This window comes from Ursus arctos, unplaced genomic scaffold, assembly GCF_023065955.2.
Source record: "Ursus arctos isolate Adak ecotype North America unplaced genomic scaffold, UrsArc2.0 scaffold_29, whole genome shotgun sequence".
Classification (NCBI taxonomy): domain Eukaryota; kingdom Metazoa; phylum Chordata; class Mammalia; order Carnivora; family Ursidae; genus Ursus; species Ursus arctos.
In genome coordinates, this window is record NW_026622974.1 from 19,222,443 (window position 1) to 19,294,531 (window position 72,089).

General features: G+C 38.1%; 1 protein-coding gene across 1 annotated transcript; it reads right to left on the reverse strand.

The window, feature by feature from the left end:
- Positions 1–5,077: 5,077 nt before the first annotated feature.
- On the reverse strand, positions 5,078–32,969 carry LGSN (lengsin, lens protein with glutamine synthetase domain). Its single transcript, XM_057303889.1, has 6 exons — positions 32,940–32,969; positions 29,332–29,433; positions 19,890–20,019; positions 18,993–19,190; positions 12,374–12,540; positions 5,078–6,277 (listed from the first exon to the last, which is right to left on the reverse strand). The coding sequence occupies exons 1-6, from the start codon at positions 32,967–32,969 to the stop codon at positions 5,078–5,080; spliced, it is 1,827 nt and encodes a 608-aa protein (XP_057159872.1).
- Positions 32,970–72,089: the final 39,120 nt, after the last annotated feature.

A 72,089-nucleotide genomic window follows, 5' to 3' on the forward strand; every position in this document is an offset into this window, starting at 1 on the left:
TGGGTATAGCACAGAGACCATAATGCTCCAAGGATGGAAACCTGGGTCGGATTCTCGGTTCTGTCAACACTGAACTTCTGAGAAGTATACCTCTCTTGAACTTGAAATAATGAGCATACCATGCTCATGAAATTGTAGAAACCGTCAAATGAAGCAGTGAATGAGCACCAGCCTGCTGCATGCTCAGGGCAAGGAGCCTAATAAACGTTGTTTAATCTAAATCTAACATAAACATGAGGTTGTTCCTGCTCTTCTGATTAAGGAGCACTCCCTGCCTTTTATCCCTTTCCCCTTATCAAAGTGTCTTGTTCTTTGTGTATCCTTATGTACTGTTTCTCAGTCTTTTTGCAAATTCCAGCTATTTTTAGCAGAAAATGTAGGTATAAGAGAAACTAGGTAAGTCACAGAATCTGGGAGGGTCAGAAATCAGGTGTAGAAGCTACTCTGACTGTTGCACAGAGACGCTAAGCCACTCTCACCGAGCAACAGTCCCACCAATGCCACCCCAGATGCCACCAAGGGGACTCTTGTCACTGCGGCCTCCTCAGATTTCCCCAGAGTGGAGTCCTGAGCGTTGAATGATTGCGTCTGATCGGCAGAGTCTGCACCACGGCTGCAAGAAAAACTGGAAAGTTGAGGTTCTAACTTCTACCTTGGACGACGGGAGACAAAAGGTGAGGAATTCTACAAATGTAAGAAAGGTACTGAAGGATTCAATGTGGCCAAAAAGCGGGACCACTCCACTCTGCTCTCTGTTTTTTATGATCCCCATCAAGCTAATCAAATTGTTCACTCAAGAGTTCCTAGAAATAGAGAAGCTAAGGAAGTTCATCTAATGGCAGAAAATTTCGGGGCTAATAACAAACCACAAACCATTGCTTCTCTCGGTTGCCCCCATTTCTCCTTTTCACGCTCTCCGCGCATGAGAATACATGTGACAGTATTATACTGTACAAGCATAGAACTGTATTATGCCTACACTATGCATATTGATTGATTGATGTATTGAATTCCAGAACATCTGCAAGGAATAAGAAATATAAACAGAAATAATAATAAGATCTGTGCCCTTTGTTCTTGGAATTCACATCCTATTTAGGCAATCCGTCCTATAAACTGCTAACTATAGGCAACCTACGAAGCACTTTAACAGAAGCTGTAGGGCACTGTGCACATATGTAACGTTTGGAGACACTTGGAGTAGGAAACCCAAGATTAAAGGTATTGTCCAATAATACCTATATTGCAGACATATTGGGAAGTCTATTTTGTTAAACAGGAGACTGGAGATATGCCAATAAACTATTGTACATTGCTGGTAAGTTCAGACCTTACTGTGCACTTTCAATTTTTATTCATATTAAAGTTTTCAGATCTTTCATTGCCTTCAAATCATCATTTCAAGCTTCGTTATTATTCAGACACTGTAAAATGAAATTTTAGATCATAGAGTGTCCTTGAAAATAGAAACTTCTACTACGATACTAATGTTTTAGTTTCTAGTCTTAAAACATTATAGTTTTTCATTTACATTTCTTATGTATACTCATTTAATAACCAACTTTAAATTCAGTAATCACATTTTCCCCTAAGCTTTGATTAGAACAATTATAGTAAATGAAAATAAGAAAGTAATTTCTGTAAAGAGATTCATAAAGCATCCTTTTCAAGCCATAAAGCAGCCTTCCGAATAGTTTTTTCAGCATTAGGTCTACCAAAAAAAAAGGAAGAAAGATTCTGTTCTGCTGAAGATAAACAGATCCAAAATGCTTTCACTGTCTACTCATCTGCTTTTTCTGGGTCTAGCCTGATACGAAATCTTAGCACACAAAATGTGCCTGATAAATGCTGTTGAGTGAGTGTCTGGCCCTCTTGCCAGGACTAAAAAGGTAGAAGCATCAGCAAAAAGTTCTCTTAGAGGGGCACCTGGGTGGCTCAGTTGGTTAAGTGCCTGCCTTCGGCTCAGGTCATGATCCCAGGGTCCTGGGATCGAGCCCTGTGCAGGCTTCCTGCTCAATAGGGAGTTTGCTTCTCCCTCACACCCCCGCTCTCTTGCTCTCTTTCTCTCTCTCTCTCAAATGAACACGTAAAAAATCTTCAAAAAAAAAAATTCCCTTCTGAAATAGAAAGGTGGTGAACAGATACAAGAAATAGAAAAGAAACAGATAATTGAATTTTTACATCTACCCAATTTTTCTTTAGCCCTAAACTTTACTCTTGGCCCATGTTTACTTTGGGTTTACCTTACAAAACAAGAATATACGTCAGCACACACCTAAGGGAAATCTCTGTGAAGATGGCCATACCAACTTGCTGATTGGTAACACATGGCTGAGTATTTTCTGTCAACTCACTGTGGTACAATTAACATTGAAGGTATTATTCCTAGCTACATAATCCCCTCACACTGCCATCCTGAATAATGTATTTTTTTAAGTTATGCTAATAGGATCTAAGCCAGGGAGGCTACAAACAACTTGATTAGCAGAATTTTTGTAACATCTTTTATCTGCTGTGGAAAGGCCAAGCCGAAGCACTAGCCATGTTTCATGAAGGCCCATGGACGACCAAGGTGTCTATACAGTTCTATTAGGGTGGGAGACAGTACAGTTTTTTTTTTAAATGTGTGGATCCCTCTAATTCAGATTCTCCTCTCAAAAAGCAGAAAGACTTAGGGGCACCTGGGTGGCTTAGTCAGTTAAGTGACTGACTTGATTTCGGCTCAGGTCATGATCTCAGGGTCCTGAGATAGAGCCCCTCATCGGGCTCCATGCTCAGCAGGAGCCTGCTTAAGATTCTCTCCCTCCCTCTCCCTCTGCCCCTCCCTCCTGCTCGTGAGTGCATGATTGCTCTTTGTCTCTCTCAAAAAGGAAAAAAAGAAGTGAAAAGATTGAGGAAGTGATCTTTCACTGTTTCTTCTATCTTTATTCTTTCATCCCCAAACTCCTCAAAGGTTTCCTCACACACATACATACACACACACACCCAGACACATGAACTCATGCGCACACACATAGTCACACTCACAAGTAGGAAGGAAGGTAAGTTTTGTCACAGTAACAAAGATGCAAAATCACTGTGCCTTAAAGGAGATAGTTTATTTCTCTCCCAGGTAAAAATCTGAATGTAGGTAAATAGAGCTTAGCTCCACAAAGCAGAGCTTTGTCCTTGTTATTCCATCTTGTATGGGCTCCGTTCCCAAGGGCATTACGCTAGCCACAACACCTGCATGGTAGCCAACTGGAAGGGCAGAGGCAGAAGGATTATTGAGAAAGGGCAGGAAGCAGACTATCTGTCCCTTAAAGAAGTTTCCCAGAGCTTCCATACAGCACTTCTACTTAGAGCTCTTTGGCCCGAATCTAATAACACAACCACACTCAGCCACAGTGGGAACTCAGAATTGTGAATTTTATTTTCCAAAGTGTGTTCCCAACTGACACATTTAGGTGTTATTCCTGAGAACAGAGGAAGAATGGATATTGGCAAATAACTAGCGAGCTGCTATGGGGCTGGTTCCTCCCTACTATCCTTCCCATGACGTAATGTGTGGGATTACATTCTCAGACGGTTCAGGGCAAATTCCTTTCCTTCTCCACCCACTGTGCACTACCTTTTCCTCTACCCTTTAATCCACCAAGAACATGATTCTTATGAATCCAGACACACTTCTCCTGCTCAGAGGAGCAAAGAGGGAAGCAATTAGTGAAGGACAGACGACTTTTACTATTTAAGCTACTGGGTGCTACGAATTTGAATAGGAGAATCTGAGCCAAGTCTAATCCTTTGCTTTTGTGTTTGCTATCTAAATTGAGACCACTGTCAGTTTTAATTGAACATAAAATCTCCTGTTTGATCCTAAGCAGGAGAATAGGGTTTTCATTTGCTAGTCAGTGGATTTTGGATTTCTTGCCCAAAGGAGCTAAACTTTAGTGATAGTTAATAATACTATCTCATTCAAATGAAGGTCTGGAACCTTTAATATTCTCTGGGACATATCGACCTTTGTGGGCAGCAGAACCAGTCATTTAAATACAAATTTAAGCTACAAACATAGCCCCGGTTATGTCAACAGTTGTTCTCACACTTCACAAAGCACTACAGGTGTCTTTGAAATCGTAGCTTTGAAGGACAGAACAAAGCATGAAGAGCCCACCCATCCCCAAGGACTCACCCATCCCACCTGTGTTTTTTTTATATCTGGGGTTCTATATGAGATATTGTTTAAAGAAAAATTTTCATGACTTTCAAATATTTGACCTCATTCTTCCCAGCCAAATTTTGTTTCTTATGGATTTGTTTCTTATGGACATTACAGCCTTGAACTCCCTAGGACTTTCAGGAGCTAGTAAAGAGGGGTACAAAGAAGGGATGTAATGTGAAAGCTTCCGCTCACTTGTCATCATGACATATTTTTGAAAATTTATTGAACTTATTTAGAAAGATCACAATGATGCTGGCAAAATCTGCTCTACAAAGCAGAGCTTCGTCCTTGTTACTCCATCTTGTGTGGGCTCCATTCCCAAGAGTGTTACACTAGCCACATTCCCGGCAGGTTAGCCGATGGGAAAGGTAATGGCAGAAGGATGGGGAAAAGGCAAGAAACAGAGCGTCTGTCCTCTCTATGTCTAGATTAGTGAGATTGTATTAGTAAGCATTTTTGCCTCCCTGGTAGTCACAATGTATGTGCATAATTGAAATTCTTTTTTCTTTTTTTTTAGTCGGTTTACATTTAGCTTTGTAAATCTTAAAGGTTTTTTTATTGTGTGAATGTATCTGTTGCCTGAAATAACTGAATATTTCTACCTAGGTCAACATACACAGAGGAAATGACGACTGACTGACAAGACCTGGGAAATTTGCACATTACACAGCTGCACCACAACTTTATTGTTTGTTTCTACTATCAGAATCCTCCGGCAGCCCCACTTCATCTGCCAAATATTCCATGGGGACAAAGAAGAGCGAAAGCCTATGTAGTCCTTTTGTTGTTAATTAGAAAAATCCAATCTTTTCTTCCTGGGAGATCAGCTACTTAAGTAAAAATCACATCTCCAAAAGAATAGTTAAGGGTTCTATTCTAAATAAAATATTCTAAGAATTTATTTCTCTCGGCATCTGTTTCTTCATTTTCCAACTCATATTTTTTCATGGCAACAAAATACCGAATAAAAGTTTCCCCAAGAGCCTGTCTCAGACACTGATCTTCCTCCAGTGCCACAAGAGCGTCTTCCAGTTTCAAAGGGATCTCGGAAGATTTTGCCTGATAGAAGTCCGTGCTGTCATCCGGACCGGCCAGGACACCATCACTGCTTTGAAGTCCATCCAAGCCTGCAGCAACAGTCGCCGCCAGCACCAGGTACGGATTTGCAGTCGCTGAGCCCAGTTTATTTTCTATCCGGGTGCCTTTCTCACCATGACACTTGATATTAAAAGCACAGCTGTTATCATTGTATCCCCATGTTGTAGGCACACTCTCCTTGAGGTCTTTACTCTCCTTGGAATAACGCTTTCGGCAGCTAACAGCGGGAGCCATCAGGCAGCTGAGAGCAGCAGAGTGCTTCAAGAGCCCTGCCAACCATTTTTTCCCAGTGATCGTGAGCTCCTCGATTCCAGAATTGCTGCAGAACATATTTGTCTTCCCCTCGACATCCCAGAGACTGTGCGACAAAATTCCTGAATTGCAGAATCCAGTCTCGATGAAAAAGCTGGCGATGTAATTATATTTCCTTGCGACTTCTTTGACACCTGTTCTGAGGGTGAATGCATTATCAGCTGCACTGATGCCAAATTCGGGCAAAAAACAGATTTCCATCTGACCGGGCCTGGTAGAGGACGAAAAACTCTCGACGTTGGCTCCAGTGTGATACAAGCCATCAACGAGTTCCTGGATGAAAGGCTGGTCATGATTATTTAGCAATGTTGAAGCAGGAAAAGAGATGGTCTTTGAATTGATAATTTCAGGCACAGCAAAAATGCAAAAATCATAGATGAAGGCAGAGAGCAGGGAAAAGCCAGAGTCCTGCAGCTGGCTCAGCTGCCTCTTGGCGATGTACCGCGGGGAAGTCAAAAGAGGCTCGCCAGTCACAGTGAACGTGTCACATATCACTCTTGCAGTTCTCTCAGCCCACGGCAAAACCCGAAAGGTGGAGAGCTCTGGCATCAGGACAATGTCACTATTAAAACATGTTGCTCTTATGTGATCCACTTCATCATCCTTAGGATTCGGTATCAGTTCAAGATAACCTCGGGGCATGCAAACGCCATGGATCACTTTTTCCTAAAGAAATTAAAGGACAGAGCAATCAGGTTATGAAACTGGAAAGCAAACGAAGGTGTGGGGTGGGGGGACGCATTGTTAATGAAGAAAAAATGTATTTAACATCTGTCGGTTAACACTAGCTTAATATCAAATAAATTTTAAATATTTTATTTTTTTAAGATGTATTTATTTGAGAGAGAGAGACGGTGGGGGGGCGGGGCAGAGGGAGAGAGAGAGAGAATCCTCGAGCAGACTCCCTGCTGAATATGGAGCCCCCACACAGGCTTGATCCCAGGACCCTGAGATCATGACCTGAGCTAAAATCAAGATTTGGCCACTTTATACCGACTGAACCACCCAGGGGCCCCCAAATTTAAAATATTTTAAAATAAACCCCTGAGTTACTTTTATAAACAACTCTTAATATTTTTAGCCCTCAAGTCTTTATGTGCTTTCGGATCTGAAAATAGCAGTCATAAATAAAAGATACAATGATAAAGAAAATGTCTATAGCAAATGACAAAGGTAAAGCCTTGTGAAATTATTTGAAATGATCATAATAAACTAGTCCTTTTTAAAGGACTTTTTATTTTATGGCATAGTTGCTAATATTTCAGATAAGGTTTTATTTGGGTTTATTCTATGGTAATCCCTATAGTTGACTGAGAATCCTCAGTCCTTCCCAGAGACTTGATGGTGGTCAGTCCTAGGACACACATGACAGTCATCCTAACACCAGAGGAGCCAGGTCTGCTGACAGCTGCACTCCTCTCTTCATTCACTACTACAACCCTCTAAGAATGAATACATCACAACCTCACCGTCCCAGAAACTGCCTGTGAGTGTGGACCTATGTCTCCAAAGCCATAGTTCTAAAACATGATATAGCCTTCAAGTCAGCCACGACCTGGGTGTCACCAAATCTGACTTCTAGGCCTAACTCTTTCATTCGTCACTTGTGCAAAGTTAGACAAATCACTGGACTAAGTGCGTCCACTTCCATGTCTGTGAAACAAAAGTGTTAGACTAGATGGTTACTAAGGCACTTTCTAGCCATAGACCTCTTGGGGGTCAGTGGATTTGGTCATTTTATTTAACTTTTGCTATGTGCCAGACAACAGGGACACAATGAGGTTATAAAGTTGAGCAGACATGCAAAACAGCTTCTAGAAATTGTGTCATAGCAATATAACAAGGCTTCATGTGTTGACGGGTTACATTACTGGTAGGGGAAAAGCTAACTATAAGGTCTGGTTCCCATAATGTCAGTGTGTGTCATGAGGTTAATAAAACATACTAACACTCTGTAAGCCAAATTCTTTCTTCTATTACCTCCAATCCCAAAGAGCATGGCTACCAAAGAGGGGCTGGTGCTAACAGAGACCACCTACTGGTCTCTCTTCTGCCTTTGACTATGTGCAGTGGCACATAGTCACTTTCCACTTTCCACTTCCTCACTTTCCACCATCTATACAAACACTTTCAAGAGCCATTTGACTTGACTGAGCCAAGTCTGCTTTTGCCCGTAGTAAAGTTGAGAAAGTCAAGCACTATTCAGTGCCTGCCTAATTTTTTCAGTTCCCTCAAGAACCCGTACACACACACACACACACACACACACACACACACACAGAGGCACTGTGGAATTTTAGAGTACTTTAGTATGAAATCCTTTCATGTGAATTTTTACTGTAAGAAATAATGTTATTTTCCTACTTTTCAATTTCTTAGTTTGAAAATCTGTATGTTAGTTCTGTATTTTCCTAAAATGAAGGGTAATGTATTTTATTCATGAGACTTTCAAGAGTTCCTACAATTGAAATCTGTGTTTGTATTCACCTGGCTGTGAACAATAGGGAATAACTTGTTACCATTTCATTCCGCTAGACCTTCACAAATTTAAAGAATAGGAAAAAGTCACACTCTATTCTTCAAACTATTTAATCTGTATTTTTCTGAGCACTCTTTTTTAACATTGTCATTTTCTTTGTTCTTTTTTTGGACATTCTGAATTCAAACGACTCTTTATTAGTGGTGGGAAACATATAAATATACATAAGCATGTCTTGCTCATGGCAATAAATTAAGTTACCTTAAAGTGTGTTTATAAATATAAAGCACTGGGACAACTTCACACTCCAATATAGGTCACCAGGGATTCAATAAAAACTCTTGCAAAATAGCTCAAATCTCTATGATAACTGAAATTTGGACCACAAGTAAAGGCCACCAAAGAATTAGTTATAAATTCTATTGTAGGGGCGCCTGGGTGGCACAGCAGTTAAGCGTCTGCCTTCGGCTCAGGGCGTGATCCCGGCGTTATGGGATCGAGCCCCACATCAGGCTCCTCCGCTATGAGCCTGCTTCTTCCTCTCCCACTCCCCCTGCTTGTGTTCCCTCTCTCGCTAGCTGTCTCTCTCTCTGTCAAATAAATAAATAAAATCTTTAAAAAAAAAATCTATTGTAACATATCATGTTTTGAGTAGATCAAAGATAGAAAGAATCCACATTATCTGCATATAATTTAGATAAAAACTAGCCTTTTGCTGGAACAAAGACAGTGTAAGTTAGTTGTAAGGTTTAATCAGCTAATGTTTGTAAGGCATTTAGCACAGTGCCAGCCACATGATAAGATTTAAAAAGTAGATACCATCATCATCAGTTTCCCCATTTGGCCTTTTCCAATTACATAACAGTCTTTTCCTCTATTTTTAGTAGGTGGCTTGTTTTTTAAAAATCCATATTGTTTCTTTAGTAAGGAAGAATGCTTAGCTCAAATCAAGAATAAAAAGAAATATGAAGGCTGAGCTGGCGGAACCTGGCTGGCTTAGCTGGTGGAGCATGTAACCCTCGAGCTTGGGGTTGTGGGTATGAGCCACAAGTTGACTGTAGGGATTACTCAAAAATGAAATCTTTAAAAAAAAAAAAAAAAAGCTGAGCTGGATGCTCAGTAAAAAAGGGAAAAAAGGGAAAAGGGAAAAGGAGGAGGAGGAGGAGAAGGAGGAGGAGGAGGAGGAGGGGAAGAAGATAGAGGAGGAGAAGGAGGAGGAGGAGGGGAAGAAGATAGAGGAGGAGAAGAAGAAGAAGGAGGAGGAGGGGGAGAAGGAAGAGGAGGAAGAGGAGGGGAAGGAGAAGGAGGAAGGGAAGGAGGAGAATTGGAACTGGAAGTGAATAATCACAGGTGAACATCCCAGCTCTGCCTCTAATTGCTTGTATAATTTTAAGAAACCTTTCCTTAACTTTTCTGGGTCTTGCTTCACTCATCTATAAATGAAGAAGATGGATTATATTATCTCCTATATTCCCCCTCATGGTCTAATAGGGATTTTTAAATTGACGTTTTATTTTCCACATACAGAAAAAGGTTTAAAAATTACTTTAGAAAGATTGAAATTACTTTTCACTAAGTTAGAGGCAAATTCAAATCATGGACTCCACTTTTTGTTTAATGAGTTCCCCATACAGAATTGTATTTATATCAGACGCATGTTGTTAATATTGTTTTGCACAGCTGAACTTATTTTTCATGTTCATTTGCAATACATTTTCCAAAATGAATTATTTAATTTTAAATTACAAATACTCATGATGTAAATATTCACTCTTATACCTTTACAAGTTCCAAAATGAATTTAAAGTGTTTTGTTAAAAAATAAATAGATACTACGTGATCATTAAATAAGAATAAAATAATGACTAAATGAGATAATAATAAATAAATAATAATAAAATAATAATGACAATAAAATAATGGCTGAAATGAGAAAGTGAGTTTGTATTAGCAAATTAAGGCTAAAAATAAATACAGCAATTGAGAGGAAGTATGATAAGTTATATTAAAATTCTTATGATAGACAAACTTTTTCCCCACATAAACTGCAGAAGAAAAAAGTTGATTCTGATATATTGGACATTGAACAAGAGAATGGAAAGTATTTTCAATAGTATTAAAAAAAAGAAAGAATTGCAGACATTTTCTTTTTATGTCAATTATATCAATCCCCAGCAAGTGTAGGGAGCATATTAAATTATATTTCCATAAAAGAGGTTCTTTGAGGAACTAGAATAATATACTCTAAATATGTAGCTTTGAGATGCCATTAGTAGAATAAATGATTAGGATTTGACAAAAACTGAATAGCAAACAGTTTTATATTGAGGTCTCTGGCAAGTGCCTGAAGTGCCAGTTGTGCTTTCTTATTGATTGGAAGAAATTCATATAAATTAGATTGTTGGCCTGTTCACAATAAATTTCACATTTTCTTATCAAAATTAGCCAACATGTATTCTTGCCTGGATGACGAGAAAACAATGTCTGCAGGCAGGTCTAAAGGATTTCTTAAGAGACAAATTGGGGTTGGGGGGTGTTTCTTTTTTGGTGTTGTTGTTATTATTATTATTATTATTATTAGGTATAATTGACATACAATGTTATATCAGTTTCAGGTGTACAACATAGTGATTCGACAATTGTACACATTATGCTGTGCTCACCAAGGTAAGTGTAGTCACCATCTATCACCATACAATGTTATTACAATATTATTGACTGTATTCCCTTTACTGTGCTCTTCATCCCCATGACATAATTATAACTGGAAGTTTCGTACCTCTTAATTGCCTTCACCTATTTCACCCATCCCCTATCCACACCCTCTGGAAACTATCAGTTTGTTCTCTGCATTCATGAGTCTATTTCAGTTTGTTCATTTGTTTTGTTTTTTGTTTTTTTTTAGATTCCACATGTAAGTGAAATCATATAGTATTTGTCTTTCTCTGTCTGACTCACTTCATTTAACCTAATACCCTCTAGCTCCATCCATGTTGTCACAAATGGCAAGATCTTATCCTTTTTATGGCTGAGAAATACTCCATGGTGTATGTATACCACGTCTTCATTATCTATTCATTTATCAATGGACACTTGGGCTGCTTCCATATCTTAGCTATTGTAAATAATGCTGCAATAGACACAGGGGTACATATATCTTTCCAAATTGGTGTTTTTTCATTTTTGGAGGATAAATACCCAGTAATAGAATTACTGGATGGTATGGTATGCCTACTTTTAAGTTTTGAGGAACGTACGTACTGGGATTTTCCACAATGCTTACACCAATTTACATTCCCATCAACAGTACACAAGGGTTCCCTCTTCTCCACATCCTTGCCAACATTTGTTATTTCCTTGTCTTTTTGATACGAGCCATTCTGACTGGTGTGAGGTCATATCTCATTGTCATTTTGATTTGCATTTCCCTGATGATGAGTGAAGTTGAGTATTTTTAAGAAACAAATTTGAACCTGTTGGAATTCTTTTAAAAAGTTTTTTTGAAGATGCCCAGTTTTTTCCAACATGAAACAAATGAGAAAATTACAATTTGATACTAAAGTGATAGAAGTAAGATACACTTTAAAAATAAACTTAGAGGTTGCTTAGCTTTTGTACTTTCATGTATAATACTGACTGATGTCCCTTCCTTCTAAGAAATGTTTCAGTGACACAACAAATCAGTCATTAAAACAAATACATGACACAAACTGAAAAAAAATCTCAGAAAGTCTCAAAACATATCCAAAAATACAATATTCTTTATATCACTATTTTTAAGAACTTAATGGCATTTATCAAGTCATCCAACAACAATAGGGTATTTTCTTATCAGAATTAGAAGCTGAAGGGCATATGCTTTTTATCCAGCAAATTCTTTCTATTTAATCTTTTTTTTTTTCATTTTATATTTGCTCTTGGGTCTTCTGTTGCAATTTTCTCATGTCAAACAAAATATAATCTCCATAATTGCAGTAAGAGAGAAAAGATAATTCTATGGAGGGAAATTATTCAAGGCAGAAAGACTAAAATTACCCATCTTAATTAGTTTTGTATTTCTATTGGGTAAAGGAATTGCTATTTGGGCCCTGAAAGTATATGTTCAGCTCCTTAGGGAGCCATAATGTGTTTGGGGAGGGACAAGGGAAACACAAAATAAATTATTGGTTTTCAGCTTTAATTACTGTATAGGTTACAAGAAAATAAGAAAGAGTAGTAAGGACAGTTTGCTTGTTCACGGTCATGAAATTACATTCAATCATAACTCTCCCTGTAAAACTCACTTGGAAAAATTGTGCGGGGATACTCTTGGATCTGGACACGCCATGGAGGTCTGTTGCTTCAAATCGCACAAACTGAAGGTGATTTTTGGCCATCTCTTGTTTAATGTGCTTCATTCTAGAGGAGAGGTGAGGTGTGGTGGGAATTTGAGTGCCGTCCCCGGTGTTATCTGTAGAACAGAAGATGGCCCTAGGTTATTAGATCGTGATGAACTGAAAAGCAAAGGGAGGTAGTGATTTAGTCATCATGATTGTTAACAAAATCATCACATTCTCCTGTCATTGATTTACAGTTGGAGGTCTTACCTTTCTTACCCCTGCCTTTACCATATTCCCAAAAATATGGTCTCTAAACAGCTTAAGAGATTATTTAGCACTTGGGGCTAAGGGAAAGTTAACAGTATTTGAATAAGCATAGAGCAATATCAGATGTAATTACTTGCTGAAAATGCCTTTGCTTATGGAAGTCAGGATACGTTGGCATAGCTTGACAGCTTAGGCACCATACAAGTCTGTATACAGATGACTATCATTGAAAAGGTTGAGCTTCTTGCACTAACTGGTAATACCTAACTTAAAAGTTCCTATATGATTAAAGGCAAAATTGTTTGGTTTTGGGGCACCTGGGTGGCTTAGTTGTTAAGCGTCTGCCTTCGGCCCAGGGCATGATCCCAGAGTCCTGGGATCGAGCCCCACATCAGGCTCCTCCGCTGGGAGCCTGCTTCTTCCTCTCCCACTCCCCCTGTTTGTGTTCCCTCTCTTGCTGGCTGTCTCTATCTCTGTCGAATAAATAAATAAAATCTTTTAAAAAAATTGTTTAGTTTTGTTTATCTTCTGAAGATTTGCATTTTTTGTTTTTTGTTTTGTTTGCCAAAAGGGCTTTATAACGGCATCTGAATCTAACACATCTACATGTCTCTGTCAAATTTAAACTTCAAAATCAGTGTAAATGAGCAAACGAAATTGTTTTTCAAGGATGAGAGTGTAAGAGACGAAAAATCTAGCCTGATTACTTAATTTTAAAACCAGAAACCTAAATATATATATATATATATTTAAGATAGCCTGCAAATTCTAAAACTTCAGAGCTAGAAGAGAGTTTGGCAATAAGTCACCTAATCCAACCAGCTTGCTAGCTTGAGTCCCAGGGAGGTACGGTGAGGTAGTCCAAATCACTCTCAGTTCATTGCCAAAATTGAAGCTACAAACCAGACCTCTGAACTCCCAGAGGGTGACTCATTACCATAAAACGAATGAATATATCCAAAGCATATAAAAAGGTCAGGCACGTAGTACACATCAAAAGTGTTAGCTACTGTCCAAACTTTCAGAAGAGGTAGCAGACTGTAGAGATTCAACACAAACACTGAAGCCATCTGCCTCCCTCAGAATCCTGCCTGTGCCCTAGACTCTCTCTTACTTCTCTGAGCCTGAGCTTTCTCATTGATACAATATTATCCACTTCATAGGCTTGTTGTGACGATTAAGCAAGTTATTTAACAGTTCCTGGCAGACATTAAGCACCATATAAGTGCTTCTTCAACACATAAAGTGAGCACAATTACTCTAACCCTGGTAATGGTACCATGATCATGTCTGAATCTGACTACCCATCAATCTATCACATCACTGATGTTGAGCACCTATAATTTTAAAGTGATACCTGAATATCCTTTTTTTTGAGATATAATTGGCTTTAAAAATAAGCATAAAGACTGACAGTTTAAAAACACAGATTAAGTAGATTTTAAGGACATGAAGCATGAGGAAAACAAATTACTGGTTCCACCTATACAAATATATTAGAGATAATGTCCTGTCACTGATACATTTGGCTACTCTGAGACTCCTGAGGCTTTATAACTACCTTCCATTTAACACAAACAATTAAGCTGTAGCAATTACAATGTTTCATGCTAAATTAGCAGTTGCTGTTTTCCCAACCTATCCTGAAGTATCGGGTGTTCTGCCCAAGTTGAACAATTCTCCTTACAGAAAATAAAATTTATAGGCATTTTAAAATATGGAAAATTTCAGACAAGCAGCATTCTAAAAATAATAAGGAATTACATACAAGCTGTAAATATTTTAACAACATAAAAAAAATCTGTAGGCATCTCCTACAAAAGGAGCAAGCTCATTTTATTGGCTCACTAGTAATATGATCACAGACAATCTTTTTAGTTCTTTGCTTTATCTGTATCTTCTAATGTTTCTACAATAAATAGACATTTTTTAAAGTAAGAAAAATATGCATCCACTCAAGATAGGTTGTTTAGTTACCATATACTATTTATATTGGACATATATCTAGGAAGAAGCCAGAAAAAGCCCTGCCCTCATAGGGCTTTATGTTATTGACTGGGAGAACTATAGACAATACATACGCCATTGAATACAAAGGCAGTATACTTTATCATGGATAAAAGTGCTGAAAGTAAATAAAGATAATCACCTGGAGTATTAATTCTATCTGATCACAACTCAGACAAGTCTAACCCCTGATTCACTTGAAGATTGTCCAAGTTGCACTACGGCTGGACAGTGAGGACGTGTATTAGTTTGCCAGGGCTGCCATAACAAATACCACAGACCAGGTGGCTCAAACAGAGATTTATCTTCTTACAGTTCCAGAGGGTAGAAGTCTAAGGTCAAAGTGTCAACAGTGGTGGTCTCTTCTGAGAGCCTCTCTCTTTGGCTTGTAACGTGATCTTCCCTCTGTTTGTGTGTGTTCTAATCTTTTCTTCGTACGACACCCCCAGTCATAGTGGATTGGGTCCCACCCTATAGACCTCATTTAACATTAATTACTTCTTTTAAAACCCTTTCTCCAAATACAGCCACCTTGTGAAGGATGAGGGGATAGGACTCCAACCACCTATGAATTTGGGGGAGACACAATTCAGCCCATAATAATATGTCATCCCATTTCCATTTTCTTCAGAGTCCTCATCACCACCCACCGTATTGTAGAATCATGTGCTTACTCTCCGTCCTTCCCCACTCGCATGTCAGTTACAGGAGACTAGGGGCTCAGCTTTACCTGCTGCTATATCCCCAGTCCCTGCAGCCGTACAGGCATATCATAGATGCTCAATGACTGCTCCTTTAATAAGGGGGGGGGTGTGAGTAAATAAATTAACTAATACACGCTGGGTGATTTGACCTTGTCTAATTTGCAAGTAGAAATTGGCATCTCATATTTTAGTAAGTATCTTAAGCCTCATTTTATTCATTTGAAAGTTTAATTCCTTCACCAAATATGAGAACTCTAGCCAATCTAATTTCATTTTCAAGGAATCAACTAATCTTACTGAATCATTGTCTGAATTTCTTTTCTTCAAATAAATCAGACTTGTTAGTTACAATTAAACCTTTTGGTCAGACCTTCCCAGACGCACATGATGAATAGCAGGCAGATAATTGCTAGTTCAGGGACTCATTTGTTTTTCTTACAGTGTGGTTCCTGGGAGGGGTCCTCCTTTCCCATCCCCTCAGAGGACTAATAAAGTAAATCAATCTGCTCTTACAGAGGAAGATACACTTCCTGCTGTGAGTGTTTAGGGGGAAAAAAATAAGAAAACACTAACAAAAAAAAAATTAAAATAAAACCTCAAAGCTCTGAAGCAACTAGAAGGCCTTGGAGAAATGTTGTCTGTGTTCAGTGACAATGAAGACATATTTCAGTTAGAGAGAACAAGCCATGGTCACTTATAAAAGGCAAATTGAATAGGCATTTGAACTTTCAGAAATACCAACTCAAAAAGGGAAAAGTGCATTCAAGAGTATACTCTGCAACACATTAACTTATGGAATGCTTGGGATGATCCGCCATACTCCCTTCCCAGAGCCTGCCCTCCTTGGGCCACACAGCTACTCTGAGAGACACCCTCTCAGAGCGAATGTGACCCCAGTCTCCAAGCCATATCATGTGAGCCCAGGTGGCAGAATAACCAAGTAAAAGCAGGAACAAAAACAAAAACAATAAAAAAGTGGGGAGGGGGAGCTTTTCTTTGAAAAAAGAATATATTTTTAAAAAGTCAGAGTGATATCACGGAGAGGAAAACACCATGTTAAAATTTCTAACACTTATTGGGGAGTAGATTTTCATATTTATCTTTAAATTCTATATTGGTGGTGTGTTTGAAGCTATCAACTTTTTGGTGCTTTGGGCCTATAAAAAACTTAATCTAGCCTGGGGCCAAAGGAGGGAGCTTCTGAATGAGCCAGGTGAAGTTAATTATGATACCCATAATCCTAGTCACAGTCGGTGGGTGCAGAGAGCTCGTGACACGAGTTCGTTGTTCAGATTCTTTTGATTTAAGACTAAGAAATGGTCGATTTCATCTCCATTTTATGGATAAGACTATATAAAACCAGAGTCACAAACTGTGGAAGAGCCAATGTGGTCCGCAGATGTTTTCTTACAAGTTGTCCCAGTGTTTGGAAACTTTTAAAATAGTCTACACCTACATATCTGAGTTCAAGCTTCTCTTAAAGAAACTAAGTTTGGCAACACTGGGTAGTTATTTCTCCATAGCAACCACTGGCTAAAGCTCTGCGCCGGCCTGAAATGGGGCATGGATCCTCTAATCCATGGGTTGGCAAATGTTTTCTATATCTATAAAGGGCCAGATAGTAAATATTTACCGCTTTGTAAGCCGTACGGTATCCGTTGCAACTTCTCAACTGTGCCGTTGTAACACAAAAGCAGTCAGAGACAATACATAAGCTTCATTTACCAAAAATGGCCAGCAGGCTGAACTTGGCGTGTGGGCCACAGTTTGTCAACCTGTGCACTAGCTTCTCACAAGCCAGCCCCATTGACTGTTTCCTTACACCAGCCCATCTCACTCATTTGCATTATTCACCTGGCCCCTGGGGCATTTGGATTGATAGTGCCTGATGCTAGGCTGCCAGTGCTCATCTTCATTTCATGGAGAAATTCACGAAACCAATGCACAGAGAAATGCAGTGATGAGAGATGCCGGGGCAGGCAGAACTGCCCCGCAAAGATGTTCACATTCTAAACCCTGAAACCCGTAGACTATGTTTAACTGTGTGCTCAAAGGGACTTTGCAAATTCAAGCAAGGCTATAAACCTTAAAATAGGGATATTGTCTTGGATCATCCAGAGTTCTTAAAAGCAGCGAACTTTCTCCAGCTGTAGGCAGAAAAAAGGTGAGGAAGAAGGAGAATTTTGAGAGGTTCCAAATGTAAGTATTTGAGGGATTGTCTTGGTCCTGAGACACAAGACCAGAGAGAGGCTTCCAGGAGCTATGGGCCACCCTAGTAGACAGTCAGCAAGGAAATAGATACCTCAATCCTACAACCTCAAGGAACTGGATTCTCCCAACAATCTGAATGCACTCCCTAGAGTCTCTGGATAAGAATCCAGCTGGCCAGCACCTTGACTTCAACCTTGCAAAATCTGAATCAGAGAAACCAGCTGAGACAACCCAGACTTCTGGCATATAGAACTACAAGTAATGAACTGTGTTCTTTTAAGTTACTAAGTTTGTGGTAATTCATTATGCTGGCAACAGAAAACAAATACTTATGGAATCCTGACAGTGTTCACTTCCCAGGCTCTGGTTCCTCCTTAGGCCCTGTGTGTCATAAAGTATTTAACCTTGCCAAAGGAGACCTCCTTAACCTTAGCTTCTGGAAGATAATCTGGAATGTCCTGCCTGACAAAAGTGTCTTTCTTTACCTGGGGCTTCTGGGCCACACTAAAAAATCTAATAATGTCATTTATCATGGGAGCTTTGAGTCATATGGTTTCAGCTTGACTCCCAGAGAAGTAGGAGACTGAGGTCAGCCACATGAAGCCCCACTGTGGAGCCCCCCCCTCAAAACTCTGGACACCAAGACTCAGGTGAGCTTCCCTGGTTATCAATACTCCATCATACTGTCACATATTGTTGGCAAAAGAGTGGTGCTGTCCATGACTCCACTGGGAGAAGACAAACGGAAGTTCCACCCTTAGAACTTTCCTATACTCTCCCCACAGGGTCTCTTCCCTTGGCTGATTTTCATCCGTATTCTTTCACTGTAATAAACCATAACTTTGAGTATGAGAGTTTTCAGTGAGTTCTGTGAGTCCTTATAGCAAATTATCTTGGGGGATTCCCTAACTTGCAATTGGTGTCAGTAGTGAGGGTAGCCTGGAGGATGCTGTCCTTCTAATGCCACATTCTGCTCTATTTCTGCCTTTCCAAACCTTGTTTGTTCAACCCTTTCATCATGGATTCCTTTATGGAATAAATACCTCATTTTAACTAGTTTCCACTTAACTTAGGATCCCAGAGATTTTTAACCAATACACTGATAAGCCAAAATAGTTATATCACTATTGATAAGCCAGAAACTTAGAATTTAAAAAATGTCACTTTTAGAAAAGACTAGAAAGTTCGTCCATCGCAAACCCTCCATTTTCTAGATGAGCAGCCTTGTGGTTAAAGAAAACTATAAAGTTTCTTTCACCTATAAATGATAGGTGTATAAATTCTTCTGACTCCCAAACCAGAATTCCTCGATCAATGCCACTTTATCTTTAATTCAAATACAAATTTGGGAGTAGTGGCTAGAATCATATGTCAGTTTGTTTCTGAGCCCTTACCGGTATGGTTGGAGTTTGTGTTAAATTCACGACAAGGAGCACGGGCTGATGTTTTGAGAGGTGATGGTTTTATCACTGTCGTCTGATCCTCAGAGTCCTTGTCATCTTGTGGAAGATGAGAGTCTGCAGAGCCAGGTCCCACAGCTGGTTTGCTCAAATCCCCCAACTTGTGGCACACCGTGTGGTTTCTGATCCTCTCTTTAATAAATACAGAAAAAATGTTAAAACACACCGCCTTTGTTTTCAACTGTCCTTTAACATGATACGGAGAGGAATCTTTAAGAAAATAATTTATTCCCAGGAAATGACATGCCAAATGAAGGGCAATGAGAATGGTCTGTCCTGGTTGTCAGTAATAAAACTGACAAAAACTCTGATTACTTTTTACTGTTACCATGCACTGACCATTCCTACTGTCCCTGCCTTGGAACACCACTGTTCCTGGATTGAGTCTCCTGTTGTTTGATTAATTCCTAGTTTCAGCACTGTTTCATCTCTTGAGTCTACTTGGAATGCCAGCATGGGATACAAAAACTTGTTCCACATCTTTACTGTGGTCTCCCAAATCCTTAGTGATTATCTTTACACTTGGTCTCAGGGTAAACATATGCTTCCCTTCTTACATATATGTTCTTTCTGCTGTGTTCTCTCTTTTTCTCCCTCCCTATCATCCTAGTTCTGCTCCCTTTCAATTCTGAGTATTTTGATTGGTTAATTTTATATATTTACGTTATATCCTTACATTTGTTATCTTTTATGTTCCCTGTGTAGAAATACATTTTATTTCTTTGTTTTTGCCTCTCCCTTAGATGAAAAGAAAATTTTTTATGAAAAGGAGAACCAAATAGAGATTGTCACTGACGTCATATTCCTCAGGGATCATAGTAGCTAAGATACCTTTTGAGTTGGATATATCCATTTCTCCTACTTCAGTTGAGAAAACAGGTTGTTTTGTGACTTTCTTTCTTGTTCTTCTTAATTTACTCATCCTGGTGGCTTCAGTCTCATTACCCTCATCTCTCGTATCCTGTAGCAATTCATAGACAAAAAACCAAATAACAGACCATGCGCGCAGCTAAATTGGGATGTCAAGAACGTATGACAATTGGATAACTAAGTGTTAAAGTGAATACAAGAGACTTTAATAATGAAGTAAATTTTGTCACTTCCACATGCTCTTGAATAATTCAAAATTAAGAAGCCCAATATTCTGCTTACAGTCCGGATATTTTGCATTTCTTTTGTACGTGGTATAGATTTGTCATTAAATAAATTAGGATCTTGTCCAACCAGTGAAGATTTCTATCTTTATTTTTTACTCTGGGATATTTTATATTATCCATTCCTAAAAATATTTTACCAAACCCATTTCAGCTTCAAAGTCCTCTTTTTATGATTTCCATCTTTTTTAGGATCTCTAACCTTTTGACCAGAAGCACAAGTACCTGAAGAATTTGATTCTATTCTCTTTTTTCTTACCCTCATCCTTATTGCATCAATATTTACTTTACTTCAAAAAAGCAGTTGCTTTCATAAAATACTATTTTGTATGTGTAAAACAAGTGTTATACTCCAACAGTTTTATAGCTTGGGAAAATCTAAAAAACACTTTAAAACAAAATAACCTAACTTTTACTAGCTCGTTCTACTCCTTCACAGAATTTCTTGATAAATCTGTCAAGAACTATTCCCAGCAAGGAGCTGGGCTGTGAAGCAAGGGCGAGGGGTGAAGAGCTCAGCCATCTCTGCCCCAAAAGTGGGCAGAATCACCCCCATCTCAGGACACAAAAGCTAACACTGAAAATAAATGAGAATAAAAACAGCTGACATTGGTATTTTTGTGTTTTTACAAAACCTCATTGTCAAAACTAGTCTAAAATATTTTGAGCTATTGTCTTTTTGAAGAGCAGATTCTGAAAGGCTCCATATCTTGGAGTGACTTATAAATATGTGTCCAGAGTGGTTGCTGGGGAACAGCTGTACCCATTTGTCAATACCAATTCGGCCTCCAAAAGCTAAAAGAAGAAAAAATAATTTAACTTGTATGTATATGTAATTATGACACATTGTTATTATTGTTACTATGTTAAAAAAGATACATTTCATAGGATAAAATCTTTTTTGTCATTTTAAAATTTCACATCTTAGAAAATCGTGGTCTCTTTTACTCCAGATAATTTTATATTTGGATGACATGATACTTATTGTGAGATACAGTAGTTTATTTTTTTCTAGCAGTTTATTATTCTATTTAAATATTTTTCCAATACAATTCTGATAGAATTCTGACAGTGATATACTGGCATTATTGTACAAATTCACCATTTCTAAAAATACATCACCAGAAATACACATTATGTAATTGCATTTTTGATAAGTGTTTTTATAAATACATGACTCTAGTTTTATTAACAAGTTTTGTTTAGGGGTGCCTGGGTGGAGCAGTCAGCTAAGATTCTGACTCTTGGTTTCTGCTTGTGTCTTATGAGTCCTGAGACCAAGCCCAGCGTTGGGCTCAGCGGGGAGTCGGCTTGAAGATTCTCTCCCTCAGCCCCTCCCCCCTCCAGCATGCACGGGTGCACTCTGTCTCTCTCTCTCTCTCTAAAATAAATAAATAAATCTTAAAAAAAAAAAAGAAGAAGAAATCTTGTTTAGAAATGAAATACTTGGTCAGGTATATAAATATGAAAGGAAATTGAACAGACTAACATTTGTGTTCGTTTCACCCATTGGGGATCCCCTCATATACAGATTAAAGGAATCAAATGAGATAGATTTTAAGATTTCTTTCAGCTTTAAATTCTAACCTGCAATTGAATAACAAATGTTCTAAAACTGAGCACTTTGTCAGGCACATTTCTCAGCATAACCCTCAAGGTAAAAGAATCTCCATTTTACAAATGAGAAAAGTGAGACCCTGAACAACTTGCCCAAGGCCACAAGAGTGAATGAGAGATGCAGTTTACAAACAGGTCTTCCGATTTCCAAAATGCCCTTCTACTTCCTAAATGCCAGAGACTTGAGTTTAGAGAAAGTTCATTTTAATAACATTCACCTGCTTTCATATAAACCAGATCAAAAGGGAAAGTTTAAGAAAAAACAAAGACAATTCACCTAGTTACTAACCTGAGATTTTCATCAATAAAGCCCAAGAACTAAGTCATAATATATGCCTCCAACTCCATAAGAGTTGCTCAAAAAAATTTTTTTTCAAATGAAGAATACATTTGGTTCAGTCCTTTGAATTTTTTTATATACAAGGATGATCAAAGTATAGACACATCTCTAACAGCTGAACCTAGTTTATTGGATCCCTGGCTTATCCTGCTCCCAACAGAATGTTTTTATTCCCCTAAATCTTTCATTTATATTTGGTTACAATATGATAATGTTTCAGTAAAAAAGCCCTACTAGCCAAGATTCATGAAGTTTGGATTCTAATTCTGACTTTTCCACTAAGAAGCAAGTTCTTCTGGAGCCTTGTTATTTTCTTCTATAAACACTGCTATAAATATACATAAACCCAGCAAGTATATTCACATTTTACAAGTATTTTCATAACCAGACAATATTTTATATTTCATTTAATGCAACAACATCAAGGGAACATTTATTATTACCTACATTTTGCCAAAGCAGATATAAGTCCGCAGGGGTTAAATGATCTGTTCAAGGTCATATGACTGCCAAGGAAGAATGGGAATTATTTGAGGAGCTTCCCAAATCACTATAGCCAGAATGTTGAACTGGAGGAAATTCCACTTCCATTATGTAATATTGTCTGTATGACTCGTAAAAACTTGTTGACTCAACTTCAGGAATTATATATTCTTTTTCATTTGTATGTTTTTTTTTCTAACTCTTCTCTGTATAAAGCTTAAAACAATCTTAAGTTACTACCAGCTGAAACTTATCAGTCCAGACAGTGAGGTCTATAGGCAACCTACTACGGTAAGGCAAACTCAGAGATAAAGTAAATAAAACATGGCATCTTTCGTAAACAGTCTTATAATGTAGTACAGGCAATAAAGTGTGGTTATAGAAGTTGAAGCCTTCCATCTTGTAAAGAAAGGGACACAGGTCACCCTAGTTCAGGGGTAGCAAACTCAAATACCAGACAGATAACAAAAAGATGCAGTGGTCTGGAGAGTAACCACCAGAGCTGAGACCCCTTTCCAGGAAGAAGCCCCCCCTTGGCTCCTGCCAATCACTGCCACGACAAAACATGGCCCCAGTGTTGCCAGTTTTCCAAATTTCCAATGAATGCCGGAAGCCTGGATTTTTATGTGAAACTCTATGATTTTTTAATGTTGGCAATTAATTTAAAATATAAGGTAGGGAATAAAGAAGAAAAGACAGTTTCTCAACTTCCACATAGCCAGGTGTCAAAAAGACTGGAATGCAGCTCAAAATAGGCAGCAGTTCTCCAGGGCCCTGGACACAATGACAGCAGCAGTGGCCACGAATCTTTTCCCTAGCACTGGTATCTAGGGTGGTACTGAGAGATGATGCTCAAAACATTTAACTCTTATGAGAACTGATAAAAATAAAAAGCACTTTTATTGTATCTACTATATGTCACCTATCTTCTAAATGCTTTGCATGTATTAATTCATTTAGTCTCAAAAACAACCCCTTGAGATAGATATAGTACCATCCTCATTTTAGATATGAGGACAACTGAATCAAAGAAAGACTAATTAACTAGCTCAAAATCACATTTCTCATCATGGGTGAAGCTAAGATTTGAACCCAGGCAATTGGCTCCCGAGTCCAAGTACTTAATGCATCCTTAATGGATGCCATCAGAATGCTCCTGCATCATTGCTGGGGTGTTGGGAAGCTAGGGCAGGGTTCTAGAGAGGCCCCGCAGTGCCAGATGTTAACTGTTTAGTTGATGGATCATGGAATGGTCCAAATGCCCAAAAGGATTAGTAGGATAGCTACAGAAGTTAAGAGGGTTGGAAGGAGTTTTAAGGGACTCTTGTCAGCACCTGCTTACCAACTAGTTCGGAACTTTTCACACATTCAATAAAACAGTTCCAATTTACAAATCTCCTGGTTGCACCATCATGTTGGACAAGCAGTGCCTGATGTATGGTAAGTACTAAACAGATGTTAATCTTGATTATTATTACCTGGGCACCATGCATTACTGGGGCTCTCTGTTGGGAAGATACCTCATTCTAGGTTATCACCTGGGCGCCTGACTCAGTACGATGCCTCTTCCTGAGTCAGGCACTAATCCCTTATCTGAACAGCTCTAGATTCTGAACAATAAACTAGGAGAACTTATCAGAGAGGTTCGGGTACATGCAGGAGTCTGAGGGTTCTCAGAGAGGGTACTGTGACCGGAGACACACTCATGCTTAGACTCCGTACTACTGCTATTATTAAAAAGGCAGAGTATCTTATAAAGGCTTTAGACAGCCAGGGAAACTAGGCCAAGGTTAGAAAGAAGAAGGGACCCTTAAGCTGAAGATAGAGGTGAAGTAAACCAGTTTGGAAGAACCACAAGCATAAGCACAGATATGCAATCTCATTTTGATCACATGACATAAATATTCAAATCTAATTCATGCTTAATTTAGACAATCTCAAAATTCTACCACAACAGGTTGATCCTGACTTGATTTGACATTTCTAACAGAGAAGCTTTTCCTGCTTCAGAAATGTTTCTGCTATCATTCCATTAGATGACTCCTTTGTCTCATACATGGGACTGGCCTTAAAGAATGTTTCATATCACAAGAATTTTCATTATTCATGTTTTTCTCATCACTTTGTTTCTTTTGAAAGTTGTTTTATGGTTTAATATAAGTTTGTCATTTTGCATTCCAACTCAGTGGCTTGATCAAATTCACTAAAAGAGGCTTCACCTAAAGGGATCCTGCCAACCATTAAATTTAGACCCTAATTTGACCTAATAACTTTCCCTTCAATGTACTGACTGGTGTTATTTATATTCTAAATATCACTGATTTTATTCATTTGCTTTAATCTTCCCTAACAGCTACCTTTTTAATATCAATACTTTAAAAACCTTTGTTTTGGCCCCTGTATACTGGCTATAGTCTGAGGTATAATCATTAATGCATTTATCAAACACTCTGATTTTATTAATGGTAGGGGTGCATGAAAGAAAGAAAGAAAGAAAGAAAGAAAGAAAGAAAGAAAGAAAGCCAAAAAAATCTCATCAAGTTTTAACTTTTGTTAGAAATAATGGGGGAAAAGGATCAATGACTATCAAACGTAAAAGAATATGAACGTGCTTTCAGTTTCCTTAAAGTGTGCTCTTCAAAGAAAAAGGGAGGAAAATGTATTCAAAATATTTACAGAAGAGATACTAGAAAGAACACATCGCAAACGTACATGGACTAATCTAAAAATATCCATACCTGCTAACTACTAGTTCTACTTCTGCCAATTTGCTCTGGGACTGTAATGCAAAATATATGAAGTTGTAGGCATGTCATTGATAGCAAGAGATAAAAGCTGTATTAAAAGAAGGGAGCACGAATAGGCCTACTACCGAAACTATAAACAAAGCTGCTATTAAGACTAGTCCATTGTATTTGTGACCCAGGTCACTAGAGGCATTGGTAACGGCAGGTTCAGGGGCAGAATGTGAGCAGCAGCCAGACTGCAGTGAGTGGAAGAGGAATGAGAGGTGCTTAGTCCAGGGTCTACATATGATAAGCGTGCCAGTAATGTACTCTACGATCAAATGGAGACAGTCAGGAAATACAACTCGAAAGTAAGAAGAGAAGGAGACAGACACAATGACCACTGGAGAAGTGCACAGGGGTCTGTCTAAGAAAAGTTTATGTTGCTTTTAGGAAGAACAGACTTAACACATATTTCAATGCTTAGTGAAAAGAATTAATAAAGAAGTTGAAGAGAGAAGGAAAAGGATAAAGTGAGGTTCCTGAAAGGGCAGAGAAGAAGGAAACTAGAGCTGAAATGAAGGGATTAACTTTCATATATCCTCCTCCATACGAGGAAGAAAAGATAGAATGTTAGAAGGAGGAGAGAAGAGAAAAATTAAGGAGGAAAGGAAAGTTAGGAGGAGGAGAGGATGGAGGGAATTGTCAACATTTAATAAGTGCTTTTCAGATGACAGAACTGAGCCTCAGGACAATTAAGTTTATCCAGTAAGTAGCAGAATCTGAAAGTGAAACTAATTTTAAACCTTTGATCTTTCTTATCTGTTCTGGATAAGAAAGGTAGCCGGTAATGGAGCTTCCAGTTTTCTCTGCTAGGTGGGAGGTGCTCAGACAGTATAAATATGAGAGACTAAAGATTTAAAGAGAATGGAAATGGTTTGCCATCGTCATAGCAGAAAATGTGAAAAAACCCACTCAAGGAACAAAAATGTTCAGTGCCCCACAGAGACTGGAGATTTTTAAGTTATAGTGGCATCGATCTGCACGGGTAAACTATTTTTCCTCCAGCAAAGCTCTTTCAGAAAAGTGAGAAACCCAGGATTGAGGTTTTGTGAGGATACAGACTTAGGAAGACATTGACAAAACTAAGTTGAGGATATTTGCAAGAAAGGCTAAAATAATGACATATGGAATCCAAGATAGATGGAATAGGAAACAAAATCAGAAAAGACTGACAAGGGGAACCTAGTCAAGGGACTGGAGATCCCTAGAAGGTAGCATTTTAGCTGTATCATTGAGCTGAATATATTGACTAGAATAAAGTAGGAACTGAGTAAATATTTTCTAATAAATGAATGGCAACCAATGGGTACCATGTTGAAATATAAGGCCAGAAGGAAATTTTGACTCCGGTCCCTCCTTCGTAAGTGATTCATAAGGAAATATCTTTGAATGTCCAATAGGACCTGATGATAATTCAGTAGGCTGATGTAATCAAAATACTTTTCCCAGATAAAATATTACATGGACTTCCTCAGTTTTCTTAAGAAGAGCTAAGAGAAAAAAAAAAACTCTGCTGGTGACAAGCTGCTCCACAATGACACTGTCCCTTTACCCTATTAATTCCACCTTTCTTTCAAGATTTTTTCACTGGGTAGTAAGGAGGGCACGTATTGCACGGAGCACTGGGTGTTACACGAAAACAGTGAATCATGGAACACTACATCAAAAACTAATGATGTACTGTATGGTGACTAACAAAATAAAATAAAGTAAAATAAAATAAAATAAAATAAAATAAAATAAAATAAAATAAAATAAAATAAAATAAAATAGACTTTTTCACTGTATTTATCCTCAAAGCCACACCTTATCTTCAAGGTTATAAATACTCCCTTTAAGACATAAACAAAATCTGGGGCGCCTGGGTGGCTCAGTCATTAAGTGTCTGCCTTCGGCTCCAGGCGTGATCCCAGAGGTCTGGGATCGAGCCCCACATCAGTCTCTTCCGCTGGGAGCCTGCTTCTTCCTCTCCCACTCCCCCTGCTTGTGTTCCCTCTCTCCCTGGCTGTCTCTCTCTCTCTGTCAAATAAATAAATAAAATCTCAAAAAAAAAAAAGGCATAAACAAAATCTTATCTCCTATGCTTCCTGATAGCATCACTAAAACGTGATATTTCAAAAGAATTTTTTAAATACTAAGAAATAATATAAAATAAAATTAAAAAGAACCAAAACTACAAAATATTTGCTTTCTATTGTCTTGATAATTAAATATGTTTTCTTCATACTGACCTGTTCCCTGTCTTACTCAAGACCAGTCCAAAGTATTCTCCTTTTTAGTTCTCTAGTTCACCAACTACATAAATAAGCATCATTTGGGAACTTATTTGAAAACTTAGAACTTCTTTATGGTCTAGTAAGTGATTCACTCCTTCAACCAATCTATTTCTGCAAAGTCACTTTAGTCTTACACTAAATTAGAGTCCCTGAGATCACTAAGGACAAGGACCCAAGTGACCATCATTTCCCAACTTAACGAAAATGAGACGCTCTTCGGGAGACATTACCCGCAGATCTACTTATCCCCAGTACTAGACCTTCATCTGTATATCTGTAGAGAATTTTAATCCTTAAACTGTATTGCATTTTAGGAGATTCCATCTGAATACATGGAATCTCCAGAGATTTTGGTTATAATTTGTTCTTTATTACAAAAATTTTTCATTGTAAAAATTCAAAGGTCAGAAGCTCCTAAAGTAAAATGGAAAACTTAAAAAACAATGAGTCCTCTGGGGATGTACTGTGTGGTGACTAATATAATAAAATAAAAATTATTTTAAAAAACAAAAAACAATGAGTCCTCTGTTTCCCTCTAACCTTTAGATTTTTGACAAGCAAATATTTCAGAAAGAGTTGTTTCTACTACTCCAAATAACTCTTATAATGGCTCATTTTCTAATATAAGTTCTTTAATAATTGTTCCTAGTAATGATTTAATGTGTCAATATTGATTGGGACTAGAAACATTTTGAAATATATCAAAAAGAGAAACTGAAGAGAATAGATACAGTACATTCATACCCCTGTTGACAGGCGACCTACTAGGGCCACCCTCTGTATGAAATCCATTCATTTACTCAACAAGTATTTAGTGAATATCTCAAAGAGTCCAGATGCTCTGTGAGAAATAAAGATGAGCTACTTGTTGTTCCATGGAACATAAATATAATACATGATAAAAAGTGGTATAGGTATATTATACGAATGAGGAAAGTACTACTCGAACCATCTTCCTGAGGAAGCAGCTGAGACTCTGAAAGTTGCAGTAACTCCTCTGACTTCACACCTGGAAAGTAGCAGAATCCAAATGTGTAGTTGAAAACTCCTCTTTCATTTTGTCATCCTACTTACAAACTTTATAGGCAACAAAACATTGAAAATTAAAAATGTTGCTTAAAAACTAAATATTGAGCAGTTTTATATAAAAGGCAGCAGGAAATTCAAGTATTTTTTTTTTTTAACTTCACAATTTAACATAGAGTTCAGTAGCAACCCTATCTTCTAAGGTAAACCTAAGCACAGAACGTAAACACAGATACATTTCTTGGAAGTCACAGAGGATCAGAATTTTACGTAATACCGTGGCTATAAATGGGATGGGCTATTTGAATATGTGGCAGGTTTCTCCTCCCAAGCACGTTTGTGGAAGGGAGGGAAGGGTTAGATAGTCAAATGCCAGGAACAACCCAGAGAGTTTCCATTTCTTCCACCACAGATGCTCACCACTTTTGCACTAAAATAACCTAGATCCAAGCGAGTAGATTAGATGGAACCCTGTTCCACCTGTATACCCACCTCCACCCAAGAATTATAGAGAAACCATCATTATAAAGAGCTTCTATGTGAAAGAAATGTCACAATGTAGATGATGCGAAGAGCTCTGGATCTCACTTCCATTCCCAACGAGACGGCAAAATGCGCAACAGCAGCAACAAGCCTAGAGCAAATCTCGCCTCTGGGGGTAAAGCAACGCGAAATCTGCAACAGAGCGTTCTGTATGAGAAAAATGTGCATAGCCAATAGTTTCAGAGAGGGAAAAGATGACTTTATAAACATCTAACACCATGTTATTTTCACAATATGAAGCTAAATAACAAACGAAGTTAAAATAACAAAGGATCAAGAATTTGGCCAGTTACCTGAACTTGGTGCTGGCACTGGCTTTCTTTTCTACTGAAAAAGAAATCTCCATATTTTCCAGAGAAAGGAAGATTTTTGTCTCAAAAATATCTGTGTAAATAGGATCAAAGTAATTCTGAAAGCTTTGTGATGGGCAGAAAAGCAACAAATATGCTTCAAAGGTGAGAGAAGATTGGTAGAAAAATTTAAATATACATAGATATACAATATATATTTATGGCAATGAGTTCTATAATACAGTGTGACATAAGATCCAGGAACATTATAGACCTGTCAGCGAAGATATCAGCTAATAGGCTGCTGCAGATAAAAATATTGGGCCTCATCAAAAAGAATATTTTAAATGTGACAGCAGAAGGTGTTCCATCTTTTAAAAAAATATGAGGTGCTTATGGCTAGAATACTAAATATAGTTCCAGTCACTGTTCCTAAGAAAACATTAGTGGGCTAGAAGTGGATCAATATGTGTTTGTTTATATAAATGTATACCACATGGAATTGTTATTGTCACACAGAAAGGCAAATAAAATTCTACTCTGTAAAAGTAAAAGTGCAAAACTCTTCAAGGCTGTAAAAATGAAAACTAGGGGAGAGATTACTGGTCATCTACAACATAATAAAGTATATATGATGAAGAACTCCTATTATTCACTATGTTCTAAGTGCTATTCTAAGCACTGAACACGTATTAACTCATTTAATCTCTCCACAAAATCTTTTCCAGTCAGTACTATTAATGTCCAAATGAAGCTCAGAGAAACCCTATAATTTGTCCCATCTCACCCAGCTCGTAAGAAGTAGAGCCAAGATTAAAACACAGGCCTTCCAGTTTCGAGGAGTATACTCTTAACCACTCTGTGTGTGAAACACACACCTAATTTTTAACATTGAGAGAGACACTTAAAAGGAGATAGATTCGAGGTAAATAAAAACAAATATCTAATGAACTAAAACCCTTGAATCTAAAAATAAAACTGAATTTTAAGAGACCAAACACATTTAAAATATAAAAATAGAATTAGGAAGTCATTATAGAGTTCTGCAGACAAGCATAAAGCAGGGACAATTAGGGTAAGTTGGGGTAGGGAAATCTCTAGCCTTGAGTCCCCCTTCTAGAAAGTCAGTCATAGCCTCCCACAGAGTTGCACTTAACGCCCAACACACACACACACACACACACACACACACGCACACACACACATACACACACACACACAGATGATACGGGTTACCAAGCAGGATGAACCCTCTGGTCTCACCCAGATGGGATCCATTCTTTCTACAATATGGAAGCATCACCCCACTGTCTACCAGAGCAGGTGTTTTCTTTTGTGTCTGCCTCACAGATATTGAGGCATAAGCATCACCTACAGGGCAGAGAACAGCTCTTCCCCAACTCGCTTGGCGTATCACCCAGCTCAGTACCACACACAAGGCTTTTGATACATAGATTTTAATTATTATGATGCGCTGCCATTTCCCTAATTTGCAACTTCATACACCCACAGGGTCTACTTTGGGGAATAAGAACGTGTTTTTGATCTATTTTCTGTGCACTACTGCTAAGAATCTGGCTGAATACATGACTCTCTGACATTGTTTTCAACAGAGAATCTCAGTAAAATATTCTTTAGGGAAATACCAAATCTAAGATTAGTAACTGTTCATTCTCACTGAAGAGTCTACTGAGGAATTCATTCAGGTTGGGGAAGAAATCATCCTGGGAGATTCTCTTCACACATACAATCTGCCCTTTTGATTCGCCGAGCCCTTGTTCAGCTGCTGTGTTTTTTTGCAGCTAGCCTTCTGCTCCTGCTGCTCACGTTACCAGAGCATCTGTCATGGAACAAAATCATTGTCCTTTTCCAGATATTAGTTAACTCGAAATGGAATGTCACACACCCTCTCCTTCCCACTTCCCATATTCTTTCTCTTCCTGAGAATACGACCCTTCACAGGGCAACGCAGGGGCTATCCAATGGAGAGTTGGGTCAAGTGGACACCAAGGCTCACTTTTATTATATCTATTAAATATAATGTTCTATCCCAGTTATCAAGGAATTTTTCCCCAAGAGACAGGGTTTGTCTCTCGCTGGGAAAATTGCGTAGCTTGAAACCATACTGCTAGTTTTTCTCCTCTCCAGTCAACATTGGCCTAGACTAGTCTTGGGAGACTGTGACTCTTCAGGATTTTCACAAAAGCTGGGTCACCTGGAATCCTTGGCTAACACTGCAGGAGGTGGGGATGGCAAACACAGTTTTGCCATAAGCCCACGAGTAGTAAAACTTAGACCAAGAAGGAGTTGAATAGTTAGACACCACTATCTCAAAACGGTAATAATGTGCATACTAATTACGTTCTCTAAGCCATCATTTGCAGCTACAAATTTACATTCAGATAAATTCTTTCTATTAAACAAACATGTCCAATGACAGGACACTGCTTGACAAGCCACAGCTACTCCCCAGCGAGTCCCTTCTTCACATACTGTTACCCAGTTTCCTCGTGGAAAGTACATTTGCTGTCTCCATCCCAAAGCGCACTGCCAATACTCATTATACATAGCAGTGACCCCATTCTTCTAGATGTCTTCTCCACTAGATGGAGGAGTGGGGATCGGGTCTGTTCTCTCTCTGCCACTATTTCAAACACAGGGCGTTGGTCTACAACTATGCTTTGCACATAGTGGTTTTGCTTCTTGTATTTTATTTTCTTAACTTCATCTAAAGAAAACCCACATCCTCCCAGACTCAACCACAGCGTGCCTCCCAGTCTACATTTCAGTCTTGCAGAATGGCCTGTCAGAAATACAAGAGTAGAAGTTGGGTACATACACATTAAAAACTAGGAAAAAATGCTACATGTTGACAACTGAGTATTTTAATATATTCAAGATCAGACGAGAGGCTATCACTATTTAAAATGCCATGCATTTCAATTATAATTTGAAAATGGGTTCTCACCTTTATCCACTTAACCTCAAACCATTTTTATTACACTTAGACAAAAGCTTTGAGAAAAACAAAGATCGTGCTCTTAATAACAGCCAAAATAGGCATAAAAGAATTTTATAGCTCCTTATGCTTCTGAAACCCAGTGCCTAATGAGTTATTTTCAATGATCTTTCAAACTAAGTGAGCTTTTCTAATGCAAATTCTAAATTTTGCTTTTATTATATTTATAAACTCAATGCATAGTAGAGGAGAGAGTTTCTTGACAAACTTCTCCAAAGCAGACATAAAACAAGTATAATCCTGCTGCCCTTATTCATCCTGGCACTCAAACAGTTGACTTAGAGTAATAAAAAGCTTTGCTGTCAGTATTTTGGTAAATAACATTTTAACTATTAACTTCATACCTCCTGCAGAAGGTCCCCTTCATCATTCATCTCACACTTTTTTATTTAAGTCGACTCTGGAAACCACAATATCCCCAACAAATGCATTCAACACGTATTTATATGTATACCTGAAACAAACACTGCAGCTGATGAATTCCCTGGAGGCTCTTTCCAGAGGGGTCTGGCAGGTAATACAGGATAAACACCAGACTCGGATGTGTCATGCCCAAGGCAAATTATGCTGGAATCGCACTAGAAAAGTCAGATGACAAATGCTCATTTATGCCTGAATCCCTACACACAAAGGACATTACAATGCTTAAAACTGTGTTGATTGACTTTTTCTCCAACATACTGAATTTTGTTATATAACAATTGCATTCTGGAATGAAATCTATTGTTAGCTTTGGATGATGACACATTTATTGGACAACTATGCAATCACGGTCCACAGACAAAACAAAAATGGAAAAATACAGCTGTAAGTGACCCAGATTTGTACCAATGGCAAAGACCCACTCATTTGTAACTCCCATTTTTCTTTTCCTTTCTTTTCTAGGGTCCCTTCTAGCCTCTAAATTAATTCTGGTCCTTCATTATATAACCACAACCATCTCTCTTTAGCCTTTCTAATTCTACAAATGTCAGTCTCCGACAAACCCCAGCCCTTCCCAGCTGGCCACAAGGAACATAGAACGATCTACAGGTTGCCCCATGTGGTCCCAGAAACAACCCCAACTCAGTCGGAGGGAACAGGAAATGCTTTCTCAAAGAGAGTTTGAAATTATGCTTCTGCCTTCTTCAGTTGTCACTCCAAGTTGGTGGCGGAGGGTAGAGGGTTGTTCTAAATCAAATCAAATCCTCTCTAAGTATTTTCCATGTATGAGTGTACAGTCCCCATATACGATCACTTCTATCCTGGACTTTGGCCTGAGGAAGCCCAGGTCAGCACTCCCACCCATCAGCCAGGCCTCTCTCGTTCTATTTTCACAATCGCATACTTATTATTTTTATGTTTGTTGTAATCAACTCTACTCTTCCTTTTGTTTCTTTGCTCATCTTTCCACCTGTCTCCATCTTTGTGTCTCTTGTCTACCTCCTAAATTTCAGTATCTTCTCAGTTTACCCTCTGCATCTACTTCCAATCAAACCATAATATAGAATTCAAACACACTGTTTATAACACTTGCTATACTGCTGACAAATTTTGTTCTCTATTTTTCATTACAAAACTTAGTATCTAAAAAGCTTTTCATTTCTCTCTTAAAACTTAAAAAATCAAATTGGACCTGTTTACCTAATTACTTTCAGTTGATTTTCATAATTTCACTCAAATCCCAATGTTGATTTTCTTTATCAACTTTAATAAACCAAGACAAAGTAAAAAAAAAATTATAGCTGAAGTTTTCAGATAATCAATATTATTTATATAAAATACAACCTACATACTGTTTATATCCACAACCACGCCCTCTTTCTCTGGCCTTCCAAATTCAGAATTAATTCTAATTCTAATAAGCAAGATAAAATGAAAATCTTGTATCATAAAACAGGCAGTCGGTACATTTCTGAAAAATAAGTCAGATAAATGGTTAAGTCTTACTAAGTTGTTAGAACTCCTTTATTATTCATTTATAAGAGTTTTCATGTCACAAGCAGAGCAGTTTTATCCGCACAATAGTGGCACGAGCTGCACACCATAAGTCAGAGAGATCTCAACTCAGATATTCTCATTTCCAGGGACAACTTATTCATTGAGCACCCTTCCAATTCTGTTGTACTCACTAGACTTGTACCCCATCATCTCCAACCTCCCAATCAAATTGTCTTTAGACTCTCCTCACTCTAAACCTCAAGGTTAGCTACTTTACCAAGTCCCCTCCACGACTTCTCCCAGCAGTCTAATTCTATATTTACTAAAAATTAATTGTAGTTATTTTCAAAACTACTTATCCAAATTGCACTAGTTATTATAAATATGCAGTTTAATTAAATATTATGTAAACTAACTCAAAGGAAGATATTTAACATTGCTTCAAAACTAAGATATAAGTCTTAGTTTGCTGTGTTTTAACAAAAATACCATTGACCAGGTAGTTTATAAATAATAAAAATGTATTTCTTACAATTCTAGAGGCCAGAAAGTCCAAGATCAAGACACCAGCTGATTCAATGTCCAGTGAGGGCCCACTTCCTGGTTCATAAATAGCAGTCTTCTCACTGTGCCCTCACATAGAGCTTTCTGGGGTCTCTTTTACAAGGGTACAAATCCCATTCACGAGGGATTCAGTAAATAGCAGTAGATGTCTAATAAAAATCGCTGCTAAATTCTGTTAAGGTAATACACCTGTAAAAAATTCAGATAATTGGGGTGTCTGGGTGGCACAGCAATTAAGTGTCTGCCTTCGGCTCAGGGCGTGATCCCGGCGTTATGGGATCGAGCCCCACATCAGGCTCTTCCTCTACTTCTTCCTCTCCCACTCCCCCTGCTTGTGTTCCCTCTCTCACTGGCTGTCTCTCTCTGTCGAATAAATAAATAAATAAATCTTAAAAAATTTTTCAGATAATTTATTAAAGTATAGAATTTTCTTTTGGTTTGTCTTAAGATCTTTATCACTAAATAAATAAATAAATAATCTCATATTAGTCTTATATGATACACTATGATAACAGTTCATGCAAGAGAGACAATGAGACTCAAATCAATGAATGTATGCTCAAACAAGGTATTGATCCAAAATCAATAGATTGGCTGATAAGTGTATAATTACATGATTTAAGTTAAAAGAATATCTTTAAATAAGTACTCCTTTTTAGGGTACTTTATTTCAGCTGACCTTCCTGATTAACCAACCAATTTTTTTACTTGATTGTTTAAGATAAAAGATCTCCTTTATCTTTATAAACTTTTCTTTAAAAAGTGGACGAGGCCTTTTGGAGAGAGATGTCAGATATAATACATGCATTTACTTTTGCTTGTTCAAAAAAAGAAAAGAAAAAGAAAATCTATTTAAAGGGCATAAGCGAAAAAGGAAATAGAAATGGGGACAAAGAAAAGAGATTTGGGTGGTAGAAAGCACATGGACAAATTGTAGCAAACTTTTAACAAACCACAGAAAGCTAATCCTAAATAATCAGTGAGAAAAGTCAAGAAACAATGCGGTGTGCATTGTAGAACTTTTCAGAAATAAGAGAAAAAAAAAAGCAAAGAAATGAAAGAATAAGATCAAAGGGACTAAAAAAGAAAAAGATGACCAACCTAGGAGGTTTGACATATGAATAATAAGAGTTTCAGAAAAAGAAAATAGAGAAAAATAGAGGGGAAGTATCTTCAAAAAGTAATTACCCAGAAGTGAAGGGCATTTGTTCCCAGAATGAAAGTCTACACTGAATAATTAGCTAAATGGATTAAAACTCATACACATCAAGACTCATTATCATAAAATTTCTGAACTCTAACACATACAATGTATGAAGAATTCAAAAGAACCCAGACTTCTTAATAGCAGCACTGGAAGCTAGAAAACAAGGGAGAAAAGATTTCAAAATTCTGTGGGAAAATACCTAACCCATAACGCTATACTGAGTCAAAACTATCGATCAAATGAACAAAATAAAGACATGTTTCACATACCACTCTATATACCCTTTCGTGGAAACCTAATGATGGATATGTTTTTCCAAAATAGGAAACTAATACAGAAGAAAAACAGAGATCCAAGTAATAGCAAATCCAGCATGGGGGAGAATAAAGGGAATCCCCAGGAAATTGAGAAGGTAAAATCTCAGAACGACAGCTGAATATCAAGAGTAAAGTACTGTCGGATATTTTCACAGCAAAGGCTCAAGAAATAATTTTCAAAAAGAATAAATTAATAAAATATCTTTTGTGTCTGAATGGGGAATAATTGAAACTGAATTTCTAATGTATACATAGAATCCTTATACATAAGCAACTAGGGAAAAAAAGACAATTATTAACCTCACAGAAAAGAAAAAATGATATGGGCCAGGAAAAATAATCATATAATAATACCACATGGCTCAACTGTGGATAGCTTTACATAATCATGATAAAGTAAATACTAACGATTGATCCTAGTAATATTACTATGCTTTATTAGGACAACTCTAGGAATTGAAAGTGTGCATGTGTATTTGGGGAGGAACAAGGAAAAAGAGCTAAATCCTCATTTATCCGATGTGAGAAGTCCATAGTTAATGCCAAAAACTTAAAGATGAGTAAATAGTGATATAAGTACCATTTTTAGAGATACTGAGTTAAAACAAAAAGATCCAGCTAAAGAAATTGAGACTAGATGTCTTGGGAAGGGAAACAGAAGTAGAATGAGGAACTGTTTGACTCTTTAAACCATGGGCATATATATCTTTAATAAACTGAAAATTGATGTGTGTGTGGGGGATGAATTGCTCATATTTTCTTTTCAAAAAGCAGTTCTTTCAATTGTGTTTACTTGATTTTTCTTTCTTTTCTTTCTTTCTTCTTTTTTTTTTTTTTTTTGGTTAAGAGGCCTTATGTAATTTCTTTATGTACAGTTAGTCACTTTATCTTGTCACGTAACTTTATATAGTATTTACCATATCATGGGGTATTTTATCTGTCTTTTTATCTCCCACCTAAGCTGTGAATTCCTAGAGGGTTTGGATTCCATTTTGTAACCCGAGCACCTGAAACACTGCCTATTTCATAATAAGAGATCAATATACTTTTGTTGAATGAATGAGGTATGAGGAACACTGAATTTATTATCTAAGGAAAAAATGCCAGACTCCTGTTATGACAATTAAGTATATATTGCCAAAAAATAACTAGTCTCTCATGCCATTCTAAATCAAATTTTTATGATGACTTAGTCTCAAGTGATAACCTCTGTGCTCCAGTCATTCATTGCAGCTACTGAAGTTATCACGAGTGCTTTCTTTCTATTAGATAAAGGACTGGAAACATCTATTGTCAGACATCGTCACCCAGAAGTGGCAATTTATATTCATGATTATGATTACTTTTTAGGTAAAGTCAAAGCCCTTCATACAATTTATATACCAAACACTTGAGTGTTCTCTGACCAGGTTGCTACTTTAGAAAATAATGTATATTATTTCAGATTTGTTGAGAATCATTCTAGGGGTGTTCATTTAAGAACAATTCATAAACTGAACACAACATTCCTACCACACTGCCTCCTAGATAGTAGACAGAGTTAAGGATAAGTTGTATCTTCTACTTGAATCTAGATGACTTATGAACGGTTTTTTTGTGCAAAATAGAATTATAATCTATATACAAAATATTTAAAAAAATAAAGATATTAAACTCTAATAGGGCCCAAGCTCATTTGAAAAATTTGATTTCCATTGCATGCTGGCTGTTATAAAGGATGGTAGGTAATAATCTAAATGATATATATCTCATGTCCCTTAGTATATTTTACGTTATATCACAAACAAGTTTCTGATGGCATCATAATTTTTAAAGTAATATGTCTTTAAGCAAACATACTTTAGAAAAAGAAGCAAAAGGGGGAAAAAAAACTTCCAAAAATGCCTTTTTCTTTGGCCCACGAATTGAGCTTCTTCAGTGAAAGCCCTTTTGCCTATATAGTGTGGTTCGGTCTCTTTACTTTGGAGCTGTGACCTAGATGCAGCTGGAGCGTCCACACTACTTCCTCTACTCTGGTCGTAAAAGCTTGTAATCATGACAAAACCTTTAGGAATTTTACAAATGTTTAACACCGCTGCGATATTATAGTAGATAAAATAAGATATACTTACATAGTTCTTTGTGTGTAGAGGTGAACATCTAAGGGCTTTACAGATACTAACTCATTTGATCTCCCCAAAATTAATGAGGTACTATTATTACCCCCATTTCACAGATGGAGTAACTGAGGCACAGAAATCTTATGTATAAACTTGCCGAAGCCCCACAGCTTAAGTGGCATGCCTGGATCTGAGCTCTAATAGCCTGGCCCCAAAATCTATGCTCTCAACCACAAAGGCAAGATGGGAAAGGACTCAAACTTAAAAGAACACAGCACCCAAGAAAGCATAAATATAGGTCTAAATATAAAGTGAGGAAACTTCAATAACCTTTGTCCCTTTGCATTTATGCAAGCCCATCAGAAGCCATACAGGTTAAAGGAAACTCTGCTGGTATCCCCTATTTCACTTATTCATATTCATGTGTATATATTTCATGTCCTTGTGGAAAATTCTCGGGTTTTTGCCAGTCCGCTTATTCATCCCCTTACTCGTGATGCAGTCCCACACCTGCTTGGTGAAGGGCCGTGTCACAGGCAATTCTGCAAGCAGTACCATAATCACTTGTTGTGCATGGATAAATGGTGTATAACCAAATCTGTGATATTAGCATGAGATACATTCAAAGTCTTACTGTTACAAAATCCATTTTCAAGAAACCAAATGTTAGTAAAGGGTTGAAGAGATAGATGAAACAATGAATTGTCACAAGTCCATATTCAACATTTCTCATTCACAAGCACTTGCTCAATACCTACCCTATTCAGGGACTGTTGCAGGCAAATGACTACAGCCATTGAGCCATGAATGTACAATTCAAGTCTTTCCCCTACTCCTCTTCTGAGACAACATATGGGAAGACTGTTCAACTCGAGTACTTCTCTTGCCAAAAAGAGGTAATCTAATTGAGTGAATCCAGGGAAGAGTGGCTAAAATGATTAAAGGAATGATGGGATTCATTTTATGAGAACAGATTGCAGCAGCTAAAGTTTACTAAGTACCACCAAGGGGAAACAGTGGGTTGTTTACCACTAAGTTACTGCCTTCTGATGAATTATTTAACAGGACTGGAGGAGCAAAGGATGCAAATTAAGTACAAGATTAAACCTATTCTTTCACTGTAGAAGAAACAGTGGGAGAAAATGAACCCACAATAATTTTGGTTTTGTTTCATGTGTACGTGTATTATATGTTACGAAACAATATATGAGACACGAAGTTCTTGCCTTCCCAGCACTAACTGCTAAAGCAGTAGGATAAAACATGCCCAACGTGACTAAGGGCCTGATTTGTGAGAATAATAAATGAGTACAGAGGGGAGAATAGTTTTCCTAACCACCTCCCTCAATCACAAAATCATAATGTAGGGTCAGCAGGAGGCCTTGACAACAATGACAGAAGGATACTCCCATTTTATCTTTCTCCAGATTTGTGGTTGTTCTAGATGCTGCAGGGGTTTGCTCCTCTTTCATATGTATCCAATTGTGACAGACAACCAGAGAAACTGCCATGGACACCCTTAGTGGAAGAGAACATAGCCAAACATTGTGAAGAGCAGTATTTGGGCTCTCTCAGTAGTTCTAGAGCTCCTGATGACATCTTCTGTTAATTCCCTCCATCTACCTAGCCTCCTCTTCTCCCCAATTCTGCCTAGAAACAGCTCTTTTTCTAAGGAAACAGTAGATCTGTTTACAAGATTGAGATTTAAAATCTATCATTAAAATAATAGTTTGGGTAGGGCTGAGTAGAGGATCAGTCATTTCACGAATGGGCAGAAACACACATTGTAGGGGGTGCCTGGGTGGTTCAGGCACTTCAGTGGCCAACTCTTGATTTCTGCTCAGGTCATGATCTTAGGGTCCTGGGATCGAGCCTCACATTGCATCCACCCCCATGCTCAGCAGGGAGTCTGCTTGAGGATTCTCTCTCTCTTCCTCTCTCTCTCTCTCTCTCTCTCTCAAATCAATCAATCAATCAATCTTTAAACACACACACACAAACATACACACAGGCGGGGAATGGGAGGATTTTTGTTGTTGTTGTTGTCCTTTTCATTTGCTTTGGAAAGGGAATTTCTCCTGTCATCTGACCCTTCTATAAATTCAATCAAGCAATAAGTACAGACAATGCAACTCCTTGAAAAAAGTACATGACAATTTTGTAGAGATGATAAAATAAAAACTAGTTCAAAGTCATTTTAATACAACATTCTCAATTATTATTCATATATTTAGCCAAACTCCATAAAGTTAAATGGAGTCAATCGTGAATGTAGGAGCATGAAATCTGAGTTCCAAGGCACATAAGGAGCTTGCAATCACATATAATGAGTTAAAAATTACTCCAAAACAGCCAGAGCTCTATTTAGAAAAAGAAGGGGAGTGTCACAGAATGAAACATGAGAGACTATGGACTCTGAGAAACAAACTGAGGACTTCAGAGGGGAGGGGGGTGGGGGAATGGGATAGACCGGTGATGGGTAGTAAGGAGGGCACGTATTGCATGGTGCACTGGGTGTTATACGCAAACAATGAATCATCGAGCCTTACATCGGAAACCGGGGATGTACTGTATGGTGACTAACATAATATAATAAAAAATCATTAAAAAAAAAAAAAAGAAAAAGAAAAAAAAAGAAGGGGAGTGTCACAGACTACATTTTTCTAACACCATTGATTTAATAAGTTTGGTAGTTGGTGTTATCCACGTTTTCTTCTTTTACTAATGACACCCTTCCAAATACTGGGACAGTGCTTACATATGATTGGGAATTCCATCTTTCATTTATGTAAATATGTCAATTAGCATTTACCATATTTCCAAATAGAATAGTAATGAGCCTAGTACACGTTAACATAAATATTTTATTCTCCAAAGCATAAAAAAGTAATAGAAGCTCGACACCATTTTACATTTTTGCAAATCTTTTTAGTATCTAGAAGTCAAAAATCACTAGACTCTCATCTCTGCTTTTGCATTCATTCTCTTGGCTTACCACACACCATGCAGCCTCTGGACAACACTGTACGTCGTGAGAGAATGAGAGTGAAAATGCAAATAGTTTTGACTTCATAGTCTCTGATTTTGCAAGTAGTTCTGACTTCATAGTCTCCTCAAAAGGTCTGGGGGTTCCTGGGGGCCCCTAGACCACACTGAGAACTGCTGCTATAGTGGAAAAGCCAGCAGATTAAAGACCAGAGTTCAGATAAAGCCTTATTCCTTAAAGACACATCACCTAATTTTCTTGATCTTGGTTCCTTTGCAAAATGAGGATTGGGGTAGAATGATCTCTCTGATTCTTCCCAATTCTAATCTTCTGTGATTATGAAATATAGTAAAGAAAAGGAGACCCACCCACAGTCCCCTACACTTATTTATGCTCCCCGCGGTATATTCCAAGTTTTAGGTAACTTCTTCACTTCCGTGCTGTAATTGTTAGAATAGAAAACTGACCTAATACTTCAATTCCAACTAAGCACCTAGCATGACTAACCCAGGTAAGAATTGTAAAGTTTCTGTGTGTAGAATATCAGGAATAGTAAAAATAAAATAAAATAAAATAAAATAAAATAAAATAAAATAAAATAAAATAAAATAAAATAAAATAATAAAATAAAACAAAATAAAATAAAAATAAAAATGATGGCATTCCTAAACGCAAGATGGGATCTGAAACAAATAAAGGACATTGGAAAAACTGGTGAAATACAAATAATTTCTCTAATTAATAGTATTGTGCCAAGATTAATTTCTTTGTTTCGGTAAATGTTCTGTGGTTATGTAAGATGCAAACCTACGAGGAAGCTTGAAGAAGAGCATACTGGAACTCTATACTATTTTTGAAACTCTTTTGTAAGTTTAAAATTATCTCAAAAAAATAAACAAGATGGCATTGAGGGCACTGGGATATCACTGTGACTGAGCTGAGAGGGGAGGGATGATGATGCCTTTCAGATCCCTCCAGAACAGCCTTCTGCTCTTCAGGCCCTCACTGTCTCCTAATCATTTTTTAGGAACCCAAAAGAGAAAGGAAGTAGCCCAGATATCTCAGAACATGATGCGAGACCCCGTATAGAAATTTAATTTTTAGAGAAATGATTAAAACTAGGACATTTTAAAACTGAGGGCTTTAGAGGGAAGGGGGGTAGGCCAGTGATGGGTAGTAAGGAAGGCACGTATTGCATGGTGCACTGGGTGTTATACGCAAGTAATGAATCATGGAACTTTACATCAAAAACTTGGGATGTACTGTATGGTGACTAACATAACAATAAAAAATATTATTAAAAAAACTGGGACATTTTAATGTTAAAAGTACAAATATTTGATTTGCTACTTGCTTTATCAATTCAATTAGATTAATAAACAGCATTGTTTACTCATAGCCCCTATGGCTATTGGTGCTGTTTTGTTTTGTTTTGTTTAGTGCCCAGAATCTAAAACTCTTCCCACGTTTGGGGGGAAAAAAGACCTATGTTGAGTCTTGGTGGTAGCAATAGACTAATTTTCACTCCAGAGGCTGAAAATATCAGATTCTCACATTTTTTTTTATATAATTTTTATTTTGTTATATTAGTCACCATACAGTACGTCCCCAGTTTTTGATGCAATGTTCCATGATTCATTATTTGCGTATAACACCCAGTGCACCATGCAATATGTGCCCTCCTTAATACCCATCATTTCTTTTTTTTTTAAGATTTTATTTATTTATTTGACAGAGACAGCCAGCGAGAGAGGGAACACAAGCAGGGGGAGTGGGAGAGGAAGAAGCAGGCTCCTAGCAGAGGAGCCTGATGTGGGACTCGATCCCAGAATGCTGGGATCACGCCCTGAGCCAAAGGTAGACGCTTAACGACTGCGCCACCCAGGCGCCCCCACATCATTTCTAACCCTACAGTTAACCTGCATGCACCTCATCTAGGGACAGGTATTTGTCGTCTGCTCAGCTGTCGTCTGCTCAGGATTCTCAGTCCAAAACTATTGGACAAAGGAGCAGGCACAGGGAAGACTTCATTTTGGACATGGTACCAGTGGCTGAAAGATCCAGTTTCCAGAGGCAGAAGTGGCAGGGTTTGGTGTCCTGTGAGTGATTCAGGGACAAGCTACATCACCTATCTTTGTAGGGTCAGTTGGGTGCCATTCTTTTAGCCATAGTCTGTTTCTCTCCATTTCCTGGGGCCAGTATCAGCTCCCTTGATGACTCTGAAAGCTGTCTGATGTCTTTACAATTCTTTTTCTGTTTAAATCTATCAGAGTTGATTTCTGTTACTAAGTATCCCAACTGATACATACTTATTTATGCAACTGTAGAATTAGTTCACTCCAAAGTACAGAGTTACTGTGGTGGGCAGCATTCTAAAGATAGGCCCCCCAAGATTTCCATCATTTGGTTATTCAATTGATCCAGGTACTGCTATGAAGGGATTTGTTAATGCAATTAAAATCCCATATCACAGGTTTTTAGGATGTGAAGATTGGGTATTAAGGAGGGCACATGCTGTGATGAGCCGTGGGTGTTATACATAACTAATGAATCATTGAACACTACATCAAAAACTAATGATGTACTATATGCTGGCTAACTGAACATAATAAAAATTAATTAATTAATTAATAAAAAATAAAAATAAATTTTAAAAAAGATATGGAGATTATCTAAATGGGTAATCTAAACCCATCAGCCCATTAAAAGCAGAGCATTTTCTCTGGCCGGCAGCAGAAGGGAAAATCAGAATGGAAAGCACCAGAAAGATTCATTGCTGACTTGAAGATAGAAGAGGCCACTTGACAAGCAACGTGAGCAGCCCCCAGCTGAACTCTAGCAAGGAAATGGAAGTCTGAATCCTACAAATGAAGGCCAAATTTGGCCAAAAAATCTAAAAAAGCTTGGAAATTGATTCTTCTCCAAAGTCTCCATTGGAGGGCCCAGACTGGCTGACATGTTGGTGTTGGCCTGTGTCTCCCTAAAAGCAGAGAGTCCGGCCAAACCCACTTTGTCCTCTGACTTACAGAACTATGAGATAATTATAGACATTGTTTTAGTCTCTAAATTTGTGGTAATTTAGTATACAGCAGTAGAAAACAAAAATAGCTACAAAAAAAAGGAGTAAGGATTCAGAGTGGCTTGGACTTCTCAAAAGCAAAGCTACAGTGTAGAAGAAAATGGAATGGTGCTTTTGAAATTCTGAGGGAAAGCAATTTAAAATCACCTACGCAGTCAAACTATGGAAAACATGTAATGATATACTAAGACATCCAAAAAACATGGCATCCTTCATTATCGTCGTCTTTCTCAAGAGACTAGCAGTGGATGTTCTCCACCACAACAAAAATAAACCAAAGAGTAAGAAACAATGTAGTTCAAGAAACAGAGGATCCCAACCATGGGCAGGGAACAGAGTTCGCAAATGACAGTTGTACCCAAGGCCCAAAGGGAACCATTCCAGAAGGAAGCACGTCTGAAGATCTGGGAGACATTCTTCAGAAGGATGAGCCTTGTAAGAATATCTGGTGGGTCCAAATGTATTAAGAAGAGATTTAGACTATTGATTGGGTGTAGGGTCAAATTAGTAATTAGTTCATAGAGAGATAAGCAAAAGAACAAAAATAAACTGCAGTTCACCCCAAGGAAAACAAAGAGTTGCAGTAAAGCAAAAATAATCATAATATAATATTTGGCTAAGCAATCAATAACACTTACATTCATGATAATACAAAAACATATAATACTATAAACTTAATGAGATTATATTAGAAAGACAGAGGACTAGAAGTACTCACTACCATCAATATTCTGATTCAAAGTCCTGTGTGTTCATCAAAACCTACTATTATCCTCTGTAGCACTAGCTCATAGGGAACCCAACCGTCATCCGTAACTTTACTTCTATGAGAAAATATATTCCAGATCCTAATCAAGAAACTTGCAAACCAACTTTTGGAACAGATACCATTATCCCACAAAAATAAAGACATCCTTTTAAAGGATTATTACATCAGCAGTAGAGAGAGGAAACCTAGCTCATCTCTCTTCTTTCTCTCCCCTTTAACATGTTTTAATAGGTGGTTTATTTTTAGTTAAGTTGTAAGGTTTTGATTATTGTTCAAATATGCAGTTTTAGAGTTCAGTCTATTTTTTTCTGCTTCAGTTTATTTTATAATCCATTTTTCCATAAGTTCATTCACTTTTTTCATTCATAAACTAATTCTTTTTTTTTCCAAAATGACTTATTTCAGTATGTCCTAAAAAGGATCTCTAAAATAAGTTACCATTTTTCATAGCTGATGAGGTACATGCTTTATGAAATAAAATTAAATAATTATGCCAAAGTCCTTTGAAAATTCAGAAAGTTACCAAGTAAATATCTGCTCTGTTCTTATTTTTAATTAATCATAACTGGAAATGTGCAAGCTGCACATTTCAGAATGACTAATAATGTTTCTGAAACCCACTTAAATAAATGGTAACTCATTTAAAAATCCAGAATAATCGCTGAGTCACACATGACTCCTACAACAGAGCCCACTAGTCAAGGAATGACTTGTAGAGAAATATTACTAATATTAGATAACGGTTAACTCTCTCTGTGAATGAGAAAATAAGATGTCTCTAGCTCTTGAAAGTTTTCTTAAATTTAAGCAGAAAAAAACATTTTTCTCAGTAAACCAAAAAAAATTATATATAATGGAAATATAAATAAGCTTATCATTCAATATTAGGTAAGCATTTGAATATTGTTTAACTTAAAGACCACAGCTCTGGAGTCAATGACCTTGAAATACAGTAACCACAAAAGAAAGAACAGACTAGCAGCCTGAACTGCCAAAGACGTGGAAATGTAATTAAGCATTTACAATGAAGATTTATGAATTCTTACCCATTCTGGTTTCTATTTTAATTTTTAGTTAATGGCTCAAACATTTTGCAACATAAAATCTCTACAAGGTACTATCCGGTGTTGTAGAAAGACAAAGATGAACCAAAGTCAGATCTGGCCTAGAAAAATTTGCCATCCAGTGGGAGCAACAAGGCATTTGTTACTTACCTTAATCCAAGGTGAAGCACTAACCACTTAAAAAATAAAATAAAATAAATAAAACAACAGCATTCAAAAGAGAAGAGGTCAATGCAAAGCTCTTTGGAACAGCTGGCATTGGAATGCAGCCTCGAAACAACATTTGAGATGTGTAAAGATGAGGATAAGGAGAAGAGAGAGAAGCCAAAGCACTGAGCTTGCTGTACACAGGACAAACAGGGTGAATTCTCGATTTAATGATGCGTGAAGGAAGGTAGAGAGAAACAGGTGACACAGATCTTGATTTTCAATGACCTTACCTATGTGCCATGAAAGACCTTCAAAGTGTTGGTTGTTTTATTATCAATTTAAGCAAGATATTAAATTTAATCAGAACTGTGCTTTAGAAAGATTCATTGAGGCTCCTACTTTGTAATGTGAATTTATGGGAGTATTAAGGCAGAGACTGGAGATTAGAGGCCAAATTAGAAAATGCTTGTAGCTGCACAGATCACAAGCATGATCAGTAAAATTCTGAAAAGGCCCCCAAATTCCCAGCCCTTGGTGTGCAAACACCTTCTCCCAATTATTCAGGCAAACATCAATTGAGGATGTAAACTTGGGGATGTAATCAAGTTCCCAAATCAGCTGACCTTAAGGGAAAAGAGTCATCCAGGAGTGCCTCCCCGTGTCACATGAGTCCCTTCAATCCATCTGTGTCTAGAAATCAGACAGGGAAGTTAGAGAAAGTCAAAGCATGAGAGGGGTTCAACAAGGCAAAAGTTTTCCACTACTGGCTTTGAAGATGGAGGAAACTCTATATGGTCAGGAAGGTCAGTGGCCTCTGGGAGTTAAGATTGCCTCCCCCCCGCCCCGCCCCAGTCAACAGCCAGAAAAGAAATGGAGAATTCAGTCTTAACAATGAAAAGGAACTGAATTCTGTCCACAATCTGAATAAATTTGGAAGTGGATTGTTCCCTAGAGTCTCCACACAAAAACTCAGTCTGGCCAATGTCTTGATTGATACCTGGAGCCCAAAATTCACTCACCATCTTGCCAAGATGTCTGACCTACAGAAGTGGTGATATCATACAGTTGTGTTATTTTAAGCCTCTAAGTTTTTTGTAATTTGTTAACAGTAATAGAAATAGTACAAGTAGGGGTGCCTGGGTGGCTCAGTCAGGTAAGCATCTGCCTTCAGCTCAGGTCATGATGCTGGAGTCCTGGGATCTAGCCCCCATGGTGGACTTCCTGCTCAGCAGGGAGTCTGCTTCTCCTTCTGATCCTCGCCCCTCTCATGCTCTCTCTTTCTCTCAAATAAATAAATGCAATCTTAAAAAAAAAAAAAAGAAATAGTACAAGAAATAAAATGTAGTTATTTATATATATATCCTTTTAAAAGATCTGCTCTTTACTAAACCAAGTATTAAGCACATACTTAGGGAAGGTAGCATTTTGGGACCCGCTTGTCCAGGTCAGCTTCATAGGATAAGAATACATTTCAGTACATTTTAGTTATTAGAGACTTGCCCAAAGATTTGGAGGTGAATGGTATGATTTTTGAAAACACTCTAAAATCAATCACTCGACAGGCAAAAGTTGAAAAAGATTTGAGTGCCTACCATGTAAATTAACTAAACTAACTCATAAGGAATAATAAGTGACTAAGCTCAGGAGTTCGGAGAACTGGATTTGTAGCTGTTCTGGCTCATGAGGTATTCAATGAGCACCTTGATTTCTTTCAGTCATACTTTCTCTATCTGTAATATGGAAACAAGTACTGTACTAATTACTTCACAGTATTGTTACTAGGACCAAATTTACTAAAATATACCCAAAATTATATACTATAAACAGTTCACGGATTTTAATTATGATTATTACTGGGTCTAGAACAGTTATTTGTCTGCAAGCCATAGATTATCTCAGTGCATCCGAATTAGCCTGAAATAGGGTCGCAAAGATTTAACAATTTTTACGTGATTTCTAGTTTGAATCAACACCATACTTAAAACAGTGCTACACACACCTCATGGAACTACGAGGTAAACACCGGTTAGTAGAATTATTGGCATTTTATTCTAATAAAAGGAACTTGATAATCAGCGATATCTAAATATATTTACAGGGAAAAAAAGCAGGTATTTGCCTTCTAAATACCTTAAATTTGAATCTTAAAACTAAGGGCAATCCGGTAATCTTAACTTTTTTGAATTAGATTTGAGACTCATGTATTTTTAATACGGGGTTTCAACTGCACATACTGTATATATTTTGAAACCTAAAAATGATTTCAATATACCGGGGACGATTTTTAAGGAAAATCAGGTCACTTCCTCGGGATTTCCCAATGTATCGGTGGAAGACTTTCTTGTGATAATTTTGTAGAGTACTTTAGAGTAAGTCATTAAATAAATTATTTTAAAAGAAGAAGGACTTGAAATAAAAATGATCTTTGTAGAAAAGGAAATGCCGCGAGAGGAAGAGTACGGTTACATAAGGTGACTCGTACTAGCATGTTTCCAGGCAGACAGTAGGTGGCAGCATCCGCACAGGCTTGCTTTGGAAATGCTTGTGTAACCCCAAGTAAAAACAGGCTAATGATTCAGGAAACACGGGACTTTCCAAAACTCGTGTATTAAAAGAGATATTTATGCACGAGCATATCCTTTGTTTTTATTCTTTCTATTTTAGAATATCATGCTGCTGCCTTATCAGAAGGGCTTCACTGAAATCGTTAATCTTCGTGTTTTATTTGTGAGGCATATGAGATTGCTCATCTAAACGAAGAGATAGAATTTTTTTTTTCCTCACGTGAGCTGGTCAGATGAGGTGGTTGAATTAGATAAGAGTGAAGATTAATGGAAGCACGGATACTTTATTTTACATTTAAAAAAAAAAGCCACGGCGTGAGCTCAACGACTAGAGTTTGCAGCAAGTAACTACAGGAGGCTTATCTAGTGGTCTGCGAAGGCGGAAGCAGCGTCGTTTCCTTTTCTCTTTGGAGCACATCTGCCTCTCTCAGTAACTAACACTGAAGGCTGAAGACATGTGACCCTGTGTGCGGTTCTCACAGCCCAGTTTCCCAACCTCAGAAGCCATTTTAGGAGATCAATGGCGGAAGTCACTGTGGCCTTTGAGGCCTGGGGGATATTTTTATTTTCCAGAACGATGAGATTTGTTACTGAATATTTTCCTGGGGGGAAATCAGAGTGCAGCCCTGAGAGGTGAGCAGAGCTGCTGCTTTATAACAGCAGAGGTCAGTAACAGCAAAGGGGAAGGAAATGGAGCAATCCTGCCAGAAATTGTTGTCACTTTCTTTGAGTTGCACAATCAACAGGCAAGAGGCTGACAACACACAGGATATCCTAATCCTAAGCACCCAACAGAGTCTCCTGGACAGGCAGTGTCCCCATCCTGGTCACAAGGCCTTCCTGGACATGCTCAGAGATATTTAGGACTCTCCCTACCAGAGAATTAGTTCCTACCACAGAGTACTTTTTTAGGGAACCATAATAGAATATGAAGTAAAATTTTCCTCCGTTAGTCTCCCATAGTGAGTGAAATTTTTTCCTACCTCTTCAAACCTGGGCTTGGATTTATCTTTAGATAAGAAAGAACAAATAGTAGCAAAGAAAAGAATAGGAAAAAAATAAAATATTTTATCCTTACACTTGGCAAATATTTATTGAGTGCCAGGGACTGTTCTAAGTACTTGGGGTACAAAGTAAACAAAATACATCGCGTCTCTTTCCTCATGGCACTTGGGATCTGGCAGGGCCAGGCAGAAGTTAAACAAATAAATGGTATATGCCGAGTGGTACATTCATTTCGTAGAACCGCTACGACAAAGTGCCACAAACCAGGTGAGTTAAAACAACCGACGTTAACTATCTCACAGTTCTGGAGGCTAGAAATCCAAAATCGAGTTCTCTGCAAGGTCATGCTCTCTCTGAAACCTGTAGGGACACTTCTTTGCCTTTCCTACTTGATGGTGGTTTTCCAGCGATTCTTAACGTTCCTTGGCTTGTAGAAACATCACCTCCATCCTCTGTCTTCGCATGGTGATCTCCTCCTGTCTCTTCACATACTCCTCTTTCTATACATGTTTCTGTCTATGTCCAAATTGCCCCTTTCTATAAGGACACCAGTCACGTCAAACTAAGACCCACCCTCAATCCCATTTTAACTTGGCTACATCTACGAAGACCCTATTTACAAACAAGCTCACAGTCTGAGGTGCTGGGAGTTAGAGCTGCAACACACATTTCGGTGGGAACACAATTCAACTCATAACCTCTATGATGAAAAACTAAAGGAGTAAAGGAAATAGTAGTAAAAGGAGGGAGGTATGTTTAGATAAGGAGGTCACAGAAAATGACATTTGAATAAAGTGAGAGCTGAACAAAGCAGTGAGAAATCGGAGCATGCAGAGAACTGAAAGAAGAGATACCTGCTTCTGAAAATACAGGGTATCAAGTGCCAAAATTGTAACGTGACCAGTTGTCTTCATTCTTTGTATGTATGTCTTTATACAACCACAAATCATTCTTTTTGGCTCTGAACAAGTTGATGGTTTTCAGTTAACTTATCTTTAGCAAGAATAGAGAGGATATTGATTGGAGGTTATGTGATTATTCTTTAAACAAATATTTATTTTGAGGCAAATATTCATTTTGCACATTTTTGGCTCCTGGGGACAAAGCAGTGAACGAAATTGTAACACTCTCTGCCTTCAATGAGTTTACATTTCAGTAAAAGGGAAGCCATAAGTTTGACTTTTTTATCCTTTCTCCCGCACTGGTTTGGAATTTGAAGAAACCTGCCCCGTAAGAATAAAGTGCATCTTTGCGGCAATCAAGAATCATAGGATCTCATTAGGACCCATAAAAGTTATCTGGTCCAGGAATTCATCAGATATGAATCTTTGATAAGACTCTCCTTAAAATGGCTGGAACTTGTGTTAACGCCTCTAGCAACAGAAGTTCACAGTCCCTCCAACTTCACCATCCGCTAGAATTTCTCTCGCCCTTGCTCCCTCTACTCCAACAATACAGTATTGCTGCTTTTCCTGGGAAACACCAGGCTCTTCACTTGCTGTTCTCCAGATACGTTCTTGGCTAGCTGCTTCAGCTCCTTCAAATATTTATTAAAATGTCGCCTTCTCAGTTAGCCTTTCCTGGTTACCCCATTTAAAAATAACCCCCCACCATGTTGCCACCTCTCTGCCTTTATTCCCTTTCTTTGCATTATTTTTCTCCAAAACTCGTATCATCATCTAATTTTTTAAACTCATTTATTTTTTGTTGTCTCCCCCTATTGGGTTGTAAGCTTCATAAAGGCAAAAATTTATATCTGTTTTAATTTACTGCTATGTCCTCTGGAATGAGAAGCATGCTTTGCACAGAGCAACTGCACAATGAATGTTTGTTTAAGGAACGGTCGCTTAAACTTACCATTAGCAGCCCCTCTATTTGGGCTAAGGGAGAGTTGAGTGACAGCTATCAGCTCGTCCCAGGTGGGCCACATCTGAACTAACACTGAGCTCTATCTTCAATTACAGTTGTGGGAAATTCGGAGGCATTCCTTCAAAGTGGTGTTGCTTGTATTTGTCTTTATAAAGGGTGATGGTGTGCCTTTAAATCTTAATAAGGAAGGGAAGCTGAGTTCAATGTGCTATTTCATGATGAGCTAACTCATACGCAGATAAAACTTGGAGAGACTGGCCCAGGGATGTCCTACAGCGATTTCATCAAACATCCAGCATGATCTGTGGATGGAATAAGTCATGTCACTTGCACACATACGTGCTGCTTCTTAAAATGTCAGTAGAGGCCCATTATGATGAGTAAGTACGTATGGGAGAAACTATTTGGTGTTAGCTTGGCCACATTCCTATGTAGATATAATTGTAAATATTACATATTAGGTGGATATGATGCTAGGTGACTTGAAGTTAATTTTGACAATGAAAAGTCTCCTATTGTGGAAGAATTTAGTCCACATCAGGCTGGGCTCTAAGTAGAGCAATGATTCTTGACCCTATTCGCAAACTAGAATCACCTGGGAAGATCTGCAAGCCCTGGGGCCTGGTCCTCACTCCCAGAGGTTCTGCTCTAAGTGGTGAAGGGGAGGACCAAGTATTTTCTTAAGCTTCCAAGGTGATTCTAATGTGCCGGTAGGTAGAGAACAGATGCAGTTAAGAACTATTCTCTAGGAATGACCGAGGAACCTGTTAGACTTGTACATCGAGTTTACAGAATTGTTCCAAGAAGCACACTGTATTAATAGGAATAGGGTCTTCAAGAAGGTTCAAGAAAAAGAAGCAAAAGTCACGTTTCTTTTCCAGGTATTTACAACATGGAGATTTACAGGCATTATCATTTATGATAGTGGAAATACAATTATTTCAGTCTATGATAAAGATATTTGAACTGTGTATGACGTTTCCCTCAAGTAAGAAATCACATGGCAGGGGCGCCTGGGGGCTCAGTCGGTTAAGTGTCTGACTCTTGATTTCAGCTCAGGTCATGATCTCGGGGTTGTGAGATGGGCCTTTTGTTTGCAGTTTTATTGCTCGGTGATCACTGTCTTGAAATTCTGGATAATTTTATCTTTGATTTTCACTTCGGTAAGTGAAGTCTTACGGGACAATGGAGTAAGTGCTAGATGCTTGAAGCCTGGGTTCGCATAGGGTCCTGCCTACCCATCTCCCCAGAAGACTTCTCAAGGATGCGCTCCTCACCCAGCAGCAACCACCGTGGCCTCCGACCCCCTACTTCGGCCTGGACATGGTTTGGGGTCAGATGCAAATGCCCTGCTCACCAAGTCACAGGGCAGAGCCCTGGGCTCCTGTAAGGGTCTACACTTGCCCTGCAAGTAACTCCATGCCAGGGGAGCAAGGTACTAAATAGTTAACACAAAACACTATGACAGGTAGTGAAAGAAACCTTGGAAAAGAAGAAAAAGCGTTCTTCCTGCTTTTTGAACAAGGAGCCCGCATTTTCATCTTGCACTGGGCCCTGCAAATTACATAGCTGCTTGTGAGCCGTAGATTTTTATCATACATAATTTTTATGCATACACCAGAAAGAAAACATGAGACAAGTAGATTAGCTCTGTCAGAGTGGAAAGCCTAGCAAATTTCTCAAAAAAGTCCATTGTCTTCATCTCTGTCAACGTGTTGTTCCCTTTCAACAATGAAACTTGTTAACTATTGATGGGCATGTCTCTCCAGTTTCATCTAAGAACTTTGAGCATAATCTAGAACATGTTTTGAATGCTTTTCTTCTGATAATTTCTATTTTCTAGGTGCTTCGGAGCAAGACTAAGGTGGGTCCACGCCACAACAATTAGATTCATAGGACCTCATCATGCAAGAACCAAACATCTCTAAACCACTGAACCATGAGATTTGCTTTGTAAAGCAATGGAAATGACATTTTTCTCTGGGGAAACTTCCATCCAGAATCCTAAGAAGTTTCTACTCTGCAAATGATTCGAGACTTTGAGCTACCTTAAATTCTTTTTAGAAATAAGACATAAATAAAAAATCAATGTCATCTTCTTTAGAGCCATCTGGTGTTGATTTTTCTGCTGTACCTCCTTGAGAACTGAAAAGAGCCAGAAAGAGAAGGAAGTAATTGTTCTCTGTTCAAATAGTCAGCTGCCAAATAGCCACTATTTTTTTTCTACATTCACCTGTAAATGAGAACCAGCACTCAAAACAGTACATGTTTTATTAGTCTAAAGACCTATTGGCCAAATATGGAATGATTTGAATTGCCATGAGCCAATGTTAATGACAGTTGGTCCTTTTAAGTTCCCATAGTTGGGCAATGTAATTTCTCATGTCCAGGGTAGTGGTAGTAGAAAGAAAATAGAGGCCTAGGAGTAGTTCTGTTCAAGTACTGCTTATTCCTAGTTCCTATTTTTTATAGCACCAAACACATTTTCCCCTTAATCTTTCCTTTTGCAGAATAAATACAGTATTTCCAAGTCCTTTCATTTTTCAGGGTAAAGCTCTTAATCTATGCTTATGGTCATTGATGTCTGCAGAACCCTCCCCAACCTGCATCTTCCTTGAGTTGTTGACTTCAGGAATGATGTGCACATAACTCACATGGATGAAGGGGCAATTTGGGGACTGAAAGTCTCTGGTGATGCTACGACTCCTGTTACAGTTATCGTGCAAAAGAGATACTGTGAATAAAACAGAGTCCTCTATTAAAGCCTCATTTCATCTTGAGAACCGGATGAGATGAACATTTTGTCCCTAGAGGTTATATGACTTCCCTAAAGTCACACATTAAATATAAACAGCAGTAATGAGATTTGAGCCCAAGCAGTCCAGATCCCATGTTTTAAAACATAGTGCACCGCCCCCCCCACAATGTCTGACTCCTGATTCCATAGACCCTACTTTATACCAGGTTGTCTGGACCATATTCCCTTGCTGCTTTCTAACTGTGCTTGAATTTTCTGTGTATTGTCTCTCTAACCATTCAGATACTCCTCAAAGGCAGGGGAAAAGCTTTCTCTTTCTGTTTTACTTAGCCAAAGGCCTTGTTACTAAAGGCAGACCACAGAGCATTTCTGAAGAAACTCCCTTGGGGCTCTCAGCAGAGAGTAATGCAAATAACAAACACTCAAGAGTACTATTTGAAACCTAAGAAACATCAGAAATATTCCCCATCCTCACTTCTCTTAATCAATACTTTCTATTTATTCGGGCCCAAGCTTATGAAGGGTGAAGATTGTCTTGATGAAGAGCAAGCCCTCTGGCTACTAATGCTGACATCTAGAAAAATCACAATGCTTGGATTCAATATTCTGCACTATAACTCCCTAATAGACTCAAGCGAACGGCAATGGATACACTGAGCCCTTTCTGAGCTTCTAAAAAACATTCAACCATTGCATTTCTCTTTAATTTCTTTTCTAATTATCTGACTGCCTTTTACTTGAGCCCAGTAGAATTTTAAATATGAGAAAAGAACATTAGCGAATAGGCTTAAAATGAAGAGGAAAATGGGAAATTGGTATTTTATTTGATTTTTTTTCATCAAGTCATCTACTTTCAGTGATTGAATCAGTTTGCTAGCTGGAGCAAGATTTCTGGGTGAATAACTTTCATTAAAACATACGGGGTGCATTTTAACAATGGCATACATTCACAAATGGCCACTATTTTTATCCCAACATCACTCAGCAGAGGGAAGTGGTGCTCCTGGATTGCCAAACCCAGAAGAAAACAGAAACAAAAGAAAAATATACTATGTGGGGTGCCTTCTTTCAGCTTTTCTGACCTGGAACAGACCACTCCCATCTTAAGAAAATTACTTGGAGGCAAAGGATACTTTAAAAAGAAGCAGACAGATATGCAGTGATCCTCCCTAACATTATAGCAATCAAATTTTAGATTAATTTTCTTCTTACGCAGAAGCAAAATATAGCAAGGGAACAGCCTGTCTTCATCCGGCTTATAGTAAACATTTGCCACTTAGTATTCAAGAGCCAGCTGGATTTTTTAAATCTTTGGCAATCGACACTACCATATCTTTGATAAATTATGGAGAGCCAACAGCGAGAGAGCAACACCAGTAGGGGGGCACTGGTCCCAGCAGCCAAGCGGGCAGGAGAGCAGAGAGGGATAACCGTCGTCTGCGTGCCCTGCAGGCAAATGTCCAACAGGCTTACAGTTGTTGCCACACTGCCTCCCTCACTCTGCCTCTTGCCCTAGCTCTCCAAACTCAGCCCCTGCCAGGTGAGTTTGTTCACTCAGTCATTCATTCCACAGATAGTTACTGAGAGCTTACCCTGTGGCTGGTGTTATCCTTCATGTGAGGAGTATAATAGTGGTCAAAACATACATGGTTAGATATGGAACAGAAGAATAACTCAGCAGGGAATAACTAAGCATGGTGTGATAAGCAGAGGGGAATTTCAAGTTGTTATAGAAAGGGCATCTGATAAAGACTTGAAAGAGCAAAAGAGTTTCCCGGAGAAAGTGATGTCCTGATTGAAGAAAGGAGGATGAAAAGTTAGGCAAATGAAGAAGAGCCGGAAAAGCAGTCAAGAAAGAGAATAGCATCAGAGGGTCAGAAATAGGCAGGTTCAAGGAACTTGAAATTCAGTCTGGCTGCAGCTTCGAGTGTAAGGAAGATGATAAAACATGAAATGAGAAGGGTAAGCAAGTTCTATATATTCGTCAGGATTATCTAGGTCATACTCAAGTAATAAGTAAATACCAAAATATCAAGTTGTGATTTGACACAGTAACAGTCACATCTCATTCAAGATCTACATCCAGTGGAAGCTGGAGGCAAGCCGGAAGTGATGCAGGCCAGTGCACAGTCACTTTGCGGTCTAGGATGATGGCCACCTGTCGTCTTGTTGCTTCAATACTGGGAATAGCAGGCTTTCTTCATCACCCCAACAGGGGAAGAGACGCCCGAATGTCTTGTATATATTTCAGCCTGGAAGAGACACCCATCGCGTGTACCCACAGCTCGCTGACTTGCACGACTTACACGTCCCCTGCCCCAACCACACCGAATGAGAAACGTAGGGGAGCAGATGGACTGTTTAATGTGTACTGCTGGTTTTGGTGCAGACGTGCAGATAGCCTTTGTAAGCCACGTTTAAGTTGTTTGTGCTTTACTCTAAGGGCAATGAGGGGCCAGGGAAGAATTTTAAGGTAATTAAAGGATCCGATTTTTATCTCTTTTTGTAGTTCTGCTGCGGGTTTTGCCCCATTGGCCTCCTCGCCTCTAATTGGATCGGAGTTGTTCCGAGTAAAGGCCGTGGAAGTAACGCTGTTAGAGAATGAGAAATGGTTACAATTAACGGGAGAAAGATTGATTGTCCCCCGTCCCTCAGCTAAAAACACGTGCGTCTTTGAGTGCCGCATAGAATAAATGCCCCAGTAAAAACTGAGCTCCTACTGAGGATGTAGCAGCCCTGCGGAAGATGCATCCACCACACTCTGGTCAACAGAACTAAGTAAAGGACGCCCCTGGGTCCTGGCTCTGAGCATGAGGAGAAACTTCTGTTCTTGACATGTCCATCCTTTCCTCCAGGCACGAGCCTCACGGGACATCCAGTGCCGTCGGATCACAGTGAAAGAAGGGCCTTTGCGTAGCACCCAGAGTCGGTCACAGCCGCCTTGGGGGTGAATGCTTGCCTATGGGTGGCAAACTCGGAGAGGACGTGGGTGGGCAGTTGATATCATTTCTTTCTTTATATTGCTAACAAAATTGCCTTTTCCATTTTTCTCAAGGACTGATATTAAGAGATTGTGCGATGAGGGTGGGTCAAGGCTGATTACAGCAGGTCCTCTTTGCCTCCTCTTGTCTGGTGGTCCATATCTAGATGATCGTCCAAAGCTCCTCAAAAGCTTTTAAAAAACAGAGTCCTCAGTCGTGCACTCATTTTACGGAATCAAATTCTCAGAGCAAGACCCGTGGAGCTGCATTTTCTTTTTTTAATTTGCCAGTCTTGGAAGATGAGATGAAAATGAAAGAGCCATCACCATGAAATTATTTTTTAACTAAAGCTCTACTATGAATTTTCATAATCTGCAGCTTTTCTCATTATTTAAATGTGGATGTCTCAACTCATTGTTCTAAAAAAAAGTTTTCCAAGAACCAGAGACCCTATTCCTACTGTTAATTTTCTGTGCCACAGGGCACCCTTGTAGGCACCTAGCTGACACCTCAAAAATACAGGTTAGAAAGCAATAAAATCAAACCGAGCTGGTTTTCTGGGTAGAGATGAGTCTGCGGATGTATATTCCTCCCTAGAGCACAGAACTATTTTTACGTTCAAGCTGCTCTCTTTTGGTAGAGACGTCGTAAGCATCTCCAACCGAAATCTGCTGTGTTTGACAGGTACACGTACATGACTGACTTGAGAAGCTTCACTTTCAGTCCTCATAGGAAAGTTAGAAGGAAGCATTTTTATTTGTCATGTTGTAAGTTGGCCAACAAGGTAAAATTGTGTGTCGTTTTTGCATCAAGATGAAAAACTGTTTTCTTTTTTTTTTCTCTTAAATACATGTGCCCTTGCTCCTCATTCTACAGGTCACGAGTTCTTGCCTTTTCCATATGTGCTTTTTGCTTTGCGTCACATACGGGTTTAAACACTTTCAGTAACTTTATATGAACACAGAAACGATTTAGAATTGGACCTTGCTTTGCAGAGGGAAAGCATGGGAATTTTTTTTTCAGTTGAGAAGCAAGCAAAGTAGCTATTAAAAGTGATAGGTATTAAGCCTGTGTAATAACAGTGAGACTTCGTAATACAAAATCTTATTCTTTCTTTCCAATCACAAATACATGCTCGATACTGAAAACCTTAGAAAACATCACATTCAAAAGGGTGACATCGAAAGCAGTTTTTAGGTCCACTATGGCGTATTGGTTCACAACTCTATTCCAATGCCCTGTGGCATTTTTGGAGGACCGAGTGGTGAAGACTGAAAGACGCATGGAGCTTGGTGTCCATGTATGTCTTAGCTTCCACCAAGCAGATATACCCACACAGATTTGGAAGATGGAAGGAGGTTGTGTCTACACTTCTACTTTTGCTGTCAGGCACAGTCCTGCTGACATTAGTTTTTCTGCCGCGGAGCTAACAGAGATATCGGTGCCTGTTCCCTGGCTTAGTGGCTACACCATTTTGCTGGTGTGGATCTCAGCTGAGTTTATCTAGTCCTGGAGCCAACGATCATGGCAGCGGTTTCCAGATCATGGCAGAGAAAGCAGCCAACTTGGCAAGTCTAGGAGTCATTTCTGGAAGCTCAGTCAAGAGCCTGCTTCTCCAGCTCTTCCAATGCTTTTGTAAGCACATAATTCTCACGTTAATTTCCTTTCTAGAATATCATTTGTTACTTGCAACTGAACCCAAATTGTTTTAATGATAATCTCATAAACCAGAGGCAATCACTATTAACCTTTCATTGTCTCCCTTTATAGTTATATCTGTGTATATTTGGATACATATAGGTTTTTTTATGGAATGGTATAGAATACACTAGTTTTTTAGTCTAAATTTTCCCTTAGCTATAGACCATAAACAGTTTCCCTAATCAGTATACTCGCTTCAACAACATAATTTTGATAGCTGAAAGTTATTCCATTGTGTTGTTATACCAAATTTATTTAACCAATCTCGTATTTTTGGACCACTATGTTCATGCTCAACTTTCAGTATTATAAAACACTGGCAAGTATTCTTAATATTTATGAAGATGATAACATCTTTGATCTCCTCCAAAAATTTTCTAGGCATGGTAGTGCTAAATCAAAGATTATGAGTACATTAAGTCTCTGTCACTTCTGTTATCAACATTCCCTTTAGAACGTAACATGTTTTACTCACACTAGCAGGGCAGGTACAAATTTCCTCAGCTGGAAAAGAGAAGGCTTAACAATTATGTGAACAATATGCTTTTAATTATTCAATGTAAACTCTATTTTTCATATATATATATTTCACATATTTTTATTTATTTATGATATATATCATTTCATATATATCATATATGTGTATATGTATATATATTATATGTATAATATATATATATAATATATATATATAAAATAACTGGAAGGAAATACCCAAAAGAGTAACAGTGATTTTATCAGTGTTGCAGGCTTATAGATGATTTTTAAGTCTTTTTCCTATTTCCTAAAGTTCCTGTAAGATCACTTTTATCATTTAAAATGCATGTAATAATTATAATAAAGCAAGTAAGTTAGTCTTCCTTAAATGTGTGTTTGTTAGTAGCTGTGGCAGATGGAAATATGCCATATAGTTGTATGAGAGGGTAAAACATCCAGAAATTATTTGCAACTTAAGAAAAAAGTTTATAATGGAAAATAAACAGGTGGATGTAAATTAGTTTAAACGCATTGGTAACCTGTGTGCCAGTGTCATAGGGAAGTAGTTTGAGTCAGAGTTTATGGTAGTAAGCAGGTGGTCACAATATACTATATTCTTCTGGCTAGGAAAATACTTTCTTCTGTTCAAAATGTAACCACCACCCTTAAATTACATCATTAGATATTTGACCTTGGTACTGAAAGAAGATGTCTATACCAAGACAAACTTTGCCTTCTTCTCTAGACCCCACTCTTCCGGGAAATAACTTCTTCAGATAAGTAATATCAAACAAGCTAGAATTTTCTCAGTAAAATTCACCCAACAGAAAGCCTTTTCAATACAACTTTTGATGCTGTTTGAAATTGTTGTTCCTAAAAGACAAAGGTTACTAAAACTTACCTCATCGCTCTATGTTTGCAAAGCAATATGTTCATCCAGAAAAATTTTAAGTTGCACCAATATATGGCCATGATAACTATAATTACAGTAAGAAAACATATTAAAATGTAGGTGACTAGCTGATATTACCAGTCCATCTTGTCCAAACCTAGACAAGCAAGCAATGGAGCCCAGACATTGGCCCCAGAATATGGCATTATACCCAAAAGCATAGGGTCATCTAGGAAAACAGAAATTTCTCTCTCTGCCATTAAATTAAACGTTAACAAAAAGTCACTAAGAAATGATATTGTTTCTTTAATTCCAAAGAAGATGTTCTTTTCTCACTACATGACAGCTTTTAGATATTATATCATGTTTTCCCTCTCATGGTGGACCTACCAGCACGTATGTTAAACTGTCTGGTAACTTAAAAATTAAGGCAATTCCCCAAATGCCACTCTTTTTCAATCATTACCATTTCTCTTACTTTTCAAAAAGAAAAGGAAAACATAAAATGGGACCCCGAATATTGTATTTCCTCTGCAAAATCTATTAAATTGGGTAGGTAAGCATTTTAAGATATATAGAATGCCATCCATGTTGTGGAGAACTTCATATTTCTAAATCCATGCATATAAAACATCTCTTCACTATGAATCCTTCCCAGAAATAATATTTATTTCAACAGTACAACTTTAGTTATCCAGGAGGCACCTGGCTGGCTCAGTCAGTAGAGCAGCTGACTCTTGATATTGGGGGAGGGGGGAAACCAAAAACAAACCTTAGTTATCCCCAATTATTTGCATGTATACACACACGCACACACACACATACCCACAGTGTATTGGGTATGTCTTATGCATCCCTTCAGATTCTCCTCACCTCACTTCTCTTTTATTCCATCCACATGAGGCAATCAGTCCATGTACCTTCAAACACTTCAATGCACGTAGCCCTTGACAGTGCCTTGCCTGAGACTAGTCCCAGAAGCCTCTTACCTTCGGCCCAGGTGTTCTCCATTGATGCCACTGTGTGGGCTGAAACAGAAGCATGCTTTGCATCCATGCATGTGTTACCCAGAAGGGCAAGGCCAATTATTTGACCAACAGCAGGTAGAATAGGTCCTTATCACAGAAGGACAATCCGAAGACACATTTTACATGGCTGAAATGACTGACCAGCTAGTTGTCTGTAGAGATATCTACTTGGCAATACATTCTCATTTTGCATCCCTCTCATTTCCTGCTCTGCTCTACCTATCACTCATCTTTGCTCCCTAGGCTCATATTTCTCAATAAAGTGTTTGAAAACAAGTCTTTGTCTCAAGCTCTCCTTCCTGGGGAACCCAAACTAAGATATAACTCTACAGCATACAGTTATATATAGGAATTACAATAGTCACATACTGTTAGGTTTCTACAGTGCCCGGGGGGGGGGGGGGGGGATCAACATCATTGACATCATTAGCCTTGAACAAACAGAAGAGCTTATTTGAGCCAATGATCTTCATGAGTTAGTGGAAGACCTACATTCTAATTAATGAACTACTTACAGGCGTACGTATTTCAGGTTTGAAACACTGCTTAGCTTTGCCTGCTTTTGTTTGCCTTACAATGAAAATTTTAAGTACCTTTGAAAAGATGGGTTTCTTAGCAGAATTAAACCTATACAGAGAACGAACTGATAGTTGCCAGAGGGGTGGGGGTAAGGAATGGGCAAAACCAGTGAAGGGGAGAGGGAGATACAGGCCTCCAGTTATGAACAAGTCATGGAAATAAGAGGCACATCATAGGGAATATAGTCAATGATATTGCAATAGTGTTGTGTGGTGACAGGTGGTAGCTACACTTGTAATGAGCAAAGAAAACAGAGAGAGAAGACGAATCCCTGTTGTACACCTGAAACTAATGTAACACTGTGTGTCAACTACACTCAAATAAAAAACATTGTACTTAAAAAAAGATGAATTTTTTTCCCTCTTCCTCAAGGCCGAAGAGGAATCAACCAACTCGTAGGTTCATACCCAGAAAAAGGGAACATATACCTTGCTTAACACACACACTTGTACACACATGTCCCTGAGTGACAAGTGCATATTCACCAGGGAGAAGTACACGCTGGAACAGACTAAACTAAAACTTAGAGATAGACATTTTCAACAGGGCTTTTTTTTTTTTAATGTCATTCTTAATAATTCTCTATACCTAATAATTCAATTTTAAAGGTTTTGGTGCTCTAAGATACCTTACTATAAACACAGCCCTGAAGTTCAACAAAAGAATCCAAATTCTTTTCCCTGACTCAGTAAGTATTTAAGGAGAGTACATTTGACACTTGAACAATGTGAGGGTTAGGGGTGCCGACCCCCACACAGCAAAAAGTGCACAGAGAGCTTTTGACTCCCCCAAAACTTAACTACGAATAGCCTACTGTTGACAGAAAGCCTTATCAATAACCTAGTCAATTAACACATATTTTATATGTATGATATACTATATCTTTACTATAAAGTAAGCAAAAAGAAGAAAATATTATTAAGAAAATCATAAAGAAGAGAAAATACATTTACAGTATTGTACTGCATTTACTGAAAAACATTCATATATAAGGACCCGCACAGTTCAAACCCATGTTGTTCAAGGATCAACGATAATCTGTTGAAAGAAGGGTAATGTGGTTTCTGTAAAAGCTATCATACCTGTCTACTAAGATTCTTTAAAAGCATAAATTAATAGATGAATAGGAACATTGAGACCTTCCAATCAGAGATGATCTTAAAGGTAAATTACTATCGGAACATATTCACAGAAAATATTTTATCACGGATAAAGAAATGTCTTAGTGACAAAAATTAGAACATAACAATAAAGAAATAAAACTAATGGGGGAGATGTCACAAAGATAAGCATTGTGATTAATTTTAATCAATAATTTTAGAAATGGAAGAGAAGTACAGAGTATAATTTGAAAATGACTCTTCTGGGTGTTGAGTTATAAAAGTTTTTTTTTTTTTAAGATTTATTATGTATTTTGAGAGAGAGCACACACGTGCACACGTACGTGTGAGCAGGGGGAGGGAAAGAATATTCAAGCAGACTCCCCACTGAGCATGGAGCCCCTCAAGGGGCTCAATCCCACCACCCTGAGATCATGACCTGAGCCGAAATCAAGAGTCAGATGCTTACCTGAGAGAGCCACCCAGGTGCCCCAGGGGAAAAGTTTAAGAAATTTCACAAGTTAAGAAGTTGACCATAAAATTATGATATGAGCTTCTTAGTAAGCAAGGTAAGGTCCTATTGTGAGCTCAATTATATCTCCCCAAAATTCATATGGTGAAACTCTAGCCCCGTTACCTCAGAATGTGACTATATTTGGACGTAGAGTCTTTAAAGCAGTGATTAACTTAAAATGAAGTCATTTAGGGTGACTAGCATCCTAATAAGAAGTGGCAGTTAGGACACAGACATGTCCAAGAGGAAGAGCATGTGAACACACAGGGAGCAGACAGCCATCTGCAAGCCAAGGACAGGGGCCTCTGAAGAAAGCAACCCTCCTGACACCTGGATCTCAGACTTCTAGCCTCCCAGAACTCTGAGAAAATACATGTCCAGTGCCAGCTGCCCAGTCCGGGGTATTTTGTTATGGCAGCCCCTACAAAGTAATACAGGTCTAGAGCTAGACATAAGTAGTATAAATAACAGTCACGGAATAACGGGTTCAGAAAAACAAGAGAGAATATACGGTCAGTCTCATGTGGTTCTAACAGACAAAAAGCCATCGGGTCATTGAGCAGTGCAAGGCAATGAGTTGAAAGCAGAGTAGATGTTCTTATCCTTGGTGCATGAATGCGCCGTGTACATTCACTCAAGGTCATCTTGGGAAGCACATGTAAGCACAACACACAGGAAGTGGTAACTGTTGCTTAGTCTATAAGGATGAAATAGAAATAGAATGAAGAAGAAAAAGAAGAGGAGGAGGAGTCAGGGACAGGAAAGAGCTAACCCTTACCAGTGTTAACCCCATCTCTAGAACCACCCTCTGAGTAACTAAATTTAGTATTATTGTCCCCACTTTGCAAAGGGGGAAACCAAATCACAGAGAGATGAGGTAAATTGCCTAGAGTCACATAGGAAGTGGAAGAATTAGAATAAACAATAGATCCATAAGGAAAAAATCACAAAAAATAAAAAATAAAATGAAAAAGTCTCTATTTGCTAGTACTACTCTCGCATTTTGTTACTAACAGAACAGAAAAGAACCTTATCTTACTTTACATTTTCAAATAGAGAGGGAAGGATATTGGCTGATTCATTTCTTATCTTCTTGTATTTCTCTGTGCTCATTTTTAAATAAGCAAATGTAACACACGCTCTATTTAGAACATGCCAGGCTTATTCCAGCAAAACAACCCATTGTCTTCTTCGGCTTGTACCCTTGACCCCATTGCAAAATAAACACAATCTGATATAATAGGGGGAGAGAACGGAATAGGAAAATTTGAACGAACTGTGTGGTTTAACCTTCATGAAAGCATGGCTTATGTTTTGAACAATGATTCTTTGTGGTTCCCTCAAATCTTATTTGTGTACAGAACTCTTGGTCGCTACCATGCTCTGAAACTGCTACACAGTTGCGTTGCGGTAGTAAGTATGTAAACCAGTGAATAAGCAGCAATATTTTGTGAATCTGCCTTTACTAATGGAAAAGATCATGTCAGTACTATTATTTCAAAACAGAAATACTCAAAAACGGTGCATGCAGAAATAAATTGTCAAGATCACAAAGTGCAATTATTTCAAAATTATTTTTGGCAGCAAAAAATAATTTGGTCAGTGCTCTCTGGAAAGAAAGTACCTTAGTGATAAGTACACGCTTCCAAGTTTAACTCCTTTTCCTACCTCCCCTGCCCCACCAAAAAAAGAAAAAAGTGAGAGAAAATCACGTTTTCTTCTTTTATGTTGAAATTAATCTAGCCTGAAGGAGAGGTACCTTCTGTGAATGCTAAGTAGGGAGACTGTGGGAAAAGGAAGGGAAAAGACCCTAAGGGTCTCAGAAACTTGCATAAAGATAAAGAATATTTCTAAAGCTGAGGGATTTGGGCCCCTTCTTTGTGAATAAGCCTCTTTAGACTTTGCTACATATTATTTATTGAGCTCCCAAGTGTGTTTGCTGCAGGTGGGTTATTTTAAAAGAGAAGCAGAAAAATTTGAAGTCTAAAAAAATACTAGATTTCGAATAATTGAAAAAAGGACAAAAAAGATCCCATAAATGTGGTTTAACTCTTACTTCCTTAAGATACATGATTTACCGCCAAATTTGCCGCTCAATGTCCCTTATACTTGTTTATTAAGTAGGGACCATATGACAGACAAATTGAATTTGTTTTATTGCAAATCAGAATTGAATGAGTTCAGATAATATCTTTTCACTTTCTTAATTCACTTTCAGTTATTTGAATTAGAACAATGTGAGTTGGAGAACACGCACTACTTTCCCTTTTCCTTTGGATTAGAGGTAATCTGAAATAAATGGATAGCTTCAGTTAAACAGACAAAAAGCATGACTAAAACTGTCAGACATGTATGTTTTATATGATTTATTTGCAACCTCCAGATGCTCTTAGTGGTCACCTTATTTGGGTTTCAAAAGCCATGACACTTTCAAGTTATCTTAGTTAGCGTTGGCTTAAAGATACTCAAGGGGGGGAAGGACCGAGAAGTCGTAACTTAGCAACTACTCAGCCAGGCAGCTAGTTCAGTCAGGACATACAATATCCTTGGAGGACTAACAGCAGCTCGCACAGCCAACAGGAAACCCTGCAGAAGTCTGTTCAGTAGTAAATTTTTGTTGCTTCCTGTGACAAGGACTCTATCCCAACTTGTGACTGGGTTGATCTTAATCTCTGCTTCTACTCTTTCTGTCTGCCCGTACTCTCTCCATTTATCCTTTCTCGCCTCAGGGTACCTGTCCTAAGGCTTTTACTCTCCTATGACTTTTGAAGCCTCAAGTGGTCTCTTGGCTTCTGCTCCCTTAAGTTTTTCTCCAAAGAGAGGTAGTCACCACCCAATATTGACCACCCTTATTGGGCACAGTTTAGTAACAGGCCATTCCATGGGCTAATGGCCAGGGCTTTCACTCTCCATATTGCTTCATAGGTTAATCCTTTCAACTAAGTCAACTGACCCATAATAGCAGGAGTCAAGTGACACAAAAGCATGATGGTCTGATGAGCTGGCTGGTTTTTTTGTTTTGTTTTGTTTTCCTTTGTTTTCTTCACAAAATGGGGCTGTGGACATAGAAACCTCTCAGAAAAGGACCTCAGGCATTGTAGGCTCACAGGGCGCCAAGGTCTCTCTCCAGTGCATGCCTTCTTTTAAGCAATCAATGATACTAATGTTTAAAAATGTATAAAAACAACAATGCTGGTTTCATTCTCTAACAAGAAAGTTGTGATTACTTAATTATTTTCAGGATTTTCTCACCCTCGACATAGACGTAATTTTCTGTTAATATATTTCTACATAATTTTGATATAGATTTCATATTCATTCTAAAAATTACCCTCATCTTGTTTACTTCTTAATCCCCAGCATCTTGCAGGGTGTCTGGCATAGAGAAGATGTTAAATAAAAGTTTAATCAAATCAAATCCATGAAACAAATCAATAATGATAAAACTATTTGGGTTGATTTTACTAAGGAAGGCCTCAGCTTCAAGCCTGAAAAGTGAGAAAACCTGTTTGGCAGGAGCAAGAGTCCTGGGCATCAAGTCTATTGGGCAAGCGCACTGTTAACAGAGAGACAAGAACATTTCCTTATAAGCACTTAACTTCTTCAGGGTTCTAGGAATGGGGGAGGGGCAGAAAGAGAAGGAGCATAGCAGAGGCTTTACCAAAAAGTGAAAAAAGTAGACACCCAGGACCCTTTAATGAGCAAGCTACCTTGTTAGACAATAGTGGACATGCTCCTATCTTAATATAAGATGAAATACAGTCAACTGTCCCACGTGAACATATTCATGACTTGTTCTTACAAATATTTCTGTTTCTGTAAATGTTATAGTGTTATAATGCATATGTATTTCCAGTAACCTTTTAGAGAATGACGTTGAGTCCTGGGGAATTTCATACGGAGATTCCATCCATTACACTGGCATTGTTGGTCATCCAATCCTGAAAAATTAATATTATGTGAAATAAAACAAATTCATTATTAATAAATATTTGATGGAGCCATAGTTAAAATGCACAGTGAATATGTAAATAAAATTGGATGTTTATATCAACCCAGTCACAGGTAAATTCAATAAATTGTTCTATAACAATGTCCTGATCATACACAGGCATAAACTTAGAGTTTCTTGCATTCTCTAGCTATAGGACATTTAGGATTTATAGGATTTTATGGGATTTTTATGCAGAACCATGAATTAGTTCTATGAAGATTGGTTTGTTAGGATGTATGCATACATTCGTTCTGTGTGTGTGTGTATATGTGTCTATACAGGTCCTATTCCTTCTGTTTCTTTAGACAATGCTTACTAATATAGGTAATAAAAATGGATGCTAACCTTAAAAAAAGGTTGCCGTTGGGAGCTGGCAGCCATGAAGTGCTTGGGAAGGTAGGACTGAGGTCAGGTGGATACAATACTAAGGGTGCAGTACAGACTGTTTTTGAGACAGAAAAGGGTAAGAAGATGTGTACTATACATCAAATCTGTGAGACAACATAGAAGAATTTAGGGTTTGCCTCTCAGTCTGGTCTTCAGTATTACCTCATCTGTAAAGCTTATAGTACTGATTCCCTAACTTAAAAATAATAAAGGTCTGAAAACAACGATCACAGCTTTCACCGTAAGAAATTAGAAAAATAGGGGCGCCTGGGTGGCACAGCGGTTAAGTGTCTGCCTTCAGCTCAGGGCGTGATCCCGGCGTTATGGGATCGAGCCCCACATCAGGCTCCTCCGCTATGAGACTGCTTCTTCCTCTCCCACTCCCCCTGCTTGTGTTCCCTTTCTCGCTGGCTGTCTCTCTCTGTCAAATAAATAAATAAAATCTTTAAAAAAAAAGAAATTAGAAAAATAAAAGATCAAATGAAATCCAAAGTAAATATAAAAAGAAAATACTAAAATCGAAGCATCAATTGATTAAATAGAAAACAAAAGCAATAGGAAACATCTATGACACCAAAAGCTGATTGGGAAGGTCAATAAAATTGATAAAACCCTAGCCAGAGTGATTGGAGAAAAAACGAGAAGGCACAAATTAACAATATTTGAAATGAGAGGGTTGACTATTGAACAGGGAGAAACGAAGCATGTCTACTACACACTGCTTCTGTTTCCCTTCCCACTGTGACTTATAGCTTAGAAACTTCTGCCTAGCCCTACCCATAGGCATGTTACAGCTCAGATTTGCAAAAACTGCTTTTTACCCGAAATCCCCCTCATCCAAGGAGATAAGGAAATACGTAGAGAAATGGCTATGTTTAAGATTTACAGGAATGACATGACCAGACTCCTGTACACAAAGATCAACTGACCAAGGACAGAGAACTCACATGACCCTCAGATGTAGACCCTTACGTGTCTACAGATGTCGGTCACCTGTGACTCCAACCCCTTTTTACTTCCCCCTTTTGTTAACATAAAGAAAGTTCAAATTTCATGTGAGGCTGGTAGTTCTTTAGGAAAATAGCCACCTCCTTGGTTTGCTGGCTTTCCAAATAAAGTCATTTTCTGTACCCCAACATCTTGCCTCTCGACTCACTGGTCTATCATGCAGCAAGCAGAGCAAGCCTGGACTCAGTTGCAACATCACTCTAAATTCTACGGATAGTAAAAAATCCATGGGGGATTGTTATCGTGGTGGACACACGTTAAGGTGTTCCCCATGATCCCCACATCTTGGTGTTCATGACTCTGTATAATCCTCTCCGCTTTAGTGTGAACAGGACATCAGATGTACTTTTAACCAATGGAATGTAGTGGAGGCAATGGGATGTACATGATTACGTAGATATGATGACAGAAGAGTATTGTGACTATCTTGCTAGAGTGTCTCTTTCTTCATTGCTGGCTTCTAAGAAACAAGCTGCCATGAATCCTACAATCACCAGTGAATTCTGCCAACAACCTGATAAAGCTTGGATGCAAATCCTTCCCCAGCCAAGCCTCTGATGAGAATCCATCCCTGGTCTACACCTTGACTACAGCCTCATAAGACCCTAAGCAGAGGACCCTGTGAAAGACCCAGACTCCTGATCCTCAGAAACTGAGGTAATAAATGTGTGTTTTAAGTCACTGATTTTGTGGTAATTTGTTACATAGCAATAGATAATTAATATAACTGTGAGTGAATTTATACTCATGAATTTGATAACTTAGATAAATTGACAATTTCTTTGAGAAATACAACTTACCCAGTCTCATCCTAGAAGAGATAGACAATACATGGAATCTACAAAGAAGATTCTAGAACTAATACATAAGCTTAGCAAGATTTCAGGATAAATGACCAATATACAAAGAATCTATTGTATTTCTATATACTTGCAATAAATAATCAGGAACTGGAATTCTTAAAAGTATCTTTTATAATATGAAAAATATTAAATACTCAGGGTAGGTATATCTGACAAAAAGATACTAAATGTCTCTCTAGACTGATAAAATCTCTCCTTAGATAACATTAATGGCCATCAAATATTATCTGCTCCGTCTCTCACGCTCTTAAAAAGTTTTACATGTGTCTAAACTTCACGATCACCTATGCATTTTACGTAACTGTCAGAAACAACCAATTTATCTTTTGCTAAGTCTGAACTATTTCCAATTGTTATGGTAGTTTTTAAGCACTGGGCTTTGAGGTCAGATGACCTTATTTGAAATTCTAGCATGACTGTTAATAGTTGTATAACCTAAGACAAAAATTCTAATATTTTGTACCTTGATTTCCTGATTTATAAAATTGGGATAATAATACTTAATGGCTCTAGCAAACAGAGTATTTTTGTGTCAGCTCTGCCACTTCCTAACTATATGATTTGGGGCATGTTAAATAATATTTCTGGCCTTCAGTATTACCTCATCTGTAAAATAGGATGATAATAATAATAATACCTCATAATGTGTTAGGAAGATTAAATAACAAAATTGTACACCTGAAACCAAAATAACATCATGTGTCAACTATGCTTCAATAACAACTTTTCTAAAACAGATTAAGTGACATAAAATATATAAAATGATTTTATATTAGCACTGGGCATGCAACAAATGTTGGCCTTTGTAATGTTGGGACAGCCTGATATATGCTCAACACAAACAATATTTCATAATGTTGGAGGCTATAACTATTTGTACCTATTATCTATAATTGGGCCATTGTAAAATTCAGTACATAATACATATTTGTCAAAATGTTTTTATTTTTTCTAGACAGTCATTTAATCAGAAGTAGGACTTTATAATATAAAATTGAATAGCTTTGATGGAATGAATAGGTGAATATTTAATATGATCTTGAAATATGAGATACCTGAGACCATTAGTTTTTTAAACTTCATTCAGCAGTAGACCTTTTTTTCCCAAATAAAATTCTTCTTTGAAGACTAGATAGATAGATAATCTCAAATATATTAAGCAAATAAAAGGGAAGTTTCTTAGTTGAATCATATGTTATGTTACGTGCCAGGTACCCTTCTAAAATTGCAGCAACCCTATGGTGGCTCAGGATTCTCCTTAGAACCATAAAGTGCAATAAACACAGCTTAAAACCCACTCCTTTGGAGCTGTAAGCCACTCAAGGACAAGAACCTTATGATGCACATCTTAACCAAATATCTAGGATAGTACCAGCCACTCAGTGAGCATTGAGTAAATATTGTCAGGATTGGGTGGCACAAAAGAATCTAAGGAAATACTAGAGTAACCCCATATGCTAGCAAGCAGCTGTTGCCTCCTGCTATCCTGCGTGTTTCTCAGGATGCACAACTATAGTCCATCTCTGAATGGCCTCAGGACTCCAGGGACCCCTTCTTGAAATTTACCAAAAAATCCGACCAACTCTCCAAGGAATAATATTGACTGCCCCAAAGGTCTC

Excerpts from the sequence above, each read along its gene's own strand:
- LGSN (XM_057303889.1), bottom strand. The coding sequence starts at position 32,969 with ATGAATGATGAAGGGGACCTTCTGCAGGAG. Across the intron at positions 29,434-32,939 it reads AAGGGGACCTTCTGCAGGAG|AACGCTCTGTTGCAGATTTC; the intron begins GTATGAAGTTAA and ends TTTCTCATACAG. Across the intron at positions 19,191-19,889 it reads GGATATATCCAACTCAAAAG|AGAGGATCAGAAACCACACG; the intron begins GTATCTTAGCTA and ends TATTTATTAAAG.